Source organism: Aegilops tauschii, chromosome 3 (genome assembly GCF_002575655.3).
Source record: "Aegilops tauschii subsp. strangulata cultivar AL8/78 chromosome 3, Aet v6.0, whole genome shotgun sequence".
Classification (NCBI taxonomy): domain Eukaryota; kingdom Viridiplantae; phylum Streptophyta; class Magnoliopsida; order Poales; family Poaceae; genus Aegilops; species Aegilops tauschii.
The window spans coordinates 569,273,868-569,345,956 of NC_053037.3; the positions used below are offsets into that span (position 1 = coordinate 569,273,868).

At 45.2% G+C, this 72,089-nt stretch overlaps 1 protein-coding gene, 1 long non-coding RNA gene and 1 pseudogene across 2 annotated transcripts; 1 reads left to right on the top strand and 2 right to left on the bottom strand.

Annotated features, from left to right (window-relative positions):
* Positions 1-7,932: 7,932 nt before the first annotated feature.
* Positions 7,933-8,798, top strand: LOC141021056 (uncharacterized). The gene is made up of 3 exons (XR_012181068.1): positions 7,933-7,992; positions 8,107-8,208; positions 8,378-8,798. It is a non-coding gene; the product is annotated as an uncharacterized lncRNA (long non-coding RNA).
* Positions 8,799-25,721: 16,923 nt separating this feature from the next.
* LOC109748998 (uncharacterized) lies at positions 25,722-26,839 on the bottom strand (annotated as a pseudogene).
* Positions 26,840-27,028: 189 nt separating this feature from the next.
* LOC141021057 (zinc finger BED domain-containing protein RICESLEEPER 1-like) lies at positions 27,029-28,591 on the bottom strand. The gene is made up of 5 exons (XM_073495985.1): positions 28,408-28,591; positions 27,825-28,252; positions 27,644-27,738; positions 27,479-27,552; positions 27,029-27,398 (listed from the first exon to the last, which is right to left on the bottom strand). Coding segments are annotated over exons 1-5 (714 nt in total). The 5' UTR covers positions 28,524-28,591; the 3' UTR covers positions 27,029-27,397.
* Positions 28,592-72,089: the final 43,498 nt, after the last annotated feature.

Here is a 72,089-nt window from a genome sequence, read left to right on the forward strand (position 1 = left end):
GGTCTCGACTGGCTTCTCGTCGAATATAAAGGGAATAATAAATATGCCAGAGAAAAAGTTCCAGAACCTAAAGTCTCATGACTGCCACGTGATTATGACGCAACTGCTTCCGGTTGCATTGAGGGGGCTTCTACCGGAAAATGTCCGATTAGCCATTGTGAAGCTATGTGCATTCCTCAATGCAATCTCTCAGAAGGTGATCGATCCAGAAATCATACCAAGGCTAAGGAGTGATGTGGCGCAATGTCTTGTCAGTTTCGAGCTGGTGTTCCCACCATCCTTCTTCAATATCATGACGCACGTCCTAGTTCATCTAGTCGACGAGATTGTCATTCTGGGGCCCGTATTTCTACACAATATGTTCCCCTTTGAGAGGTTCATGGGAGTCCTAAAGAAATATGTCCGTAACCGCGCTAGGCCAGAAGGAAGCATCTCCATGGGCCATCAAACAGAGGATGTCATTGGGTTTTGTGTTGACTTCATTCCTGGCCTTGAGAAGATAGGTCTCCCTAAATCACGGTATGAGGGGAGACTGACTGGAAAAGGCACGCTTGGAGGAGGGAACTCAATAATATGCAGGGACGGATATTCTTGGTCTGAAGCACACTACACAGTTCTACAGAACTCTACCTTGTTGACCCCGTATGTCGATGAACACAAGAACAGTCTGCGCTCCAAACACCCGGAGCAGTGTGACGACTAGATTACATGTGAACACATCAGGACTTTCAGCAGTTGGTTGGAAACACGTCTCAGAGGTGACACCACTGTTTGTGATGAGTTGTACTCATTGTCCAGGGGACCATCTTCGACTGTATTGACTTACAAAGGATACGAGATAAATGGGAATACATTTTACACGATCGCCCAAGATCAAAAGAGCACCAACCAAAACAGCGGTGTCTGCTTTGATGCAGCAACCGAGAGGGGAAAGGACACATATTATGGTTACATAATGGACATATGGGAACTTGACTACGGACATGATTTTAAGGTCCCTTTGTTTAAGTGCAAATGGGTCAATCTGTCAGGAGGCGGGGTACAGGTAGACCCACAGTACGGAATGACAACAGCGGATCTGAACAATCTTGGGTACACTAACGAACCGTTCGTCCTAGCCAATGATGTGGCACAGGTTATCTATGTGAAGGACATGTCTACCAGACCGAGGAAAAGAAAAGATAAGGAAGCGAATACATCATACGATGAGCCAAAGCGGCACATAGTTCTTTCAGGAAAAAGGGACATTGTGGGAGTGGAGGGAAAGACAGACATGTGTGAAGATTATGAAAAGTTTCATGAAATTCCTCCCTTCAAAGTCAAGGCTGACCCAAGCATCCTGATAAACGATGAAGATTATCCATGGTTACGGCGCAATAGGCAAATGACACAAGCGAAGAAAAAGTGAAGACTTTCTCCCGCAACTATTATGATGATAGCATGCCAACTTTGTAATAGCCGAGTATGATACCATTGTCCGTTTTGTACAAGAAGTGCATCTAGTTTTTGCCGTAACCCTCTCAACTTTCTTGCACATGCTATGTGGATGAAATGATGATACCATGCCAACTTTCAACCTTTTCAGAGTTCATTTGAAATGCTTTATAAGCCCTGAGTGCAGAGAGGTTAGGCCCGTAAGCCTGCTTTAGAGAGGAGCTCGACAGCTCAGGCGCACCGCACCTTATAAACAGGTGCGGCTCTCTCTTAGCTAGCGAGGTGGGACTAAACTCACCACCACGCCGCTGTGCAAGGCCATTGGTCCCGGTTGGTGGCACGAACCGGGACCAATTCCACCCTTTGGTCCCTGTTGGTGCCACGAACCGGTACTAATGAGGCTGTGGCCCCACGAGCACCTTTAGTACCTGTTCGTGGCACGAACCGGTACTAGAGTTTCTTACTAGCTAAGCAGTTTTTTAGTCCCACCTCGCTAGCTGAGAGGCACTAGGAGCGGTTTATAAGCCCTGAGTGCAGAGACGATGAAGAAGAGGCATAATGCTCACGTTGCTTAGCTTCAAGCCTTGAGGAATAAGGTAGACTGCATCGAGCTATGTGCAGTGCAGTCTACACTATTCCGAAAGGCTTGAAGCAAATCAACACGCATTGCGCCTCTTTTTTATTTTTAATCATTAAAAGCAAAAAGAATTTTCATAAAGAACTTTTTTTGATAGAAACTTTAATAGCAGAAAGAATTATCATAAAGTAAAATAAATAAGTAATTAGAAACAAAAAAAATAAGATAAATAAGTTTTTTGTTGTAAGTAGAAATAAAAAAAATAAATATAGCAAAAAAGAAAATAAAAAAACTAAATACAGCAAAAAGAATTTTCATAAAGAACTAATGGCACTAATAGAAAGTTTATATGTTTTCTAAAACTAATGGCACTAACAGACAGTTTATAATTTTGCTGACCTAAAAGCAAAAAGAATTAAAAAATAAAGCAAAAAACAAAAGAAAATAAATAATGCAAAAATTTTAAAAAAACTGCCACCTATTGGGCCACCACGGCCTGAATACGACTAGAAACCCAACCTAGGCCAGGATTCAGGCCCGCAGAAGGCGCAATAGGCCAACAGACAGCACGGTGTGACATTAGGCCCGTAAGCCTGCATTTGAGAGGAGCTCGAGAGGGCAGCCGCAGTGGAGCTTATAAACCACTCCGAGCCCCTCTCAACTAGCGAGGTGGGACTAAACTTTTGGCCGCGGGCAGCGCAAGGCCTTTGGTCCCGGTTGGTGGCACCAACCGGGACCAATGCCCCCCCCCTTTAGTCCCGGTTGGTGCCACCAACCGGGACCAAAGGCCGCCGCTTCCCGCCCTTTGGGCTGCTGAAAAGAGGCCTTTGGTGCCGGTTGGTGGCACCAACCGGGACTAATGCCCATCTTTAGTCCCGGTTGGTGCCACGAACCGGGACTAAACGTTTTCCTATATAAGTCCACACTTAGGAAATTTTCGACATACCTCGTCAGTTGCCCCCGACGCCGCCAGGCTGTCCGTGCTCGCCGTCGCCGCCCGCTCCTCATCGCCGTCGCCCCGCGCCCTTGCCTCGACGGGTCGCCGCCCGGTGCTCGTCGCCGTCGCCCTGCCCCCACACGCCGCCCCGCCTCGTGCTCCCCTGCTCGCGCGCGCCGCCTCGGCGCCCCGAGCCCCCCTGCCCGGCCCGCGCGTGCTCGCCGGCGCCCTCGCCGCCCCCGCCCCGTCCCGGCCCCGTGCGTCGGCGCCCTCGCCGCCCCCGCCCCCGCCGTCGCCATCGTCCTAGCCGCCCCCGCTGTGAGAGCCGCCGCCCCGGCTCTGTTTTTTTATTTTTATTACTTTAATTTTTTTGTTCATATGTGATGTATATGTGTATGTGGCTATAATGTATATGTGAACAAAAAAAAATTGTATGTATGTAGATGTTCAAAATGTATGAATATATATGTCAAAAATGTTTTTTTGTTCATAGAAAGTTTTTTGTTCATATATAGAAAGTTTTTATATATGACAATGGATATATATTCGATATATATGAGAAATGATGATCCACATGGAAAAGTTTTATATATGCAAAAGTTACAATTTTAGAAAAGTTTTATATATCTAGCTAGGAAGGGAAGAAGAAGAAAAAGAAGGATAGGAAAGAAGAAAATAAGAAGAGGAAAGAAAGAAGAAGAGGGGAGGAAGAAGACGAGATATAAATAAGAAGAGGAAAAAAGAAGAAAAAGAAGAGGAGAAGAAGAAAGGAATAGAGGAGAAGAAGAAAAAATAGAAAATATTCTATTTTTTCTTCTTCTCCTCTATTCCTTTCTTCTTCTCCTCTTTTTTTTCTTCTTTTTTTTTCTTCAATCCTCTCCTCTATTCCTTTCTTCTTCTCTCCTCTTTTTATTTCTTCTTCATTTTCTTATGTTTTATCGGGTCTGTCGTCGTCGATATATACCCCTCCCGATAACTTCAACACGAGGGGGGATAACTTCAACACGAGGGGGGGTCGATATACCCCCTCCCCGATAACATTATTTTCCCGTGTATATATGTCGTCGTTGTCGATATAACCCCCTCCTGATAACTTCAACACGTGGGGGTGGTCGATATACCCCCTCCCCGATAACATTATTTTCCCGTGTATGTATGTTGTCGTTGTCGATATTACCCCCTCCCGATAACTTCAACACGAGGGGGGACAACTTCAACACGAGGGGGGGTCGATATACCCCCTCCACGATAACATTATTTTCCCGTGTATGTATGTCGTTGTTGTCGATATAAAACCCCCTCCCGATAACTTCAACACGTGGGGGGGGGGTCGATATATACCCCCTCCCCGATAACATTATTTTCCCGTGTATGTATGTCGTCGTTGTCGATATATATAACTCCCTCCCAGATAACTTCGACATGATGGACGGTCGATATGTATACCCCCTCTCGACCGTGATAACTTATACCACGGGATCACCCCCCGGCTCTCTCGCTCGACCAAAACTCTCGAGGACACCCAAACCCTAGAAAAAAACGATGTCGGTCTCCTACCCCCTCCCGCCGCGCCCCTACCCTTGAAGCGTTGCCTAGGCCACCCCAAACCCGGAATAAGCTAGGTCTACGTTTGCACTAATATATCCACCTGCTGTCATGTTTGTGTAATAATTGCCATGTTGTAATATTTGCAGAAACAATGGAGCACGGACGAGATGAGCAAGCAGAAGAGGTGTTGGGGGACATAATCTTAGCCGGAGGTGATATCTTGTCGTATCTTAACGACAATGATGGTCTGGAAGAACAGGGTGAAGAAGCAGGCTGCGGTGATTGAAGAGTGGAGGAGGAAAGACATGATTATGATGGCTCCGGTGACCCAATGCTGGTGCAAGAAGGAGCCCGTGGTGACGGCTCTGGTGACCGAACAGAGTCCGGCCAGGTAAATATATTAGTTAAGCCTGTGCTGACTAGCTAATTGATGCATTCATTGTTTTGGTATGTACACATATTAATTAACACTCGTCTTTCTTCTTTTTTCTAGCCCTCCGAATCGAGCACAACTGCGGTAAAGAGACGAGGCCCGAAGAGAAAGTTGTGCTCGGATGAAAGGTTTGAGATCACAGCAATCGCGCGCGACGGCCAACCGATTGAACCCCTCCGGACAAAGGATGCTTTTGCTGCTCAGTGCTGGGTTCTAGTTAGGGACAAGATCCCGATCAGCATCCACCAATGGTATAAGCCTAAGAAGGAAGACCCTGAGGTGTCTTATGTCAATGATATGCAGAAAGATGATCTTTGGACTGAGCTGAAGGCAAATTTCACCCTACCGCCAGCGGAGGATCCGGAGAAGCCAGTTATAGAGCAATTAATCAAGTCTCATGCCCTTAAGAAGATGGCAGACCTATTTAGGAGGTGGAAGAATGAGCTGAAAACGTTTGTCGACAAAGAAGAGACACCTGAATTCATCGGCCGGTATGAGAAGATCAGAGATCACTGGCCCGCATTTGTGGCCCACAAGACATCGGAAAAGAGTAAGAAGATGTCAGCGACAAACAAGATGAATGCTGCGAAGAAGAAGCTTCACCATCGCACGGGGTCAGGTGGCTACCTCAAAGCCCGGCCTAAGTGGGCCAAGTCTGAGAGGGATCTGCTTGATAAAGGGATCGAACCACAGACAATGAACTGGCTAGACCGTTGCCGGACTTGGTTCTTCGGGGTTGGCAGAACCTTGGACCCTGTATCAGGGAGGTGTCGTTGGACGGACGAGCAACTTGCAATACCCGTCAAGAAGATTCAGCACTATATCGATGCAGCGCAGCAAGGGACGTTCGTTCCAGACAGAGAGAACGACGAGCTCACAATGGCCCTCGGGAATCCTGAGCACCCTGGACGGACACGAGGCACGCCAGGCTCCGTTCCGTGGAAGGCTGGTTTTCCGGACGCGGGCGGTTACAAAACCCAGGAGAGGAGGAAAAACGTGGAGCAGATCCAAATTCAGCGTCTGCACGAAAGGGTTCAAGTGCTAGAGGAACGAGACAGCAATACAGATGCCGAAACTGCCCCTGAAGCTACACCGCCATCTCAGCATAGAAGCAGCGTGGCTTCCACCGAGCTGCCTCAGCTGGAGCATGCGGCTACTCCTAGCTACCCCGTGGATGCTATCACGGAGTCTCAACATTGCCACCTTATGGCGGAATGGCAGAACTTGAAAGTCAAGGCGGCTGTTGGCTCTGTTTTACCTACTGAACCCGGCGCAACCTACCACTGCCGGCCAATTCCTGAAGGATATGCTAGGGTGATGGTGGATGAAATAACGGAGGGATTTGAGGACCTCCAGCTTGACCACCCTACCGGTGAAGGGGAGACTCGGCTGGGTTTAGCTCTGAAGACTCCATGCCTATGGCGGAAGGAGCTCATCAAGCTTCCGAACTGGACGGCTCCGGCGAGTAAGGGCACTCCGCCTCCTCCTCCGTCGAGTGATCAGGGCACTCAGCCTCCTTCTCCGGCGCGTGGCGGCACTCCGCCTCCTTCTCAGCCAGCCTCCTCCTTCTCCGCCTCGTCAGCAAGGGCGGAAGAGACCCGCCGCCGCTGCGGCTGCTCCGGCGCGTCGTAGTCCTTCTCCTCCGCTTCGTAAGCAAGGAAAGAAGACAGCCGTAGCCGCTCCGTCTGCTCTGCCGGCGACTAGCAGTACAGCTGCCAGAGGCGGGAGGCAATACAGATTCGGTCCTTCCATGAAGACTCCAGAGAAGTTACCATATGAGAGGACCGAGGAGGAGAACGTGAAGATCGTGCGAGCCGAAGTGAAGAACTTCTTTGAAGGGGACAAAGCAAAGAAACATCCACCTCCGGAGGAGAAGGTAGATCCGGTGAAAGCAAAGCGCACTCTGGCTGCCCTGACAAAACCACCAAAGTCTCCGCCAAAAGGCAACTATGAGCGCGTTCTTGCAAAGGCATATGCCGAAGCGGAGCGGTCGGGAAGTACTGTCAGTGATAAAAGGATGAAAGAACGACGAGCTGGGAAAAAAATTGCCCAGCTCGGCGAACAAGAGAACCAATCGTGCCCCCCGCTCAAGGTGTCAAAAGACATCGTCGCTAATGATCCGGGTATGGTGCCCGGTTATACCGATCTTGGAGATTACCTGCCCGACGATGTACATTATGAAATCATGGAGGTGGACGAACACAAATACCATTACGGAAAGCCTCTCGTCAAAGATGTCAAATCTCTAAGCACGATGATGCGAAGACTACATGATTGGTACATGAAAACCTGCAGAGAGTCTGATGGGATGAGTACTTTAACGCTGAGAGTTAAACCGGAGCATGACCTCGTTGGAATTGAACTGCTGAATGTTCCATTTGAGGATTTCTTCCAGTTTTACAATCTAAAGTCCCTCGATAAAACAACGATCACTTGCTACTGTCTGTAAGTAGTACTACTTCTGTCATTAAGTCTCTCTATATAGGTCAGCTCTTTCATTGCATGTATTTATACTTATCCTCACTATATTATGCAGATTGAAGATCGCCGAATTGAAGAAAAGACAAATCGGTGATATTGGGTTCATTAACACAAATCTCATAGATGCAACTCAGCTTAAATTTCATGCCAAAGAAGCCAAGGCCAACTTGCTACAATCGTTGGTAATAAATCAAAACAAAGATATAATACTCTTTCCTTACAACTTCAAGTGAGTGTTACTGTCTTCTGCATATTCGATTTCCCTTTATTAGTCCAGGTTATGGTAATGTAATTGATGACTTATGCATGCATGCGCAGCTTCCACTATATTCTCCTAGAGATTAAGCTTGAGCCGGGAGTAGTAACCGTCTTAGACTCGAGACGAAAAGATCCCCAGGACTATGCGAACATGACTCAAATGCTCCAGAAGTAAGTTAAATCGATCATTATCCACCATATCAGCAACTTTGTTCATTTCCTGATATCAAGTAATAATTGTTTTCTTTGTCTGGCAGGGTTTAGAGAAAATTCACCTCAAAAGCCCCGGGACTGCCGAACCAGCTGCAATTTAGACACCCGAAAGTAAGTACTATAGTAGCATGTTCCGCGCATCTCCTACTAATTCAAGCGCTAGTTTGATCAATACCATTTAGCATGCTTGCTTATCAGTTTGATTGACCTCTATTTCTTGTAAAGTGGTTGTGGCAGCAACCCGGGAATAATTACTGTGGATACTACATTTGCGAGTCCATCCGCTACCATACCTGTGAGCGGGGCTACACTGAAGAACAATATGAAGTGTGTAAGCAATAATATTCACAATTTTATTTTATTACCATCATTGGTGTTGAGTTTCATTTATTCATATATATATATATATATATATATATATATATATATATATATATATATATATATATATATATATATATATGTGTGTGTGTATTGACCCCCTTCTTCAAATTAGATTTTTCGGAAGCGGGATCAACTCCTAGCACCAGATCGTATGCGAGGAATTCAAGAGGAATTGGCGGCATTCTTCCTTGACCACGTGATCGCTGAAAACGGAGAATACTATGTGGAACCTGTGTTCCTACAATATAATTAGGAGATTGTATTGTAAGAGATAATTATTGTATATATGTAGCCGGTAGTGTCGGATAGATATACGAGAACTTGTTGTTCGACCAATATCTCGGAGAAGGAGAGGTGGTCGATATCACTTCTCTCTGTATGCATATATATATGTTCATGACGATCTTCTGTTTCCTTCATTTGATTACTAGCTAGCGTGTCTACTCCTCTCCATACGTATATAGTACGTAGCGTCGACAAAGCACGGAGATAAGAGAGGACACTTCTCTCTATTAATTAGCTAGCTAACACAATATATGAAACACCTAAATTAACCCCCTAAAACCCCTAAACCACCCCCTTTCAAAAAAAACAAAAACCTCAGCTCCTGCCAGGTGCTGACGCGTGGATGCCTATTGGTCCCGGTTGGTGGCACCAACCGGGACCAAAGGCCCTCCTGCCTGGGCTCCCCGCACCGGCCACGTGGACGGCCTTTAGTCCCGGTTCGTGTAAGAACCGGGACTAAAGGGCTAGGGCATTAGTAACGGGACTAAAGGCCCTTATGAACCGGGGTAAAAGCCCCTTTTCCTACTAGTGGAGAACTCTACGGCAGCCGTAGACGTCCGTCTCCATGACCTCCACGGTGTGCCGCCACGGTGGGAACTGTTGGTGCCGAGCCCTAACTTGCTTTTTACGCCGGTGCCCAGCTCCCTCTTGCTCTCTGTCTCTCGCACGAACAAAGATAAAAGAAAGAGAAGACACAGGACACGGTGGTGTTTTTCCGGCGCACATGCGCCTGCCGCAATGACGGTGTTTTCCTCGAGCAACAACTCGAGACACACACCTGAGCAGTACAGTAGAGGGCTTTTTATACCAGGCTAGCACACACACCAGCACACTCACGCACACACGCAAGATCAACTGGCCGCCAACTAACTAGCATGCAACACCCACGTCTCCATGAATACACCGCACTAGCTAACCTTACGAAACGGCCACACGGACTGGGCCGTCTCCTTCCATGCATGCAGCTAACAACCCCTAACCGACGCAAGATCAAGACTATGGCTAACAGGAACACCATGGCCCCGGCGCCTGCTCTCTCTCTCTCTCTCTCTCTCTCTCTCTCTCTCTCTCTCTCTCTCTCTCTCATGAAACGAAATGAGCTCTGCACCATGGTGGATTGTCGGACGCGATTTCTTATAGCCAAAGGAAGGAGGGCGCATGATCGGCTGTAAACTGACGGGATGCTACTGCGGGTCGCCTAGTGGAAAGGGGAAGTGGACCCACTGTCTGTGACCGGCTGTAAACGACGAGCTTCAAGATTTCCTTTTTGCTCCCTATAATTAATGTCGGTGAAGAATGGATACAGTTTAGAGACAACCAGGCGCTTTAATTTGCTGCCCTAGGGCATCATAAACTGATGTGCAGGGCAAAATGTAAAATATAACCAAAAAGTAAAACAAATTCAAATGGTAAACTCTTCGTGAAAGTATTTCACAGAACAAAACCTTTAGTTAGCGCCCAACGCGTAGGCGCTATGCGTTGTGTCGTGGCGCCGTTCTCACATGCGCTACATATATAGCTAACCATATGTAATTATGTAGTCAATATATTTTTTGTAATATGGTCATGTGATTATTAAAAAGTGTTCAATGATTTTTTAAATATTCATGTAATTACAAAAAATTCATGCATTACAAAATCATGTAATTAAAAAAGTGTGAGACATTCTTAAAAATTCATATAATTACAGATTTATTTGTTATGAAAAAAAATTAAAAGATGAAGGAATACTAGAATTGCAAACAAAAAACGTTGCAACAAATAGAACAACCTGTTAGAGATAAAAATGTTTACATTAGAAGTTTATTCTTTAACCAATAGTGGTTTAGGCATCCCAAATATTTATGACCTCAATATATGTAGAAATCCTTGGTTCACGGGTAAAGAAATCCTTGGTTCATGGGTAAAGAAATATATGCCTAGAGAAGGCAAGATTTGAAACACTAGAGTTGATGCAAAATATCATGCTTCATCTCCAAACGTTTTCGTAGCAACGTAGTAGGCTCATCAACCTTCTCTCAGGGGTACGATGAGGAGCAAAAGATGCGAAGTTACTCTAAGCGTCACCTAGCTCCAAGTCCAGCATACATATGATGCACACCATGCTCGGTATCGCAAGAGCTCCGGGAGCGGCAGCCTTTTTGCATGTGCGGATTAGGGCATATGGCTCGCAGTAGACCAAACATTCCCGGACTGACGATAGGAGGATGTCAATGTCGAGGCACTGGACGAGCACCCATGACTGTCGATTTGGTGGCCGACCACGATGGTATTGTACATTGGCAGGTGAGCCAGATCCCCTAGTTGGCCAATTGCTTGGGCGAGGTCGTACTCTGTGCTCACCGGCCCATCGACGAGTATCCCGTGGATGAACCCATGACAAATATTGTAGTTTTGGAAGATCGCAGTGTCCATGACCTCGACATTGTGGTCGAAGGGTGCCTGGTCATCGTCGAACGAGGCGAGGATGATCCACATCGCTGTTGAGTGGGCCTGGATCCCTATCATGCGCCTCGCATGCGACACAACCACGTAGTCGTGGATTCACATGGAGGTCGGGAGAGCTCCCCTTGAGGAGGGGGACGATGCGGAGGAAAACTCTCCCATAGACGACGACATGCGTCGCTGTGACGACTGCCATGGCTAAGGTGGCAACACCATGGTCCCAGCGACCGCTCTGTCTCCCCAAGGAAACGAAATGAGCTCTACTGTCATCTCATACGCACCATGGTGGACTGTAGAGCCGAAAACAACGGGCGTAAACTGAAGGGATGTTGTTGAGGGCCTCCTACTAGGAACGGGAAGTTTTGCATGATGAGTTTGAATTTTTTTTCCATTTGCTCCCTAATTAATGTCGGTAAAGACCGCAAAAAGCTCGAACAGAACTGTGTACTTTTATTTACTGCATGAGGGGTTCATATACTGACGTGCCCATATTATCATTGTGAGATGATGGAGTACTCACTAGTAGAAAATGGGGCTTTTGTCCCGGTTGGTAAGGGCCTTTAGTCCCGGTTTTTGAACCGGGACTAAAGGGTCGTTACTAATGCCTCCCCCCTAAAGGAAATTTTATGATATTTTTTTAAAAAAAAATTTGCGAATTTTTTTTATTTTTTTTTATTTTCAAATTTCTGAATTATTTTAACCTCTAATCTCTAATCACCATCCCTCATCACTGCTCAATTTATCCTCTAATCTCTAATCACCCCTCATCATTCCAAATCATCTAAGTTCCTGGACGGTCACCCATCCTCTCACTATTCCAGCCTGAGCACGCTTAACTTCCGGGTTCTATTCTTACTCGTTTCCAAGTCTACACATGTTGTTTTCCTGACAATAGTAAGATGTCAATCCTATTAACCCTCAGGAATTTAGCTTGAGCATGAAGTGACACATTTCACTGTTTGAGTTTGAAACTATTGTTTTAAAAAACAATAATTATTTAGTAACACTAATATTTCTGGAATAATTAGTTTGACCATTGTTTGACCACAGTTTGACCACAGTTTGACCAGATTTGACCAAAATTCAAAACAACTGAAATAATTATTTAGTAAAGCTAATATTCTAGAATAATTAGTTTGACCATTGTTTGACCACATTTTGACCACAATTTGAAATTTTTTGAATTTTTTGCCTCTCCAGATCTTAAAAGCCCCGTATCTTTTTTCTGTTAGGTTTTTGAGGATTTTGAAAATGTTTAACGGGGTTCCCCCGGTTAAATTCGGATGTAACTTTTTGAGTAGATGATTTTTCATATAAAAAACTTTTTCATCCGAGTTCGTATGCAAAAGTTATGCCCATTTTAAGAAATTCCAGAGAGATTTTGCAAATAAAGTCGAAATTCATATTTGTTAATTTTCCCAACAACTAGACCACATATCACATGGGAAACTTATTTTATTTTATTTTTTGACACTTTCATCATTTTCTTTTGTTTTTTCTAAAACTGAAAAGGCGGTCCGGGGGGGTAGAGTTTGAAAATGGGACCTTTAGTACCGGTTCGTGCCATGAACCGGTACTAATGCCTCAAAGCCCATTAGTACCGGTTGGTGCCACCAACCGGGACTAATGGGCATCGCACCCTTTAGTCCCGGTTCGTGGCACCAACCGGGACTAAAGGGCCCAGGTGAACCGGGACTAATGCCTTAGCCGCATGAACCGGGATAAATGCTCACATTAGTCCCGGTTCGTGACTGAACCGGGACTAATGTGAAAACTGCCCTGTGACCAAAGCCCTGTTTTCTACTAGTGACTACAGCTTATAAGATCAGAGCAAGATTCAGTAAGATGAATATTACATAGATTACTAAGGTCATAAGTTCATAGACCTCTTTGCGGAAGAGGAGCAATTCATAGATTAGAAAATGTTCATGTAATTACAGAAGTGTTTCTCACATTTTTACAAAGAAATTCATGTAATTTAAAAAGTGCTCGGTCAATTTTCATAAACGTTTGTGTCATTAGAAAAAAAATCATTATTAGAAATCCATGTACTAAAAGAACTGTTTGATACATTTATAGAAGTATGGATGTAATTAAAAAAGTGTTGAATGCATTTTAAAATATGTTTGAGTTTTTAAAAAATGTAAGCATGTAATAAGTAGTTAATATACTTCAGTAAGATGGTCATGTGATTAAAAAGTGTTCAATGGTTTTTAAAATATTCTTCAAATTAAAAAAATTCATGCATTACAAAATAATGTAATTAAAAGAATAAACTTTAGATGAACAACGCGCATGAGAACTCTCCCGCAGCTGTAGACGCGGTGTGCGGGCACGGTGGCAGCACCATGCTCCCGGCGCCCGCTCTCTCGAGGGGATAGACGTCGTGGTCCACCGTGTTGCGGACGGGGACGGGAATCGCCTCCTTGCCGTTGGGCATGTCCAGCGTGATGTAGCCGGGCGGACGGATCTCGGCGTTGAGCTGGTTGATGAGGTCTCTAGCGGAGCGCCAGATGTTGCTGCCGACCGCTTCCTGGCCGGGCAGACGCACGCGCTTGAACTGACAGACGTCGGGGCCGGACATGCCGGGGCCGTAGGTGGCGGAGACGACATTGTAGTGGCCGTCCTAGACGTACAGCTTCATGAACCTTTGCAACGACTACAGAAAACTAAACCGAATGAAATTCTCAACTAAACACTCACATCCATGGTTATGATGTCGATCCCAGACTCAACAAATGCAAATATGGTTTCAGGCTATAACTTGCCGACTGCAAAGTGCAAACATGGCAAACCAGGCACAAGAAATACAAGCAAACAGTTCAGTTTAAGGTGTCTTAGCGCTGCGTCCACCCGATGATACAATCCATAACAATGACAGAAAGGTTCATGACAACCGAAAATGAAGGCGAAAGGTTCATGACAATTGGAAAAGAGGGTAAACATACAGGAAACGTTGACGATCGATCACTGATCGACGCCGTAATTGATGCTCAGCTCGCTCATCGGCGGGATGGTCTCCATAGCGAAGACCATCTGGTGGGGGCATGACTCGTCTTCATCACCACGGACCACGAGCTCGATGAAGCGCGCCTGCTCCTCCGTCGGTGCGCCGGTATTGGCATTGGCGTTCGCGCAATGCGGGGGTGTCCGCGGGGAGCACGTCCCCGGTGAACTCGCAAAGGAATGCGCCCGGCTGGATCAGGCCCATCCTCCTCACGCCCCACTTCGTCTCGTTGGACCGGAACACCTCCAGGCGGTGCCTCATTCCGCGCTGGGTCACCTGGTTTGGGAGGAATGCGCTTGGCTGGATCAGGTCCATCGTCCTCACGCCCCACTTCGTCTCGTTGGAGCGGAACACCTCCAGCTGGTGCCTCGTTCCGTGCTGGGTCATCTGGTTTGGGCAGTTTGCCGTGCACCCGCACGACGCGCCGCACTCGTACACTGTTGGGGATGCCGAGGAGGGAGAAGGAAGACACACATAAACACAAGAGGTAGAAGAAACACACTCAGCTTTGGCACGCACACACCTTATGCCATTTTCGGTAGTTCCCAACACCACACAAATGAACTCAATTAGAAAGGCTTAAATAGGCACCCAACACAGCTAGCTAACACACACCCACGCACCCAGTTCCTAGCATGCACACACACATAAACATAGCTAGTCGTGGTCAAGCCACTAACGGCCTGATCCACACCCGTAGCTAGCTACCCACACAACTCGGCAAATGCATGCATGCATGATGCGTCCATCCTTATCTTAACTAACTACTCCGGCTACACGCAAGGTTCACGCAACAGCCACACGGCTTGGCCATTTAAATTAGGGTACCATGCATGATGCATGTAGCCTCACACGACACATCTGACCAGACTAATACATGTGCACATAGGCCACATCTCTCCACGTGCAGTGATCACTTGGTCACCGAAGACACACCTACATGACGACGGCTACTCATCTCCTGGCTTGCCAAACGCTCGCGTGCACTCGCTCTATCTCTATGCTACTAATCCGGCCGCTAAGCTATGTTGCCGAGCATGGGTTTTTCTTTGTACTTGGCTGACTAATGCAACTCTACGTGGTTATTACACCATGCAACAAACTAAATATCACCTAATCCTAAATACTTGACACTAATAACAATATTGTTATGCTTTATTCCTCTTTAGAAGCCCATGGTCGTCGATGTCGTTGGTGCAACACGTAGACGGCCGCCAATGTTATCTTGTCACGCCGATTGCCGCCATTGCCATTGGCTTCGATGAGAGACGCACCTCCTATGCCTTCACCACACCTTTGTCGCCGGCAACACACCTTGTCGATGACTCCGATGTGGACGATGAACTCCTTGTCACCGGTGGTCCAACTTACCGAGCATCATGCCCTTCTTCTATCGTGACGCAGCTTGACGTCGACGGAGAACTGGACCTCCACACACGAGGGCCTCGCAGCAGCCGTGCCGCATCGAACACCGCCCATGCTGTATTGGCGAGGTTCAGCCCCTCCGACGAGCCTGTGAGCGAGACGGAGTGCGCGATCCTTCTCCGGCCATGGCTCTGAATACCAATTGTTGGGACAAACCCATTGGCAATGAACGCAGAGCAGCCTCCGGCGACACGAACGCCGGACGGAAGAAGACAAACTCGACACGATCTTAAGCACACGAGTGTTTGCGGCAACATATGCACACACACGCGGAATCTATACAATAAGGAGATGAACTCAGCAGAGGTGAGAAGCTAGCAGAATCACACACGCGAACTCACGCGCCCACACTCTCTCCACACCACGACACATACATGGACTACATCTTCAATTGTCTTGTCACCAACGAGGCAAACCGCACCTACTTCAGTTCCCTGGTTGGAGAGCCCTTGCAAATGCTTATGCGATGGAAGCTGGGGAGAGAACCACGTTCTACCTCGAGTATGATCGGGACGAGATCGCGGTCTACTACAGGCCCGTTGGCAGCTTAGCTTCACTTAATCCACACTATGACCCTGAGTTCGCATACCGAAGAGTCTAATTAGTAGGCATCCATGGCAGATCATGTTATTACCACCTCTAGTTGAACTTGTGTGGTACTTGCCTCTTTTCAGTACTTAGTTGAACTATGTGAATTAGTACATTGTTGATCTTAAATGCTATTATTTGCCACTGTTTTGTAATGTCAGAACTTGATTTAATTACTATTGTTAATCTGGATTATGTTGTTATTTTGGTGGGGATAGCGCATATGTACTACTTTTATTTCAAATCTGAAAATCAAATTGATGAATATTAGTAGCGGCGAGTTTCACGTGGTGCGCCATAGGTATCTAAAATACTATTAACGTGATCCCCCATGCTAGCATGGCTATTTTTTCACGCCATAGCTAGACTTTTCTGCACTAGTGGATCCATGTCCAACATACATATGGCACACACCACTCTGGGCGTCACAAGAGCTTAAGGAGCGGCAACTTCTTTGAACGCTTGAATTAGGGCATGTGGCTCGCAGTAGACCAAACGTACCGGATGTCGAGGCATTGGACGACACCCCCATAGTTGACGCTTTGGCAGCCGATAACAATGGTGAAGTCCATTAGCAGGTGAGCCAGGTACCCTAGATGGCCAGTTTCAATGGCGGGGTGGTAATCGGTGCTCATCGGCCCATCAGCGAGCATCATGTGGATGAACGCATAGCAATCTTTGTAGTTTCAGAGGACCACAGTGTCCACAACATCGACACTATGGTCGAAGGGTGTGTGGTCATCATCGAATTAGGCGAGGATGCTCCACACTACTGGTAATATGGGGCTGGATCCCGATCCCATGCCTCTCGTGCGACACCACCACGTAGTTGTGGATGCACAGGGAGGTGGGAGATCGCTCGGCTTGAACAGGGGGATGATGCGGAGGGAAACTCTCCCATGGCCGACGACGAGAGTCTCTATGACCTCAGCCACGGCCATGGTGGCAACAACATGGTCCCGGCGCCTGCTCTCTCTCCCTCTCTCTCTCTCTCTCTCTCCCTCTCTCTCTCTCTCTCTCTCTCTCTCTCTCTCTCTCTCTCTCTCTCTCCAACGAAACGAAATGATCTCTGCAACTATCTCATATGCAGCATTGTGGACAGTCGGACACGATTTCTTCTTATAGCCATAGGAAGGAAGGCGTGCACGTAGGCTGTAAAATGAAGTGATGTTGTTCAGTGCCTCGTACTAGAAACGGGAAGTGGGCCAACTACCTCTGACCGTTAGAAGAGTGTTGCATGATGAGTTTGAAAACTTCTCCATTTGCTCCCCAATAAACATCGGTAAAGACCGCAAACACTTCAGAGACAACTGTACTTTGATTTACTTCATGAGGGCTTCATATACTGACATGCCCATTTTATCGTCGTGAGATGATGGAGTACTTCAGCTTATAAGACCAGAGCAAGGTTCAGTAAGATAAATATTAGCTAGATTACAAAGGAGACAAGTTCATAAACCCCGTTGCTGAAGATGAGCAATTCATAGATAGAAAATGTTCATGTAATTAAAAAGTTTTTTTCACATTTTTACAAAGAAATTCACGTAGTTTAAAAAGTGTTTGGTGAATTTTCATAAATTTTTGTGTCACTGGAAAAAAAATCAATATTAGAAATCCATGTAATCAAAAAATTCTTTGATACATTTATAGAAATTTGATGTCATTAAAAAAGTATTGAATGGTTTTCAAAACATGTTCAAGGTATTAGAAAAATGTAACCATATGTAATAAAGTAGTCCATATATTTTTAGTAAGATGGTCATGTGATTAAAAAGTGTTCAATGATTTTTTAGATATTCTTGAAATTAAAAAAATCCATGCATTACAAAATCATGTTATGAAAAAAAGTGTGCGAGACATTCTTAAAAAGATCATATAATTTCAGATTTACTTGTTAAGAAAAGAATTAAAAGTTGAATTAATACTAGAAATGCAGAAAACAATGTTTTGACAAACAGTGCAGCATGTTAGGGATAAAAAAGGTTTACATTAGAAGTTTATTCTTTCAACTGTAGTGGTTTAGGCATCCCATATATTTATTTTCTCAATATCCTTGGCTCATGGGTAAAGATATATATGCCTGGAGAAGGCAAGATTTGAATGACAAGAATTGATGCAAAATATCATGCTTCATCTTCAAACATTTTCCATAGCAACGTAGTAGGCACATCAACCTTCTCCCTCGGGTTCTGTGAGGAGAAAAATATGCAAAATTTGTCTCAGTGCCACTAGGCTCCAAGTCCAGCATAAATATGGCGCACACCTTGCCCGGCGTTGCAAGAGCTCCAGGAGCGGCAACCTCTTTGCATGCGCGAATTAGGGATGTGGTTCGCAGTAGACCAAACATTCCCGGAGTGACGACAGGAGGATGTCAATGTCGAGGCACTGGACGACGCCCCCATGGTTGTCGAACTGGCGGTCGATCACGATGGTGAAGTCCATTGGCGGGTGAGCCAGGTCCCTAGCTGGCCAGTTGCTTGGGCAAGGTCGTACTCAATACTCACCGGCCCGTCGGCGACTATCCCGCATATGAACTCATGACAATCCTCGTTGTTTCAGAAGACCGCAGTGTCCATGACTTCGAAGCTATGTTCGATGGGTGCCTGGTCATCGTCGAACGAGGCATGCCACATCGCTCGTGAGTGGGCTTGGATCCCTATCGTGCGCCTCCCGTGTGACACAACCATGTAGTCGTGGACGCATAGGGAGGTCGGGAGATCGCTCGGTTTGAGGAGGGGGAAGATGCGGAGGAAAAGTCTCCCATAGCTAATGACATGCGTCTCTTTGACCTCCTCCACGGCCACGGTAGCAACACCATGGTCCCGCGCCTACTCTCTCCCTCTCTCCAATGAAACAAAATTAGCTCTGCAGCTATCTCACACACAAAATGGTGTAAACCAAACATACCAGCAGTGACGGCACGTGGATGTCGATGTCGAAGCGCGGGGTGACGCCCTCAAGGCTATCAATCTTGTGGCCGATCTCATCGGCGAAGTCCATTTGCGGGTGATCATGGTCCCCCCAGTTCCCGGGGGTGAGGTCGTAATCGCCGCTAACCGGCCCGTCTGCGAGCATGCCGTGGATGAGGTCACTGCAGGCCTCGTAGTTCAGGAAGACGGCAGGGGCCGCAACCTCGACACGGTGGTCGAATGGTGCCCAGCCGTCGAACGAGACGTCGATGCTCCACCCTGCCAGCGAGTTGGCGTGGGTCCGGACGGCACGGTAGTCCATGTATCATCAAAATATCAGTCTACACCTTAAGGGGGCATTGTAGAATAATTTTTTTTTTCCAAATTTCATTCATAGACATGGTTGGCACATCTATTTGAGCAGGTAGAACAAATTTGGGGTGCTTTGGAGGTGGTTGAAAAATCACCTTTTTACAAAAACTGGCTTAAGTGAGACTAAATGGTCCCTCGTGTTTAAGCGTGATTTTTTCGACCTCCTATAAATCACCTATAATTTTACACACTTGATATGTTGCACAAATATAGCTATGTTATCAAGTTTTTACAATTTTTAATTTTTTTATTGAATCTATACTGCCCTGTAGACTGACTGATCAAAATATCGGTCTACACCTAAAGGGGCATTCTAGGATACTTTTTTTTTCAAATTTCTTTCATAGAAATGTTTGGCACATCTATTTGAGCATGTAGAATAAATTTGGGGTGATTTGAGGTGGTGGAGAAAATCGCATTTTCTTAAAAAACTGGCTTAAGTGAGACCAAATGGTCCCTCGTGTTTAAGTGTGATTTTTTCGACCTCCTCTAAATCACCTATAATTTTGCACACTAGATATGTTGCACAAACATAGCTAGGTTTTCAAGATTTTACAATTTTTTAATTATTTTAATTTATTCTGCCCTGTAGACTGACTGATCAAAACATCGGTCTACACCTTAAGGGGGCATTGTAGGATAGATGTTTTCAAATTCCTTTCATAGTCATGTTTAGCACATCTATTTGAGCATGTGGAATAAATTTGGGGTGATTTGGAGGTGGTAGAAAAAAAATCATATTTTCTACAAAAACTGGCTTAAGTGAGACCAAATGGTCCCTCGTGTTTAACCGTAATTTTTTTGACCTCCTCTAAATCAGCTCTTATTTTGCACACTTGATATGTTGCACAAACGTAGATAGGCTTTCAAGGTTTTATAATTTATTTATTTTTTTAATTTATATTGCCATGTAGACTCACTGATCAAAATATCGGTCTACACTTTAAGGGGAATTGTAGGAAACAATTTTTCCAAATTTCTTTCATAGACATGTTTGGCATATCTATTTAAGCATGCATAATAGATTTTGGGTGATTCGGAGGTGGTGAAAAAAATCACATTTTTTACGAAAACTGGCTTAAGTGTATTTTTTTTCAATTGGAGAGCATGGATGACTGATGTATTTTTTTGGATTTATCGGTAATATTTTTTCGGGAGCGAAATATAATTCCTCCAGTACATCTTTTTCCAAATTTTCTCGTCCATAATAAACAAGCTACACGCTGGCCACGAAGAAACCATGATTCTTGAGGTTGCACTTCAAAAACTCACATATAAAATGCAAAAAAAATATGCCAAACTCATACTGTTACAAGAGAGTGGACCACCAAATAGCTGAGTCATACATTATGAGGAAGTCGCCAACTAACTGACAGAATGAAATATATTTTAGAGACAAGGTCACACGGTACTAGACATAGGCAACAATGCAAACGCCAACATCACGTTGATCGTCGACGTACTTGCTGTCCGACCGTGCGCACAATATTGTAGCTATCATAGTTCTGCTTTGAGATCCTACATAGAAGGATATAATTAATGACATGGAATATATTTGGACATATAAAAACATTAAATTACGACATATTAGGTACCTCTATCAATTTGGCGCACGTACGTCGATTATGACAATTTGCCTCATGACAATAGCTACATCTACCATGTGATCTTGTCTTCTTTATCTTTGCCTATAGCCTTTTCTTCGGAGCACCTCGGCCTGGCACATGCACGGGATCCAGAACCTTATCGACTTTCACCATCAAGGTTAGCCGATTGTGGCATCAACGGGCCAAACCTAATGCTGTTACCATGAGCATTAGTTGATCCCTTACTATCAGCTTGTTTACTTGTTGATCCCTTGCAAACATCTTGTCCTTCCAAAACCTTTTTTAGATGCTGAAAAGCCTCATCAGAGTGGCATGCCTTGAAACATGCTGCGTGACTAAAATTCCTTAACTTACGATTCCTTTGTAGGGTTGCAGAATATTCATACATCTCGCTCTTCCTGGTCGGTGCGAATGCACATTTTGCACTCATTGTCCATCTAGTGTGAACACAACATCTGGACAATGTTTCTTCTTGTAAAATTTCTAATATGTAAAATATGTGAGAACATGGTCTGCCTGCGCATTCCAATTTGTGGCAAGAACAACTAATACTGCGAAGCAGACATTCCTTCGACTCCGTGCGCACTTCGATCTTTTTATCCATTATTTCTTTCTTAGACACAACATATGTGGTAACTTCTGCTGCACCAAGTACCTCTCTGATCTCACATTTTCTTACAACATTTATGCTCCATAGGACCAACTTAATCATATATGAAAGAATTTTAACCATTTTCTCTCATGCTCTTCAATGGAAGATGTATCATATATGAAAGATCTGAATTCCTCCTTTACCGCGTCATCATGCAGAGGACGTACAATGTTCTGCTGAATGTGCCATATATAGAGCCTATGGTATGAGTCAGGCCACACCACCCTGATTGCTCTCTGCATTGCAAGGTCCCCATCCGTGATCACAGATATAGGATGCTTCTGTCCCATAGCATCAGGAAAGGTCCGTAACATCCACTCCTATGCATGGCTTGTTTCATGTAAAATGATACCACATGCAAAAATAACAATGCTGCTGTGGTGATTCAACCCGAAAAATAGCACAAATGGCAGATTGTACTTATTGGTTCTATATGTGCTATAAAAAACAATAACGTCTCCGAAAGCCTCGTAGTCAAGTCAGATGACCAGCTTCATCAACCAAGTACCTAAAGAAAAAAAATCTGAATCTCGATCTTGCCTCGCCGCCATGTGATTGATCACTGTTTGAGCATCCCTGGAAGCAATTGATTCCTGCTTGTTAGCATGGCAAAAATTGTAAACGTCCCTCATAATGCATCCAACCTCATCATATCCACCGTATTGCATGCACATAATATCCATAATATGGTGTTTTCTGATCCCAGATTTTTCCATGTCTGCAATGTCCGCTTTCTGCTCATCGCTAATTCTTCTGTGTGAACGCCAAAGACACGAAAGATCGCATGGGGCTAGAGGATGGTTGTGTTCACCGATGAAATCCTTCACAAACCACTGACATGTTTCCTCCTGTCTTGCAATCACCAATTTAGCTTTACACCCTACACGAGTTATACTCCATGGCCTCCTCTTTCTATCTTCCATCTTCCTCTTCATGTGCTTCTCTTCACGAACCCCTTCACGACTACACACAAATTTCCTAAAAATTATATGGCAGTTGGATCCATCCCACTCGACATAGCTTCTCCTGACACTAAAACCTTTCTCAAGACCATATTTGTTATAGAATCTATAACCTTCACCCTCACTATTAAACATCTTGTTGGCAATATGATAGTACTCCATCATTGAATCATGACTTACATCCGCCATGTCTTCCTGCATCAGCATTCAGATGAATAAAAATCTGAAAGGACAAAAAAAATGCAAAACCCAGTACAAAATCTTGCGTGGAATTTTAAACTTTGCTCCTTGTACATGTTATGGCAAGCAATCATAAACGTCCATAAAACTGGGTCCCCCATAAACTAGTGAAGTGACCATGGATGATGAAAAATTCTAAATTGAATTGCATGCACTAGGGAAACCTAAATCGATGATGAATAAACAAATCTAAGTAGGAAGTGCAGGCTGTGAATCAAAGTAAGTTGAGATTCCGGCGATTCATACCTTAGGATGCAAGTCCGGAAGCGACGGGATCGGCCGGGGGCCAGTTCTATAGCGCCGCCGCCGTCGCTGACGACACTGCCGCCGCGGATGTCATGGCTTATTCTTCTTCCTGCCACCGGGCACATCTTTTATAGTGAAAGGGACCAGGAGGAGGACGAGGACGATGCCGACGACGGTGAATTGGTTCCTCTCGCCGGGCTCGTCGGACAGAAGGAAGGGGACGAGAAGGAGGACTTGACCTACTGGATCTAGACGTGGTTCTGGTCGTGGACGTGATCGGTTGAAAGCACAATATTTTACCCTGGACCATTATGCCCTTCTCTGATTAAACTAATTAGGTTTATTCATTTTTAATCCCCCACCAGATCGGACGGCTAATAAAAATCGGAGGGGTAAGTACTCGAAAGTACTCCCAGTACTGCCCCACTCACCGTAAAGGAGCTCTTTTCTAGCATGAGCGGTAGGCTGAATACCACCGGTTTAAGTTCCTACCGCTTATGTGACTGAACATAACTTACTATTCAGTATACATCATTTCTCGTTTATGTCTTTATGATATATCACTTGTAGTAGAACATCTTCAGTGCAGCTAAATCCTCACCCAACTTAATATTGTTGGCATGCTCTTTTATGTTTTAGCGGCATTATGCTATAAATACTTGGTTGATGGTCAATCGGTCATTCCAGTATTGTGCTATGCACACATATAATTGTACTTGCTATTCTGTGTATTTATTTTATGACTTCTTGGTAAGATTCTATATACATGCCTTCGGGGTACTATATCTCTCCTACAAGCAAAAAAATAATATCAGTGGTCGAGTTCCCAAAGTATATGAACTTTATTGTGGTGAATTTCCTGGAAATATCACCAGTTTCTTAGGCATATCAATGCCCATACATAGTTTTACATTCATCTAGCATGTTGATACTTGCATCATAATGGTATACACTAAGCTACAACTATTGTCAAAATTATTACATTGTTATATTTGGATCACACAATTATATTTATAAACTTGAAAGATGATCGCGTACTTTTAGATAGATATTTTACATTCCACATATAAGACATAATGTGAAACTTATTTATTACTGTTACTTCTGTAGTCTATTTGCCACCTCCGCTTGAAACAGGAGTTATTAAATCATGTTTGTAAGCGGAGGATGGAGGGAGAGCTAGTCGCCAAAGACCATAGGTGGTGCGGGCCTGGACAGGTCCGTGGGTTTTCTTTTCATCAGACGGGCAGGGTAGCCCGTCAGTGTAGATTGCTTAATAGCAGGTCAGTGATACGCTGTTCTGTTGTAGTGTTTGGAATGTCATGCATGCGGATACTCCATTCCAAACGAACTATGTAAATACTTGCACCCATATTTGTTTAGTATCTTCTTCTCCTTTTGTTTTTTAGAATAGTTCTTCAGAAGAAGAAATGAGAGTTCCAAATGTAACCCGTCTGAAAGAAAAACACTAGCCTGAACAACCACTTGGAGTTAAGCTTTGACTTAGTGTTGAAAATTGTATACTTGGAGACTGAACCACTAACCTTCTACCAAGCTGATAATTAGAAAAAAAAACAATTGATATGCTATCTGAATGCATTGATGATCTCAATGGCAAAATGTAGACTTCAAGTGTCCAGCAGTTGCCTGAGGATAGAATCTATAGCACAAGCAAACTGAATGATTGGCCCGCCCATCAACTGCAGCTACAATTAAGAAACGCCTAAACACATTGTTCTCCGACAACAAACCGACGGTGCTACAGTTCTAGATGAAGAAGAAATCATACAAGGTATGGTTAGAACTGATGTTTCAGTAGTTCATCCACTAGCCTATGTTACTTCCAACATCTGTTCTCTGCTTACTGTTGCAGCAGTACAAGGACATTTTGAGCTCCTGATAGTCTACTTCTCTGGTTCGGTGATCAGGTGGACACACGCATTGTCTAAACAGGATAAAATCTTTGTAAATGTAGTACAAGAAAGATACAGAATCTACAATACCCTTGTAGAAACAGCAACGGCCAACTGCGTGACAAATATTTATAAGCAGGGAACATCTTTAGTTTAGTTCTTTAACAACATTCATGCTGCAGATTGTGTTTCTTTCGTAATGCCCATAAATGCAACGAACAAACTACGTACAAATGCAACTAGTTCAAGGGACTCAAGCATAGACGTATCAGAGCATTACAAAAATAGATGAAACATTCCTTACATACCCTGTTGTATGCCCAGGACACATTGTACAGCAGCTCGACAAACCGTCAGTAAGCAAATCTAACACCATTTCATGTACAGGACATGACATTGCAAAGATGGTTCCATTGCAGGAGCAAAATCCAGAAGTTGACAAGGCCAACATTTACTACTGCTAGAAATTAAGCACCACATTGCATTTGCTAGGAAGTAGTAATACAAGAGAAGAACAAGTGGACATATCCAAATAATATAGCATCCATCAAGCACGATATATAATAGATGCCGCATTAGGTTGATACCAAATAGTACCAATTAAGACATCAAACTGCAGTTCCACTAAAGGTGATCTAACATAGAATCTACCTGTTTCTTACTCTTAACCAGGCAAGGCATAATAACCATAATAACTAAACGAAAGACTAGAAGGGAAACAAGAAGAATTACTTAGCAAATGCATAGCCTTCTTGTCAGATCGAAACCACTGTCCTTAGGAATTAAACAAAGATCTGCCGACGCCTTATGGAATCTGTTGCAAGGCCAGTTGAGAATCCGGGTTGTTGATGGTGTAGCTGGCGAGAAGGTGGATCATGGTGTAAGGACGGTCAGCGACCAGGACAAACTTCTTGTCCTGCTTCACGAAATCTGCAGCTTCAGAGATCCTCTCTATTTTGTTATCCTTGATGTTGCACTTGCAGATATGAGCGGATGAACCCAAATGTTGAGTGTAGTACACACAGTCTGGCTTAGTTCCTGGGAACTCATCAACATCGACGGAGAAGCACCTGTGGTCACCGATGAAGATTGCATATCTGTCTGTGGTCTTCAGACGCCAGAGGTTACCTGTCTCGGTGTCAAATTGGAAATCAAAGAGAGCCAAGACTCCCTGTGGATTCAAGATCTTCATGACCATACATATATGCCCATGCAAATCCACTAGGAAACACCGCATGCCATACCCATGTCCAGGAAGATCAAGGGAGAAAACCTCGGTCACAGGAGAAAGATTAACCGGAAGAAATTTGCCTAAGCAAATAATCATCTCACGAACTACGGATGCTTCAGAAAAGCTTGCGTAAACACCACCCACGACCGCCTTCCGGAAGAAATCGTAAGCTGCTGGCTGCTTATGGTTGTATCTGACGAAACTTTCACTGTGAGGAGCCGCCGAGTAAGCCTTGCGAGATGAGTCGGAGAACACGGCGAGCCGGAGCGAAGAGCCGTGGGGGAAAAGGACATCAGCGATTCCCACAGCGGGGCGCACGGGCGCCGCGAAACTGATCACGACGCCAGTAAGAGGGTTGAGGACGCGAGCGGCGTGAGGAGCGGTCTTTTCCGCCAGAACGAAGTAGCCGTCGAGAGTGGTAGCCACGACGTGGTAATCGCCGAGCTGCGGAAGATTCTTGCGGAGGAGGCGACAGTGTCGGTGTTCAACAGGAGCAGATTCCCTTGGCTCTGGAGGACCTCGTCGAGGACGATCCACCGGCTCGGGCGAAAGCGGGGGTCGGAGGCGTCGCTCCTTGGATCGTCGGTGGCGGCGCGCCAGCCGGTGCAGACAGCGCGGTACTCCATGTACCAGTCGAGGTCGTTGTCGTCGAGGAAGGAGTCGGCGATGCGACAGACGAGGTCGCCCGGAAGCGTGGATCAGGGTGGACTCGGTCCGGTCCGGTCCAGGCTTTGACCGAGCCAGCCTTTGGACCGGCTGCGGCCGGACCGAGGTGGCCACCGAGCCTATTTTCCACGACCGGACCGCGTTAGACTGTAGCTTCTCCTGGGAATGCCCTGTTGCGCTTTTTGGCCACAATTTAGGTTGTCCAAATTTAGTGAGTGCTTTGTTTCTGTATAATGACTAGTATGGCACAACTAAATTTGGATAGCGTTTTATTTGTATTTTGGACATCAAAACAATTGATTCTGAGAAGAACAATAGCACAAAAACCACATCCACAAATATAAGGTCTTGTCATCATTGAACGACACGATTACAAACTTGCAATGACAATTTCGAGTTTATGTCAATTGACAAGTTCAACATAACACAAATGAGAGGTTCATCTCAGAACTTGCAATAACAATGCATAGTTCATGACTTGACAAATTCCAACATAACACAAATTCAAAAGTAGCCTTCACATGAGAAATACCACTTTGACATCCATCTCCAGAATAGCAAGATCAACATCCACATGATGAACGTCTACAAGTAAGATAAGCAACATTCACCTAAATAATAGTTGGTATCGTATGACGAGTGAAACATATAGGAAGAATAGTTACCAATCGTTGATCTCCTCCACCACAATGGGTAACTTGATGTTCTCAACATCATCCTCTTCATTCTCATCCCTCGGCTACAAGTGTGGAACTTAGACAAATGCTCACATCACATACAACAAGACCAAAAAAAAGAAAGAAAAGGTAAGGAAAAGATGGCAAACATACCACCAGATTCAAGTCAACGTGAGCACCCTTGATATAAATTGCACCACAAACTAATGCCTCCACCATAACCGGTTTTAACGAACTCCTATAGTCATCTAATACAACACAAGTTGACAAACTAGTTTGAGGATGAGAAGTTGACAAGTTTATATCCAAAGTTCAATAGTCCGAGTTGACATACCTAAAATCCTTCCGGTCGTGCTGAAGGTAGATTCCGAAGACACGGAGGTAGCCGGGATAGTAAGGAACCTCCTGGCTATCTTGGCCATAATTGGGTACCTAGGAGCATTGTCTTTCCACCAACCAAGAAGGTCAAGAGCCTTGTTGCGAGGGGCAACCTCATCCTCTAAGTAGTTCCTCAACTCACTCTTTGATATTCTTGTTGAACGGGACGATAAGAAGGACTCGTACCCAGCTTGAACCGGGATACTAGGAATGTTTGCAGAGGAAGATGAACTTTCTCCATTTCCAGCTCGCTTATCTTGAGCAACACATTTTTCATACAAGGCCGCCAACTCTTTCTCCATGATTTTGATCTCAGTCCTAAACCTCGTACTTCCTTCTCCATATAGTTCTCCAAAGGCCCACTCTATGTAACTCATCTTGTACCTAGGATCAAAGATGATAGCATTGGAGTGAATTAGAAAGCATACGAGTAAAAACAACAAGCATATTAGTAAAAAAACAACAACCATTGGAGTAAAAACAGCAACCATATGAGTAAAAAACAGCAATCATTGGAGTAAAAACAGCAACATATGTACCGTGGATCAAAGATGGTTGCGATCACCATGGCATTGTTCTTTTCTTCCCAATATTTGTCAAACTTCTCCAACATTGATTCACCCATTTCCATGTAGTGGTCACTATCACTAGTCATTGCATGTTTGATTGCAAGCTTGACGCCAACAATGTATGGGTAGAAGATGTTCGAAGTGGGATATAAACTTCCTAAAAATGCTTTTGTCACCTCAGCCAAACTATCAAGTAATGGAGAGATAAGCTCATAATGGAGAGGTCAAGGCTTCCTTATATCCATGGGCAATGCTAATCATCTTATAGGTTGAACTCCACGTTGTTTTACAATCCAGGTGTAAATGATTACCAACTTTGACACCCAAACTTTTGCAAGTGGCAACAAAAGCATGGAGACGAGAAGGTGACCTCTTGAAGTACTTCACCAACTCTCTCAAGCTGTTTATCAAATTATCTAAGATCTCTGTCCCATCTTGCACGACCAAGTTGAGGATGTGTGCACAACAACGGATATGAAAATATTGGCCTTCGAAGTCCTTACCTACAAAAGACAAATTTTATATGAGAAAAAACAGCAAGCATGTGAGCAAAAATAGCAAGCATATGAGCACAAACATCAAACATATGAGCACAAAGAGCTTCTATATGAGCATAGCAACAAGCATATGAGCAAAAACAGCAAGCATGTGAGCAAAAACAGCAAGCATATGAGCACAAACATCAAACATATGAGCACAAAGAGCTTCTATATGAGCATAGCAACAAGCATATGAGCAAAAACATCAAGCATATGTGTAAAAACAGAAGGCATACAAGCATACCTCTCTGAAACAAGAACTTGGCCTTCAAAGCATCGATCGCACCATCATTGTTTGAAGCGTGGTCAAGTGTGATGGACATAATTTTGGTCTCAATATTCCATTTTGTCACACACGCATAGAGAGCATCCGCAATGACATTTCCAGAGTGAGGAGGATCCAACTCTATGAAAGCAAGCACACAGGTTTGTAAGTTCCAATTCCCATCTATATAGTGTGCAACCACACACATGTAAGATAAGGTTTGGTTGCTTGTGCACAAATCTGTAGTTAGACATATGGAGCTCACACCCTTTAGGAGAGATTTAAGCACCTCTTTTTCGTTCTTGTAAACCCTCATGCACTCGGCTCGTATTGCCTTCCTTCCAATGGGTTTATAATTTGGATTCATGCACTTCATTAGAATTCAACCATTCTAAATGAATACTCATGCACACATATCATCTTAAGAATAAGCTCCTTGATGATTCCTTGGTTGTACTCAATAGAGGGGTGAATTGTTGGACCACTTGTTGGAGAGTTCAAGAGTTGTTTGGATGGCATTCCTAGCCATCTTGTCCCTTAAACCTTCACATTTTAAAATATGCCTTCCAATAGTGGATGTGCTGCCACCTTGCGTATACGCATACCTCTTTTTGGGACAATAATTACAAGCGGCCTTCAACACCATCTCTCCGGGATGCTCCTGGCTCTTTGACCTTGTGAAAATGGGCCCAAACATCCGATGACATCCTAACAGGAGCATTGGCTCTTGGCCTCTTGTTCTTTTTCTTTTTCCTTTCTCTTGCCTCCTCCTCACTAGAGACAACATGCACAAGTGATTCCTCGGACATAGTGTCACCTTTTAGTTCATCAGCTGATTCCTTATACCCTTCTGATGTATCATCATCCGACATATCAGCACTCGCTTGTGGCGGGACTATAAACATATTTTGCTCCTCATATTCCTCATCGTCCTTGTCCTTGTCCTCATCCATGTCCATCTCCTCGTCGTCCTCCTCCTCGTCATCTACCATCTAACACACATGAGCACACAAATAAGCAAACAACACCTATATGGTTATATGGAAATATGGCTACATCAAGCATCAAGTAAAGCAATCATACAATAGTAGATGCATGAGGCAGCTCGGAGCAGGTTGCGGAGCCGGAGGCAGCGGCTTCCGCGGCACGCACGCCGGCACCGGTGCGGTCGGGGAGGCGCAGAGGAGGTGGAGGGTGTTTTTTTAACCTACAAATCAACTCTCCCGTTGGGGCATTGGGAAAGTCTTTCGCCTTCCTAATCTGCACCTTAGGCTTCCTCTTCTTCCTCGGAACTGGCAGAGGGAGCGCCGAATCTTGCCTAATTAGGTAATTCACGCTCTTCTCCTTTGCCTTCGCCTTCGCATTCTCTTTACCAGCACCCTTTCCCTTCTCATTCCCCTTCTCCTTCACCATTATCTACAAAAAACAGCACATAATATCTGCAGTCAGTACATCAATCAAGTGCAAATAATTCATCTTCTTCTTTTTGTAGCATAGAAAATCATCTAGTACTAGTGCAAATAAACATAACTATCTACTGAAACATCTCAGTTCGGCGAGGGTTATAGGTTAGAGACAGATTACCTCTTCCTCTTCATGGCGCTCGGTGAGGAACCAGGGAAGGACGGACCGATGGCATGCTGGCCTTGCTGCCTCCCCGACGTACACGTGCTCCTCCAGCTCGGACTCGGACGAGATGGCGCCGTCGGTGAAGGGAGAGGCCACGGGCAACGGCGCCGTCACCTTAGGGTTAGGGATAGAACAAAGGAGGAGGCGCTGCCTCTGTTTGTGAGGAGAGCCAGAAGGAATCGAGCGAGGAGGGGGAATGGAACGAGGGAAGGGGGGTTGCTCGGCTCGGTTGCTCGGGGGCTCGGGGCCTCGATCTGTTGGACAGTTGATGGGCCTTGCGCCATCGGTCTGCTCGGTCAGCCAGTTAAAGACCGGACCGGACCGAACTTTGTTCGGTCTCTTTTTCTTGGCTCGGACCGGCATATTTTCCTATCGGGCCTCGACCGTACGGGCCGGTCCTAAACGGGCCACGAGCGGGCCGCAAAGCCTGCTCGTGCCGTCCAGGCTGACCCGTGCGACACAACCACGTCGCCGTGAACGCGCAGGGAGCTCGGGAGATGGGTCGACTTGCGGTGGTGGAAGACGCGCAGGAGAACTCTCCCACAGCCGTAGACGTGTGTCTCCGTGACCTCCGCTGCGTGCGGCCACGGTGGCAAAACTATGGTCCTGGCACCCTCTCTCTCTCTCTCTCTCTCTCTCTCTCTCTCTCTCTAAGGAAACGAAATGAGCTCTGCACCATGGCGGATCGTCGGACGCAGTTTCTTATAGGCGAAGGAAGGAAGGAAGGCACGAACATGACCGGCTGTAAACGAAGAAACCTGCTGAGGGTTTCCTAATGGAAACGAAAAGTGGGCCCACTGCCTATGACCGTTGGAAGAGTAATGTATGACTAGCTTGAAGACTTTCCCTTTTGCTCCCTGTTATTAATGTCGGTGAAGACTGGATACAGTTTAGAGACAAACCAAAAATGGTGTGATTTCATTTGCTGCCCTAGGGCATCATAAACTGTTGTGCTGGTTAAAATGGAAAATATAACCAAAAAGGAACACAAATTCAAATAGTAAACTCTCTGCGAAAGTATTTCACATAACTAAATCTTCAGGTAGCGCCCAACGCTAGGCGCTATGCATTGTGTCGTAGTGCCATTCTGACAGGCGCTACTTACCTAACCATATGTAATAATGTAGTCAATACATTTTTTGTAAGATGGTCATGTGGTTAAAAAGTGTTCAATGATTTTTTAAATGTGCGCTTGCTGGCATTTCCTTCCGGTCGGCCCGCTCTAGGATGCGCTATTTATGTAGCATAAGTTAATGTGAATTGTTTGGCACGCTACATCTATCGTTGTTTTATTCTTGAATCTTGAAAATAGATGACAAAAATTAGTTTGAAAAACGGTGAAGAAAGAGATGCCTTTGTGTGTCTCTAAAATGGAAGTAGGTATACGCGGACATTTGGATATGTGTTTTACATATACCCTACAGAAAATTGGACACATAATGATCTGCATCCATATAAGGTAATTTGTTAGAAAAACGTATTTTCCCGATATACATAGTCGCCGCCCCGCTCTATTACCCTATTTCCCGATATACACAACCTTTGGGCAAAATTTTCGAAGAAGTGGTAAAGCCCATCCAAATCCATGCACACACAGCCGCGGCTCTATTGCCCTTTCTGGCATGTGAAGTCCAAACCCTACAATTCCAGATTCTTCCACACCCGCCACTCAGACGGCGGTCTCAGTTTCAGCAATCTGTCCATGGGAGCCGCCCCTATGGTCGACGCTTCGCTCCCTTCCCTTCGCGGGAGCTACGCTAGGGTCAAGCTCAAACAATGCAGCAGCAGCCTTCTCCTTTGCAAGTGCTGGGAATCGCAAGAAGACGAGGAATGCGAGTACATCGTGTACAATCCTATGATGGGGCAGTGGACCGTGTTGCATCCTATAGTATGGCAGGATGAAGAGGATGATGAACCTGCGCACGTCAAACTGGCATAGCCCTTCCTGGCTTTTTTTGACGCGGCCATTCCGTTCCGCTTTGTGGTGTTTACACCCCTGGTAGAGTAGCACGATGATGTGGCGATATACTGGTCGGAAACCGGGCGATGGACTGTGTGTGGGGGGATACCAGAGAGTATCCTCCTTTTACTGCAGAATGTGCCTTCGTGAATGGCATGATGCATTTTATGCATTTGGTGATCGAGGAACCTATTATAGCTGCAGTGGACTCAAAGGGGGATGTTTGTGGGGAAATTGCTCTCGCGGAAGGAATGGAAGAAGCCAGGTCTGGTTATAGATCAATTGGATACTCTCAGGGGAAATTGCATGCTTGGTATATGCTTCCTTAATTATTACCAACTCTCTGTGTGGGTACTTGAGGATTATGCTAGTGAAGTGTGGACGCTAAAGCATACTATTGATGTTCCCCAAATGTTTGGAGGGGAATATGCGAGAGAGGATTGTGACGAAGAGGACAAGACCTTTATGTATGAGATGTTTGCAATTCATCCGGATCGTAATTTTATTTTCCTTACTGACTGGAAGGAGGTGAATCTGTCATATGATATGGATAGCAGGGAAGTGCAGCTTATGTGCAATTCTGGAGATTTCATGGGTGGTTTACCTTATATTCCCTGTTTCGCGGATTTGGTTGACGGATGATTGCTGAAAGTCCTTGCTGCTTCATGCATTTAACATGGTGGCACAAATGCCTATGTAAAAACTAGTCGTTGGGTGTGCGTGCGTGTGCCTAATGGTCTAGTTCTGTGGCAGCATTTGCGTGTGCCTAATGGTCTAGTTCCGTGGCAGCATTCCAAAACGTGCTCTTCAGGTGCATGTCCTTTTGTGGCTTTGAACAATGTTGGTTAGCTTTACATATTTTGTAAGCGACAAGCGATCCAATGGATAATGCCTAGTTGTATGAATGACCTAGTCCCTTATATATTTGCTTTTAGGTACTACTAATTGATGTTGTCACTTGATATCTGTTATTGGTGGCTGAATGTAAACAGATGTTAGTTTCATTTATGAATCCTTCATGGCCTTCCATCGACGACGTCAAATAATATGGAGCTCTTTATATCGAACTTCTTAGTCTCCTTTTATATAGATTGCACAATATGCAGCCAAACATATCTAAAATGAACATCATTATTTTTCATTATTTTATTCAGTAGAGAAAACAAAATAATTCTGTTTGTTGCCAAGACTAATTAAGCGCTCTTAAGTCTGCCGTTCGTTGCCTACTACTTAAGCACCCCTTGCGTGCTCCTAATCTTGTGTTTTGATTGTGTTTTCCATCAGATCATGACCAATAATTTCCTACTAGAATTCTTACTATATTGTTGAATTTCTAGGCTGTTGTCAAACTAAACCTATTTTGGAGGAATCTTCAGATTTTTGTTGACCATGATGTAGCTTACTACATAATTTTATCGTCAACTACCCAACATTCTGAACTTTGTATTGAGTGCACATTGAATTCTGAACTTCTCACGCTGAGTGGCTCTTTGTCAGGGACCAGCAAAACTGAACCTATTCGAATTTGTTGTTGTCCCCAAAGGTTGTGAACTTCTCACTCTGAGTGGGTCTTTGCGAGAGACCGGCAAAATTAAATGGGTAAAAGAAAAACAAAGCTATGCCTAATCAGGCATGACTTGTAGATCTAGCAAAGGTTACTGCACGTTTGGATTCTGGGCAAGCGCTTGCCTTGCCTCGCAAAGCAAAGAGGCGAGGGGTTTGGTTCCCCGGCAACTCATCTCGTTATCCGCAGTTTCAAGTTTTTTCCTCGTTTGTGTGAGAAAGCCAATTTGGCTACCATCCATTGGCAAGGTTTTCCTTGTCCAGCAAGGTGAGCGGGCGAGAGATCCAAAGTTGCTAATTTGTTACTAGAAGCCGAGCTTTTATCATCATTCCTTAAAATAAATATCCACATCAGATCAAGGTTTTCGAGTCGACGAGTTGTTCTGTTAGCGACGCTTGACGAGTCGTGCCGTGCCGATCGACTAGTCGAGGTATTTGAGTCGACTTCTAGTTACGACTCATTGACTAGTCGTTCGACTCGAAAACAGGGCATCAGATAAGTTATGCTGCTCCTGTCAGTTATTTCAAAATAGTAATATGGATCTGCCATTTGTAGATAGTATGTACTACCTTCTCTTATTGCACCCAAAGTCAATAGTGTTGGCTTAAAATGCTGTATCACTATACTACATAGCATTACTGGTCACTACTTACTTCGGTTCCTATATATAACTATCTTTGGCCACATTCCTATAGATTCAAAAACTACAATCACCTTTACCAGGTTGAAAGCATTTAAGTGTAGAAATACAGTAGTAAACAATTTGTTTTATTTTCTCAACTGGCAAATGCTTTGAAACAGATTCTCGGACAAAGACGCTAATAGTGAGACGAGCCGAGGGATTTGCAATCTGGACTTTGATGATCCATCTAGAATTAAGCTAGGCATTAAGAAAAAATAAACAGTTACTCACTCCTTATCCAAATATGAATTCTTCTATCTGATATAACATGATATCTAAATTCCTGACAACCTTCTTAGTAATCCATGTTACCCATCTAATTAACAAATCTGATGTAGATAAGAGCAAGTGGTTTGCTGTCTAGGCTGACACGCTACTAATTACTAGTATTATTTAGATGAATTCGGGATAAGTGATATTTGCTCATATCTTCTGCAATTTTTCCCACAATCAATAATGCAGCAGTGGTTAAATTATTTGATGTATGGCTACTACCGACTGCTCACTTTGCTCTCTGTAACCTTACACAGATACCAAGAAACGGAAAGGTGCGGTAGCACACGGGTCCCGACCCCCTTTTATCTGGCCGTTCACCCTTGATGAGACGGAAAGATGCGGTAATAGGCGAGGTGGAATCTTCCTATGAATGAACAGTGTGAGTATAGGCACGAATTCATTTTAAATATTGCCAGGCTCCCACGGGTAGCTCTCCTAGGCCTGCTAATCAAACTTCTGGTACAGGACCTGGCGAAAATCTGTATGGGCTAGTTGCTGCACGGACGATGCTGCCCAGGTGCTGAAAAACCAGTCTCATCTCCCAAATATTTATTACCTCGGAATTTATTCTTTGTTTCTTTTTTGCGGGGAAGCAATTTATTCATCTGCTATGTAATCTATCAACATCTTTGCATCCGAGATGTATGAGTCAAGCACCTTCAGCTATCTAACCTCAGAATCTAAAGCCGAAGTAATCCATCACCTCGCGCTGACAAATTTAGCACTTTGACTCTTGATAGAACCACACTTTGATGCACGGGATGTGGAAGGCGTTGGTATGGAGGCACGACAGCCTGACGATCTCCTTGCCACTAGGCTCCAACTCCAAATGGCGAATCGCGCACACCAGGCCATGTACCGCCAGAGCTCCTACAACATCGTCCGCCTGTGGATGGCTGAAAACCAGAGATACCAGTAACTACGACAGTTGGATGTCGATGTTGAAGCGTGGGACGACGCCCTCAAGGCTATCGATCTTGGAAGTCCATTTGCGGGTGATGAGGTCCCCCCCCCCCCCCCCCCCCCCCCCCAAGTTCTCGGCGACAGGCCCGTCGGCTAGCATCCCGTGGATGAGGTCGCGGCAGGCCTCGTAGTTTCGTAAGACCACAGTGTCATCTTCAAACGAGGCGTGGGCACATAGCCGATGCCGGCCTGCGTTTGGTTGTTTGGAGGTCGAGGAGCTCGGCGCGGTAACTGAAGGCGTTGCCGACGAAGACGCCCGGCAGAGCCCTCCTTTGGTCATGGCGCCGAGGGCCCATAAGTCGGCAGGGTTGCGCTTGCACCTCCCGGGGTTGTGCTCGGCGTTGCGGTCAATGTGGTGTGGTGGTAGCGGCCCCAGAGCGCCTCGAAGGTGAGTCGCGCGTGGCGCACCAGCGGGCGATAGTGGAGCGTGTCCTCTCTGGACGGATATGACCCGCAGTGAAACCATCTCCATAGCCGGGTTGGCATGCGCTCTGGGCGGAGGAAGGGGCGGTGACACGTGAGAGGGTGCCCGGGACGGCGGCGGGGGCAGGGGAGACTGTGGGTGTGGCGGGGGCGTGGCGGAGGGGTGGCTGGCGGAGATGGAGTCCAGCTGCTGCTGGGAAAGGCGGAGATGGAGGGCCAAGTAGGAGTGGTCGTCGGGGGAGGGCTCGAGCTCGCCGCGCAGGATGGCGAGGAGCTCGGATGTGAGAGGGATCTTCGGCGCGCCGGCATCGGGGTCGGACCTGGCGGCCAACCGGCTGAGCGTCGCGGAGAGCTCGGGGGTGAGCGGGACCGCCGCCGGGGACGGCCGCGCATCGACGGGGTCTGGCATAGCCTCTGGATCTGAGTTGGGGACATGCAAGGGAGCGGGCGGCATCGCCGATCGATCTGAGGTCGCAGAGAAACGGAAGGGGAGAGGGGTTTTGGACGGACGTCGTAGGCTAGGGTTGGGGTTGGGTGAGGAAGGCGCTGCTAGCTGCTTTTGTACTCAACACTAGTCTGGTGTGGTCTGGTCTGGACGACAGGTTTCCACTCTCTGTTGCCAGTTGGGGGCCATGGATGGATGGCAAGGGTGATTTGGTTGGATTCGATTCGTTGGTGCACGAATTGCTGTGCCCGGCTTGCCGCCCGTGCTACCCTACCTGTGTAGCATGGCGGCGGCGGAGGCTGGGGAGAGTTTGGGCGTGACAGCGGAGGAGACGGTGGACGTAACAGAGGTGGGGCAGGTGGCATGGCGGATGGGACTATTGGAGGCGGGCGACCTAGGACGAGGCCCGCCATGGGTTGGCATGCGCGCTGGGCAGAGCAGGGCTATCGTCATGGCTGTCATGCAGCAGTCCGTTCCCAAGATCGATCAGCGGGCATCGTATCTCTAGTTGGCGTTGCTTGTTGGCTACTTGCTGCTGGTCCTTTCTCTAGTTGTGGTTGATTGTATGCTGGTTCGTTTTTTATTTTACAGACAGAGCGAACGTGTTGGTTTGACATCTTACACACAGCCGGATACTTTGCTGTGCGCGTACGCCGGCTGTAAATGGAAGGGATGCTGCTGAGGGCCTCTGACCATTGGAAGAGATGTGCATGATGAGTTTGAAAATATTCCCACTTGCTCCCCGATTAATATCAGTGAACACCGCAAACAGTATAGAGACAACTGTAATCTAATTTACTGCCTGCGGGCGTCATATACCGACGTGCCCAAGTTATCGGAATGATATGATGGGGTAGTTCAGCTTATAAGATAAATATCAGCAAGATTACTATGGTGGGTAGTTCATCGAACTCCATGCTGAAGATGAGGAATTAATAGATTAGAAAAATATTCATGTAATTAAAAAAGTGTTTGACACATTTATACAAAGAAATTCATGTAATTCAAAAAGTGTTCGGTGTATTTTTTATAATTTTCTGTCATTCAAAAACATTTCTTTATTAAAAATCCATGTAATAAAAAAATGTACAACACATTTATAGAAATGTTTATGCGACTAAAAAAAGTGTTGAATACATTTTAATTTTTTTCATCTTATTGAAAATGTATTTATGTAATAAAGTTGTTAATATAATTTAGTAAGATTGTCATGAAATTAAAAGATGTTGAATGCATTTTTAGTTCTTCTTGTAATTATAAATGTTCATGCATTACAAAATCATGTAATTAAAAGAAGTGTTCGACAGATTCTTAGAAAAAACATGTAATTGCATATTTACTTGTTATGAATAAAAATCAAAAGTTGAAGGGACACTTGAAATGCTAAAAAATAATATGTCATGAGTCATGCATTAAAATATTTATTACTCCCTTGTAAAGAAATATAAGAGGGTCTACATCAGTATGTCTTCCTTATAGGCGACGGAAGGAAGGCACGCCGCACGTGCGCGGCCGCCGTAGACTCAAGGGATGCTGCTGTGCTGACCGGCGCTGAGACTGGAAACGGAAAGTACCGTGCTGTGGTCTGTTTCCAAGATCGATCAACAGGCCATCGTATCTCTAGTTGTGGTTGATTGTTAACTACTGGTGCGACACTTATGCAGTTGTGCTCGCTTGCTTCACAATCACACACACGTGCGACATACGTGCTGGTTCGTTTTTTTTTTAGAGAGAGAGAGAGAGAGCAAACTGTTGGTCTGACCACTTTGCTGTGCGCGCAAGTGTTAGCTTAAACCCTGCTGGTGTTCTTTTCTTCAATTAGCAGAATATAAACGGCACAACATATGATTGTACATGACTTGATCGAGCTGGTTTTTCTTTTCTCTGTTGTTACTAAGTTAGCTGATCAGGCGCGGCCTTGATCTGGTGATTGCGGCAAGGGGGCGGGTCAGAGCCCTGTCACGTTCACCTGACCGATAAGGCTTGCGCCCGATCGGTCCCAGACGCCCGCCCAGCCTGGTCTTCACGATGATGGCCTACACCCGTAGGTCTGCGCGGGGCTAGGAAGTGTAGTCTGTGTGGGCATTAAATGCCTAGTCGGTGGAGTGCGTCGCAAGGGCCCTTTGCTCTTGCGAAACCTGTCGCGCAGGCTCAGGGCTCCGGGACTCAAGGTCGTCATGGCTGACGGCTTCGTCTTACCTCAGAATCTTTTGCGACTTATGGCATTTTGTGGTCATGTGTCTGCGTACATCTTCGTGCGACACCGGTTGTTAGTTGATAGCGGTTTTTCTCAAATGGGCGCATTTGGCAGAAACTCCGGGATGCCCCCGTTTCAAATATGCTGACAACTCCCTTTGAGAAAGGCAAGTCACGATCTCCATTTCCTTAATGGCATTGCAAGGCCATGGGTGAAACTTGCATATTAGCTTTAATTTGCTATTATTTGCAATTGAATTTAGTCGTGCATATTGGTTAAGACCATAGCCACGACATTATCTTATATTTGCAAGTCAACTTGATAGTGGAGTGACTTCCATTAATGAGCATGCTAAGTTGTAAAACTTGATGTTCACCTTATTACTTGATAATAATATGAAGGTAATCATATTACTTGGTAGGTTCCTTTGGAAGAATAATTTGCCATGATTTGATCAAGACTTACTACAACAGATGAAGGGTTAATTATAACAAAAGTGAAACATGTTAAATAAATTCCTTCATGGTTGATCAAGTAATAGCGCTACTAAACCAGACTTTACTGTGAAACCACATTTTCCTTTATGGGAAGGACCTAGCTCGCACTATAGTTATGAATTTTATGCGTATCGCCAAACAATGCTAGTTGAACGGGTGCTATTTGCTTGGCCCGGAAATCCGCTTTCAACTACGCGAGCGTGGCTGGGTATAGTTGAGTTCGGAGATTACTGCATCCTAGAGTGGATGAGTTATGCCACGGATGGCAGGGGCCCAGTTTCCCTCCGCCCCGGACAGTCCTTGAGGTACATCAGTAGTATGGTAAGAGTATCCTGCTCTAGATGAGATTTGTTGGATTTATGTCTATAGTGTGGCTAAAATGTGCAACCTCTGTAGGGTGTAAGAATCTATTGTAATAGTCACGTCCTCAGTATTGGACGCAATGCAGGATAAGCCACACCACTTTTTCGATACCATGAATGAAGGAACATACATATAATTGTTTAACTAACCCCGAGTAGGCAAAGTTGAGATGATTTTCCATGTTTCCGAATGCTTTATTGCTTTTCGTTTTGTTGAGCTTGCAAGTAATGTTGTGCATGAGTATCCCCAACATACCGAGTTCACGAACTAGGATGTTTCCCAATAGCGTCCCTTTGAATTGAAGTCCCATCATTGTCACGCTATTCCTCTATGTCATACCATTCCACTGCTAAAAGATCGAGGCACGATATGTTTAATAAATAATGTACATATCATTGCCGCATGAGTACTGCCGCGTCGCCTCCTAATGTATTGTACTATCTGAACCTTATACCCTTTGTATTGTAATGAATCATGGTCCCGTTTGATATATAGTCATACTGCATTTTCAGAAGACGTGGATCTCTTGGCTGGAACATAGTGCGGCCGATTGGCTGAGCCGGGGTGCCACATGGACCTCCTTCCCTTTTGCTCTTGCCACTCTTAGTTCACTGTGAGAGATGTGGATGATGAATTGAAATGGGTAATTATGCTAGGCTAATTTGCATGCACAACAAAATACACCATGCACGTGTGACAAACACAGTGGAACACGATGGAAGTTTGAGCCTAAATCACCAAACCAAAAGCATCATGAAGCACACATTTCTTTAGTGAAAGCTTAGTCTTACTCCGGATGATGCTCTAGCCACCAAAGCTGGCGAGTGATGGGTATCTCAAGGTATTATCCAGTGGCGTAGCGTGACAAGCATACAACGAGGGGGAGGGGGGCAGTTTCAAACTAAAAGCAAAATATGGATGAAAACAAAAGCGACTCACAATATAAATTGTAACAAAATTTGCATTTATATCCTGTCACACAAAATACATGGTAAAATTAACATACACTGAGCTTTCAATTGTGGACAAGTACTAGTATCTAGTGCTCAGTTGAAACAAAATGCACCATAACTGACTACCCAACACTTTATATCTGCAGTAATAGATGATTTAAATTGAGCTGACCGTAAATGATCATCATGAGATCACTATAAGCTGTCACTATGAATATTTATCAGTAGTCATCTTCTTTGGGTATGTTAATTTCATCTTGATTGGTTTGAAGCAAACATATCATACAAAAGCTGCAGCTAAATGATCGAGTCAACTAGCAAGCTGGTGAAATGCCGAGAGCACCCTGCACATCGCTGCATTGGGATGGGGAGGCGAGTTCTCACTTGTCTTTTCGTGGGTTAGGCAAGAATGCTTTGTAGTAGTAAAGAAAAACTAGCATCGCAAAGCGCGGCGACACGCCACGCCTGTAAGAGAGCCCGTTCGATCTTTGGTGTTGATCTAGTTATTATCTAAACCACTTAACTAAAAAAAATCAAAAGTTTCAAAGCTGAATCCATACTCCCTCCTGGAGCCAGACTTGCCCTCCGGCGACAAACGCTGGACGAACCCTCTCTCTCACACTCGCTTGGACGAAGGTGAAAAATGGAGAGGAGGACACTAAAAGATTTTCAACGCATAAATGCCTCGCCGCACGAACGGCGATTTCTTTTCTAGGCGCATACCCCCGGCACGGCAACTCACCGGCACAGCGATCAGTACATGGGGAAGGGGGTTTTATACCCATGCACACACACGCATGACCAGGCCACGGCCACACAAGCGGCCACTAACACACGCACGCACGGATAACCCGGCCATTAACCCACCTAACTAGTAGGCACACACGCACTAGCTAACAGCCCTACTATCCAGCCGATCTGATCCATGCACTAACTAACCTCATGCATGCAGGTCTACTCACCTGGCCGGCACATACTCGGCGACTACCTATGACCCAGCCAACTACACGCACGGACATATCCATCTGATGCATGCAGCTAGCTAACTCACACGATTCACGCGCACACGGGCACGGCCACCCACCGGCGCCTCCCTAGACCTAGGTCACTGTGGCAACTTGTGGTTTACTCTAACACCTCGGTCCCAAAATAAGTGGTGCGGGACTAGCATATAAGCACTATTAAAAAAAATGTTATGCTATTTCCTTTGAGTTTCAAGGTTAGACACTGAGAAAATGTGCAGAGAACTTGATATATCCTGAAAGATGATGGGTGACCTAACCGAAAACCGGTTTTTCATGTAGTATCGGATTATGGGTTAGTGCCTCTCGCACATAGGTACACTGTTGACTGAATTACCTTAGAGCATCTCCAACAGCCGCGCAACAAGCGGCGCGCTAACAAGCCGTTTACAGCGCCCGAATCGTGAGTTTTTGCCCGCCGCTGGAGCCAGCTGCAAAACATAGCGCGCGCGAGCCGCTCTAGCAGACGAGCTAAACCGCAGCGCACGCGAGCAGCCAGCGCTTGCAATATGTTCATTTTGGAGACAATATGGTGATATTTCAAACATCAAAACAGGACATAGCATAGTTCAAAATCACCCAAACAAGTTCATGACATAAAAGCTCAAAATCATGCCCACATCACCATCCAACCAAGTTCAAAATCATCGAACCAAGTTCATGACATAGAAATTCACACAAACAAATGGCACGTCAATAATCATGCCTCATCCTCGTCTTCATCCTCCTCTTCCTCCGATTCTTCATCTTCATCTTCGTCCTCCTCTTCCTCCGATTCTTCCTCCTCCTATTCATTGTGTCGCGCCGCATCATCATGGAGAGCTTGGAAGGCGTTGGCAAGATCTCCACCGGCATCATGCGAAGGTGTGTGAGGCACACCAGAAGACATGCGTCCATCCATGTCACCCGGAGGTGCTCCAATGCCTCCCATGAGAGACGCAAATTCATGCCTCCAATGGTAGCTCCGAAGCCACCCATGCCTGCCATGCCGCCCATGGTAGCTCCGAAGCCACCGATGCCTCCCATGCCGCCCATGCCACCCATGCCGCCCATGCCAACCATGGCTCTTTTTTGGACCAAGACTTCTTCACGGGCAAGATTGACGTGCTCCTTTTGCTTCTAATCGAGGGTAGATGTGTCCATGAAGAACAAGTACTTCTCCCATGCCAACAATCTAGTTCGCTCCTCAATGGTCAACTTCTTCTCCTCCAATGCCACCTTCCTCTCCTCAGCGGCCACCCTCCTCTCCTTGGCCGCCAACCTCCTCTCCTCGGCCGCGACATCTTGGTTCCTTGCCACCTTCCTCACCTCGTTCGCTTCCTTTCTTGCGTTCACAATAGCTTCCATATCATTTTTAGCTCGTCATCTCCTTTCCACTTCTTCTTTTCTTTTCCGTCTTTCTTGCATCCATTTGTTCTTTTGGCTTGGAGTACGCAACCGAGTTTGGTGTAGGGCTTCTCTTGCCGTCATCACTTGATGCCTCCTCCTCATCATCATCCAAATCAATAGTTCGCTTGCGTTTGTTGCTCTCCTCATCATCGTAACCATCACAGGGCTTCCATTTCTCATCATTCTTCAACACATCATAGCAATGAGGCTAGGTAAATGGTCTCCCTTTCTGGATCTTCCCTTTCTTGGTCTTGTTCTCCTCTCCTTGAAATAAGTTTTGTGCAATAGTGAGCTACAAACAAAAGAGGAAGTTAGCATTTGAAACACCGAGAATAAGCATGATGAACATAGAAGAATCATGAAAGACATGGCACTTACCCTATCTCTATCATTAGTGCCACTTGGGCTCAATGTGTCAACCGCCTTAAGTGTGGCCGCCCACCTTTGACAATGTCGGTTTATTGTCGACCACCGGGAGGCAAGAGATCTTTCCGAGTGGTTAATTCCACTTTTGTTGTGTAGATCAAAGTGCCCCTTCATCCGGTTCCAATATGCATCTCTACTTTGATCCCCTCCAACGGCGGGATCCCTCGACACTTGCAACCATGTATTGCATAGCAAGATGTCTTTGTCCACCTCAAACCCATTATCATGGAAATGCATCTCATTGGTTTGAGACCAATGAGAATTTTTGGAGCCAACACCCATAGTTGACATATATGTCTCGTCATTGAAACTACAAAGTATATACAACAAAGCAAATAAGCTATCAATATGTATGCATTCAAAAAACAACAACAACAAAAAGTGGGTGAAATTTTACCTTGTGGGCCTTTCATCGAACACTTTGTGGGCATCGGCCGCCCGCGCAACAAGTGAGCTCGCCGGCGCTTCGGTCGCCGCCACATCTGTCGCACGACCTGCAAGCTTTTTCTTCGGCTGCATAGAGGAGCCGTCCGCCGCCTTGTTCTTGTCCCGGACACCTTGCCCGCCTTCGCCCGCGCCGCATTTGGGAGCTTCGAAAGGGGGGCACGTGGCTTCACGGCGGGCGCTGGCACGACGCCACCCCCCGCCGAGGTCGTCCGTGGCGGTATGAAAAGGCTGCGCGTGAGACCAAAGCTCCCCGCGATAGAGTTTGCGGCGGCGGCGGCGGAGGGGTCGTGGGTGTAGGAAGGGGTGAGGGGGATGTCGGCGCATCCGTCCATCGGGCGAATTCGCTGGCGGCGGCGTGGGCAGAGCGAAAGCGGCACGGTCGCTGGAGCGTGCAGCGCGCGGAAGTGGGCGCACAAAATAAGCGGCGCGCGATGCCGTTTCGCCCCGCGTGCTGAACTACTTATGTCGCGCGCGCGTTTTTTGCGCTGCCGCTTGAGCCCCCAGAGTAGCTGCACGCGCGCAAAAAGCACAATTTTTCCAGTGCGGCGCTTATATCGCGCGGTTGTTGGAGATGCTCTTATGGCCTTTCTCGCCATCAAATTCTTGACTGCTGGCCTCAGTTCCAACCCCTTAGTTAATTGATTGACTGAAAAAAATCACATGTGAAGTTGCGTGTTGCTCTACTAATGAAACGCCGATCTGCTGGATCCATCCTAATAAGCTATACATTTTCCTCTTCGGAATTTCTGGAAGTAGAATCATTCGCAAGTGCCGCTGTGTTTGCTGTGGCAGATGCTTCCTCTTTGCAAAGCTGCAAAGAGAGCCTTGGCTCAGCTGTGGTCGGGTATGCGGTTGTGCAGCCTAATGACATGAGTTCAATTCCTATAGTTGACATGTGATGCACAGCGGGTTTTCTCTCATTTATTAAGAATCAAACTTGGTGTGTAGTGGAACCAATCATAAAGAAATATCTTGATATTTATTTTGAAAATTCTAAGGACCATCGGTTGTTGTTAATATAACGTCTTTGTTTTAACACGGTCACTATATCCTGGATTTCCAAATGCATTGAAGTATTCAAGCAGGTTGGTTAGCATACTTAACTATAACGAGGAAAGAAAAGAGACCAAACATTGGAAACAGTGGCGTCGTACTACGAAAAGCGACGTACGCCCACAAACTCCATTCTAAAAAGAGACTTCTGCTTGATTTATCTTCAGCTATGGGATAGGAGGAATAAGAAAGCCAAACGTAGGTGCCGTGAAGATACTTCTACCCCCGTCCCGTCAATTATCAAATATCAGGATTTGTTTCTCTTATCCATCACATAGAGAACTTGTTCTTCCTGTGGTAGGAGACGTTCCCATAGTTTTTGCAAGGCAAATGTGGTGATTTTGTTAATCAAGGGGTCCACAAAGGTCCATCCTTTATGTGTTGTCTGTGCAGGGTGTTGTAGTTGTGTGTATCATCTATGTTCTACATGATGCTTTTAAAAAAGAATTTGCAACGGACCTGAAGATACATGACAACATGCCCTTGTTGATTGCACTATGGCCAGATGTGGGTGGGCACTGCTAGATGGTCGGCTTACAACGATTTGTGCACAAGTTTGTGTTGGGCGTAAATGGATGGTTGTTCCACCTGATGGAGACTACAACATACCCATATTTCACAACTATATGACTGATAATGTATGCAATTTGTGTAGCACATATGAAGGTAATTCATGACACTACAGGAAAAACACACGTCACCGGGTACCAACATGTGCGCCGAGTGACCACCAAAATGTACAGGGCAAACAGGAGAAACATGGCTTACATCAGAGTAAGCCGTGAGGACAAACAAAAAGTATTCGGCTTACATAGCCGTAATGAACTTGTAGGTTTGCAAAGAAGATGTCATCGACGGTCGACTTACATGCTTGTGAACGAGCTCATGGTTGTGAACTAGTTGGATATGCTTATGTTTCACTAATGAACAATATGCTTATAGTTGGTGTGAATTTGTTGGATATGTGCAACTTTCTTGGATACGTATGAATGTTGAAATTTGTGGAGCCACTATATTTTTTTCGAAAAGAAGGATGACCCCTGACCTATACATCTGGGCAATGCATGCAACCATTTTATTAATTATTCACAAAGACCTTACAAAGTAATACATCAGTAAGTCTGAAGCCATTATCATGGCAACATCTGTCGCAACACCTATCCACTTGATGATGGGGTGCCAAAAGTCGGAGCCGAATACGAAACAGACCTTGCACCAAAACCTAAAATCTAAAACCGGAGGGCCCAGCCAAGTCGCAATGCCAGGTCTGGAGCACACACCGGTCCGGCGCACTCTCAGCGGGCGCCGCACACGCACGCTGCAGAGGTAGTCACCAACGTATTCCATCAATCCATCTTCCGAGTAGGTATTGACGCATCGACCTTACCAGGCCTGCCGTTGACGTCACAGTGACGACAGACAGTGCCCCCTTCCTGCGTGAGTCCATCATCTCACGTCCGTCGCCGAGAGCCCGCTGCGGCACACCGCCGAGACTCACTGTCGTCAACACGGTAGATGTACACCAGTCCACTCCCTGCGTCCTGCATCCAGCAGCTGCTCAAAACCAATGCCCTCATGAGGGAGAGCGCTGCCATCGTCCGATCCAGGATACTCAGATCTGGGGTTTGCCCCGGAGCAACGCGAGTGGGTAGAAGGTGGCTGCAATGGCAATGCCTTCAACAAGGTAACGGCGCATAGGCGCCGCCACCACCTGCCATCACCATAGTCAGAGCTCAGTTTTCACTGGAAGCCACCCCTTCCCAACTCGCCGCCGGGACTAGATGTGGGACCAAGAGGTCCGCCACAACCAGTCGGCCGACCAACTCCGGCGAAGGAGTAAATGGACGTTGAACTTTGTTTGTGGGTATACTATATATGTTGTTGAATATGTAAGCATGTTGAGGTTGGTGGAGCAATTTAAATTGTTGTGTACTGTTGGTTCAAATTGCAGGGCTGGCACAACAAACAATTAAAAAAAGCACATTGACATATATGCCGACTGCAAAACACGGCTTACTGTCAATAAGCCATACCGCCCTGGGAAAAGCACTCGGCTTACACGACGTAAGCCGATCACCCAATCAAAGCACTTGGCTTACATCGTAAGCCGTGCCGCCTAGTTGAAAGCACTCGGCTTAAAGGAAAAGCAGATAACCAGATGGTCTCTGCCGTCGTATGTATTAGCCGAGTGTGGCCGCAAAACACTCGGCTTACAGAGGATATGTGATAGTATGTGGGAGCTCACACCTTGCCGGAGAAAGCTGTAGAAGACATTCTTCTTACATGTACGCTGTAAAGAGTGAACGCCACGCGACGTTCCTGGTGTACATGGCTTAGGTCTAAGCCGTGAAGCGGTGTTGGCACACAGCGTACAGGAGCATTACAGTTTACATGTAAACCGTGAATTCTGCCATGCAAACGGCTTAGTGTAACACATTGCTTAAAGCCTCGCTATGTGGTGTCTCCTTTAGTGCTGCTGGACGTGATCTCACTCTCTTTGCCGAGTGCCTTCATTTTATTCTCAGCTTACCTATAAGCGGTGCTCCCAATATAAAACACTCGGCTTATACTGCCTAAGCCGAAATATTCTAAGGCTTATACTGCCTAAGTTGAAATATTCTAAGCCGTGTGCGCTATCTACGCCAAGTGTAATACTCGGCTTACAGTTCGCCGTGGTTTAAATGGCCTTGCCTTGTATGAGATATACACGGCTTCGTTTGTTTTTCTTGTAGCGTGAGGAAAATTTTCAAACACTGTCAGTGTTTAGTACCGTATGCATCTAATCTATGGGGTTAGCAAAAATAATACTACTCGACATATTTCTTGCCACTGCGAAACTAATATTACAACAGTCATGTAAATCAATCCTACGCAAAAAGAAAAAAAAACTGTAAAGTCAATCACAGGCATAACTTGTAAACATGTGCAAAAATAAAAAAATATAGTAAGAAGCTGATGGATAGGGATGAAATCGGAGCGGAAATGGACGGAACTGAGTGCTACCACATTTGTTTTCATATATTTGTGCAGAAGCGGAAACGAATACAGAAACACTGGAAAGGAATACGGAAACAGATACTAGTGGAAACGGACACGGAGCGAATACAGAGCGGACACAGAAACAGCAGTGGGCGTTGACCGGAACTTAAAACCCCCTTGAATCATATATAAATACACACAAAAGCAAACAAATTTAATGAATTGTTAATATGGCTACAAAATAATATGTTTTATTTAGCAACTTAGTGTAGTATTGTACTAGTACTTGACAATTGGTATAGGGCCAAGTTGAGTACATATGTACTAGTAGAAGTTGGGCCTCAAATGATCCATTCTACTCATTCTGTCAATGTGTGTTGTTTCGTGGTTGGGCTACAAAGCAGCCATATGCCTATAGTAAAACGGAAATTCCATATTCAAGGAAACGGAAAGTTTCGTTTCCACGTTTGTTCCATCCAGAAATACCGTTTCATTTTTGTTTCTGTTTCCGCATACAAAATTCTATTTCCATTTTCATATTTCCTTCTCCGTTTTCATTTTTACTCCGGAAAAATGGAAAGTTTCCACTCCATTTTCATCCCTACTGCTGGATGTCCATCTTTATCTCTCTCTCTCTCTCTCTCTCTCTCTCTCTATCTATCTCTCTCTCTCTCTCTCAGAAAAAACAAGTGTAAACATGCAGAACATGTCCATCCTGGATGGTAGAAGGCACACATCTTGCAAGGAGATTCGAAAGTTTAATTACCACCTAATTATACAGAAAATTAATTGACTGAATCCCTAATAAAGAAGGGATAACTGGCCGAAATATGACGACGACCTTACAATCTTTCAACGAAAATTTAGAAGATAACTGGACGAATCCCTAACAAAGAAGGGATAGTTGACAGAAATGTGACCACGACGGCAATCTTTGATAATTGGAAGGAAAAAAAGGAGACTCGATACTCCTGCTCCGCTCGGCCTTGAACTGTATGTCTCCCCAGTGCACTACAGAGCAAGAAACTCGGGCAGGACATAGATCAGTGGTGGAGCTTGACGATGATTGTTGAGGGGGCAAGTCGAGAGGGTGAAGAAGATAAGTTATACATGAACTCTAAGAAATCTAGGACATTAATACCTAATAATATTAAGGATACACTTAAGAGTTTTCCTAGAGTAGGGGGCAATGGCCCCCTTTGGCCCCATGAAGCTCCGCCACTAGCACACGTCCTCATGTCGCAGCGGCAAATCGAGCACGTCGTCGCCTAGTAGATAACCGACTGAATCCCTAACAAAGGAGGGATAACTGACAAAAACGTGACCACGACGATGCAATCTTTGATATTTGGAATGAAAAAAGGAGACACGATAGTCCTGCTCTGCTCGGCCTTGAACCGTACGTCTCTCCAGTGCACTACAAAGCAAGAAACTCCGACAGGACACAGATCAGTGGCGGATCTTGATGATGATTATTGAGGGGGCTAATCAGAGTGGAGGGGGTGAAGTAGATAAGTTATAAATTAACTCTAAAAAATCTAGGACATTCAAGCCTTATAATATTAGGAATACACTTGAGAGTTTTCCTAGAGCAGGGGGCAATGGCCCCCTTTGGCCCCATCAAGCTCCGCCACTGCCACGGATCCTCACATCACGGCAGCAAATCGAGCATGTTGTCGCCTAGTAGAACCACAAGAAAATGCACTGGCGACGGAACCTTGCGCATGACTAATAGGCCAGCGGCGGCGTGATTCGACATCGCCGTCACTAGTTCACTACACCAGATGGCAACCTGGGATCTGGAGCGCAGTGACTATTTATCGCCTTAAGAGATACAAGCAGCTTCTATTGCTGAAGTTTTTCCTCCCTCGCCTCATATTGAGCTGGCCCATTCACACGAACGCAGTGTAAAAAAGAGCAAAGAAATGCGCAATAAACAGAGATCAAACTGAGGTCTCCAGGGGGAACTCGAGGTATAGTAACCACTACACCCAAGTTCCCTTCATGGTAAGAACTAGGGGCGCGCTCTACTTGATTCTACTACAGCTGTTTTCTTCGGGGTTTTTTCTTTTTGTATTTTATAGGGTTTTCTTCATTTTTTTGTTTGGTTTTTTTTTGTGAGAGACTTCCATCATGGTAGTAGAAAGAACAACGGAGGTAATAAAAATTACAACCTTGCCCGTGGACCACCTAGCGACAACTACAAGCATTGGATCAAGCCGAAGGCACGCCGCCGTCATCGCCCCTCCATCACCGGAACCGGACAAACCTTGTTGTAATAGAAAGTCGGGAAGTCATCGTGCTAAGACCCCATAGGACCAGTGCACCAGAGTAGCAAACATCATCGATGAAGAAAGTCATAGATCAGAGGGTCAAACGTGTAAACACCCAAACGAAGACGAACGAAGACCTGGTCAAAATAGATCCACCGAAGACCAGCACCGACCGAATCCCGCGAGATACGACGGAGACAAACCTCCACGCGCCCTCCGACGATGCTAGACGCACCATCGGGACGGGGATAGAACGTGGGAGACATTATTCCTACTAAGGAACATCGCCGCCGCCACACAGCCCCAACCAAGATACTGCATCTGATAAACACGAGAACGGGGTCCTTCCGGGGGGGGGGGGGGGGGGGGGCGAGATCCTCTGCACCGGCGGCGGCACCGACGGGAGGAGAAGAGTTCTTCTCCATTTTTTGTTTGGTTTTCTTTTTTCTTCTTTATTTTTCTATTTTTCTCTTATGTTTGTTTTCGTTTTCACTCTACATTTTCATATATGTCAAAAAAAAACTATTCTTAGTAAGTGACCAACATTTTTTGTGTACACGTTCAACATTGTCCGGACGCTTATTCATCATTTTTAAATACTTTCTCAACATTTTAAAATACTTTTTCAACATTTTATACTTGTTCAACATTTAACGGATACCCCTTCAACATTTTTTAATACTTATTCAACATATTTTAAATAATTGATCAATTTTTTTCCAAATCCATCATCCAAAAATTTATACACATGATCAAAAAGATTCATCATGTCTTTAATATGTGGTCAACATTCTTTCTATACATATTTAACATTTCTGAAATGCTTGATTGACATTTGAAAATACTTGTCCAACATTTTTTCAAATTGTTGATTAACATTTTTATATACATGATCAACAAAATTCTCCATTTTTTACTACAAGGTCAACATTTTTATACACATTTAACATTTTTCATATGCTTGATTAACATTTTTCAAATACTGGTTCACCATTTTTTTCAAATGCTTGATGAACATTTTTATATACATGATCAATATTTTTCAAATACTTGTTCAACACTTTTCAAATAAATTTTCAACATTTTTATTTCAAATGCTTGATTAGCAATTTTCAAATACTTGTTAAACATGTCTCAAATATATTTTAGAGTATTTTTTAATATATTTATTTAAAATATTTTAAAGTATATAGAAAAGTAAAAACATTAAGCAAAAAAGAAATAAAAAAAATATAAAAAAGAGGAAAACGGTATTGTGGCCTCTCTCGCGCCTGGGCCGGCCCAATTTGCCATCCCCTTCTGGAGTGGCAAAGGTGCAGATGGTTGCGGATGATGGAGCCGCTATTTGTTGTCGATGACTTGGTGGCGTGTGCGTGTACCATGGCTACCAATCGGAGAGGCTTCCGGCGGGAAATTTGAATTCCAGTCAAATGTTTTTCTTTTTTAAGAAAAGAATACGATGCAATTTTTTTTCTTTTTAGGAAACGAACGCGATGCAAATGTGTGCTTCTCCGTTTCAGGCCTTTAGCCTTGCCGTAAGCTCAAGTTAAATGATTCTTGAAAAGAAATATAAGTTAAATGTCAGCTGGCCATTTGAGTGGTCCATTAGCATGTACTTTTGTTCACTTCTCAAAATTATATATCCTTAAAACAAAAATAATTATAGAATTTGCTTTAATAAATGAAATATTATATAAAATTAGTAGATCAACAGAAAATGTTTCGTCTAACTCATCTAGCTTCTTAGGTTACTTCACGTATACTTCAAAAAATGACTTACACTGATAGTGAAAAGTATTTCATGAAATCATAGAAAAAAAGGTAAAAGAATAGTGAAATATAGTTTGCCACGTTCCCGATGCCGGAGTTTGCCGACCAATTGGTAGACGGATGATTTGGTCACAAGAGAGGGTGGTGGGAGGGGGGGGGGGGGGGTAAGAGGAGTGGGAGGAGGAAAGGTAGGGTACATTAAATTTTTCCATTGGCATGCATGTTTAGCTTCACATGTAAGGATGTACTATCAAATATGCGTGTGCGTTGCAACGGGAAAGAAAATGTCCACACACCGTAGCGGACGTTCATGTTGCCACTTTTTCCATTCGTCATCATCGTAACTAGCAGGGTGACCCGCGCAATTGCCGGCTAGATTTCTTATGTAGTATTGTCTTTTTTTTCACATTTAGTTGTTCACATGCTATTTGATAGACATTTCAAATTATTGAAAATAGTGTAGCAAATAATATCACACAGTACTTATATGATATTGATCTATTTCTTCTTTTACCCCTGTGATAGGATTGCATTATGGATAAATGCTCTATTAAGTAAATTAGGTTATTGGTAAGCTGCAATGCGTAATTATCAACTGATCTATAGCTTGTCTCCTACATTCCTGCTTGTCCCTTGATGTCTATATTTTTCACACATTTTCCAAATTTCTTTTTGTAGTATCTTAAATTTGTCCATTGGCATGTTTAGTGAATTTGTCCATTGGCGTGTTTAGTGAATTAAAAATGTTGACCACACTTGAAGTTTATGTTCTCTTTGTCCATCACATCAATCGTTATTGGTCACATAAATTAGCACATTAATGTGAATTCAAATATACTTCTATAATATATATATGAAATAAAGGAAGAATGCAATTATTTGGTACTACTTCTTTTTTCAATTGACCATTTTGTGTATGTCAGTAGCCTTAGAAGAAAATCTTCGCAACGTTGTTCTTGTCAATACATTATTTTGATTCATTTGCAATGTTAATTGGACACCAAAGGAGGAAAAACCATTGTGATACTTTTCTTAAATATTTATAGTATTCCGAATCAGGAATTAAATCTAAATATTGGTATCACATACCTATCCAAACGCGATGTATATTCGTCTCAATGCATATCATTATTGATACATGGCCATTCATCCTTTCTTTGCGGGCCAACCATCCATTAGTACCATTTATTCATCTAAAATCTTTGAGTGTGGATCTTGCTTACTCTAACTTCATCTATAATATCTGACATTGTGATGCCTCCTTGGTATGATATGCTCATTTGCATAAATAGCTTATTAGCTCTTATCTGACAACAATATTATCAGGCCCCACATTTTCATTCATTCCATTTTAATGTTTCATGTTTGTCCTCTTCTGGTTAGTATTTCATGCACACCACGTTATTACCTTCAAAACTATTTTTAAAAGTATTTGTTTATTAACAATGTACATATGAAATTAAATCATAAATTAGTGATTTAATTAAAATAATAAACTGCATGAAAGCACATTGTTGATAAATGTTGAGAAACATATAATTACACATGGAGTACGTGTGAATATTACCTATATTTTGATTTCATGTTTTCAGCCTTCTTAGACTTGTCTGGTGCCACGACATTGCACGCGTACTGGATGTGCTGTGCCTTCGATCCACCAGGCTTCATGGACACATACCGGATATATTGTGTCGATTCGCTGCAATCTTGCTTTCGACTTGCCAGGAGTTTTCATACCTGCCATGTGGCATATATTTGTATTGACGGTTATATTTCATGCTATGTTATGAATTTTGATCTTTTATTTCGGAAAAAAAGATCAGTTCTTTTTTACTTCTTTTTGCGAATTGTTTGTGCCAGTGTTCTCACCTTGGGTTGATATTAGTCAAGTGTTTCCTGAGTCTGCGACCATGAAAAAATCAAATCAGAAAGGCCAGTACTCTCGCCGGCGCACCAGCGCGAGTTTCGGCCGGTCCAACCCGAGCCGCCCGATCTGGACGCGCGAGACCGTCTGATCTATCCCGCATCCCCTTTCGTCATCCTCCGCACAGGGAAAAGGGGGGAGAAAAAAGCGAGCGCCGCCGCCGCTCGCAGGATCCCGCACGCTAGCCCCTGTTGCCCTCCTTTGGACCCTCGCTGCTTCTGCTTGCCGCCGGCGCTCGCAGCCTAGCTGCCGCTGGCGAAGCAAAACACCACCCGCCTTCACCGCCACCGGCGAAGCAAAAAATGCCGGTTCCAGCGAAATCGAAAGACGGTTGAAGCAATTTTTAGGATGGTTCCAGCAAAATCAAAACAAAAACAAAGGGGTGGTAGAAAAACTCCTGATGCTTCGAGCAAGACTCTGGTAGTAGCAAATGGCAACTCCTGTAGTAGAAAAAATCCGAGACGGTTGCAGCAAAAAAGAAAGCCATCGCCGCCGTCGACCAACACCGCTGTTGGTGGATGTAGCAAAAATTATCTTCGGTTCCAGCAAAATCAAAATATGATTGGAGCAAAAAATTTCTTCGTTTCCAGCAAAATCAAAGCATGGTTGTAGCAAAAAATCGACTAGAAAAAAACAGGCGATGTGACGGAGATGGATGTAGCAAAAATTGACAAAACACCAGTAGTAACAAAACCCAAAACGGTTGTAGCAAAATGGTTCACTGGTTCCATTAAAAAAACACCATGGTAGCAGATTTGAGGTGAGTGGGGTGGTAGCAAAAACATGGGTTGGTTCCAGCAAATAAAAAACATGGTTGTAGCAAAAATCTTGTTGCGGCGGTCATGGAGAGGAGCGCAACCAGCTGCGGGCGGCCATGGCGGCGAGCGCTGGTTGCAGCACGCTCCCAGTAAGACGGGGCGCCGGGTTGCAGCTCCGCCGTAAGTGCGTTGTATCTAGTCACCGTGGTAACACCCGTTGATGGCTGGTGGTAGCTCCATCGATGAGAGGGGTTTTGGGGGTAGGAAGGGGAGGGAGAATAAAGTAGTTTAGGGGAGTCTGACGGTGGCGAGGCTCGCCGAGCTAAAGATGTGGTGGCGCGGGTGAGAGACGAGGGCAGGCAGACGAGCTCTGAAGGGGAAAAGAGAAGGGAGATGAAGAAAAAGCTATGGAGATGGAGATTGTGTGGACGAGCAGTGCTGTTGCCTGCGGATAAGGACGAGCGGTGGACGTGGGACCGGGACGCGTGGGCGAGCATGAAGGAAACAGAGCGAGCACGGACCGGCCGAAAGTTCCGCCAGCACACCGATCGTAAACGTTTCCCAATCAGAAAACTGATGTCGTTGTGGTGTACTTCTTTGTTATTGCACATGCGAGAAATCATATTGTATTTTGTACTACACATGCACGTGACAAAGTTGCATCCACATCTATTAATGGTCCGTTTTGCTCAAAAAGTATCTAGTAATGGTTCGTGTGGTATGCCGCAGAGTTGCATACACATCTATTAATGGTTCACGTGGTATGCCGCTTCCATATGCGTGTGGTATTTTTCCTTGTTTAGGGAAGTTCTATTATTTTCCCTTTGGTAGACGTGCACGTGACCAACTTGTACATATCCATCTATTAAGCCATGTTTGATTCTGGCACGCCTCCATCTATTTAGGCAAGCTTGATTCTGGTACACTTGCACGTAAATCACGGTATATTCTTTCAGTACAAATCAAGTTGTACTGGACTTGTATACATCCATCTATCTAGTCAGGTTCAGTTACGTGGGTTTCTAAAAAATATCAACGCTAATGCATAGGAGCATATAAGACTCTTGACGAAACATGGCATATCAGGGAATGGTACCCGTTTTTTAGGTAGGAGAGATTACGTAACGCTATGTAGATTTATTTTTAAATCTCAACCGTCAATCTTTATTGTTAACATAAAATCAACGGATATAAAGGGATGGCGTATGTAGAACTAAGAAAGCTTTCTCCTTTTATTATTAGGTATAGATATAGATAAACTGAGAAACTGTTGGATAAAAAAATCATCACTGAAATTTGTGACAAATCCTCCATATCATGGTATCGCTCGAAGGCCAACTGAATTGCTCATTTTCGGATATGTCATACATGAAATGTTCATATTCGATCTACAGACCTCAGCTACAGAAGCCTCATGCTCACTGAATCCATGTTCAGCTACAGAATATAAAATATATGAATTTTTCATAGGCTTTGTAATCTATCAACAGCTCCTCTTTGATAGAACCTTCGTCTAAAGCCTTCAGCTCATCTTTGATAGGACTGCAAGATCTATATATGGACTACTGCTCATTGAATCCATCTTCATCTAAAGAATATATATGAATTTGTTCGGCGGCTACGTAATCAGTCAACAGCTCATCTTTAGATCCGAGATCTATCTAATCTCCAAATCTAAAGCCGAAGTAATTCATCACCTCACGCCGGCAAATTGGGCACTTTGGCTCGCGATAGAACCACGGTTTGATGCATGGGGTATGGAAGCACGGCAGCCTGACGATCTCCTCGTCACCAGTCTCCAACTCCAAATGGCAAATCGCGCACTCCTGGCCTGGTGCCGCCAGAGTTCCGGCAGTAGCGTCCGCCTCTTTGCAGGCGCGTATTAGGGCCTGTGGATGACTGTAAACCAGACATACCAGCAGTGAGGGCAGGTGGATGTCGATGTCGAAGCGGAGGACGCCCTCAAGGCCGTCGATCTGGCGCACGATCTCATCGGCGAAGTCCATTGGCGGGAAATCCTGGCCCCCCCAGTTCCCGGGGGCAAGGTCGTACTCGCCAGTCACCGGCCCGTAGATGAGGTTGCGGCAGGCTTCGTAGCTGCGGAAGACCGTTGGGTCCGCGACCTCGACGCGGTGGTCGAAGGGCGCCGGGACATCGTTGAAGGAGGCGTGGATGCTCCACCCTCCTGGCGGGTTGGCCTGGCTCCCGATCTTACGCCTCCCGTGCGACACAAGCACGTCTCCGTGGATGCGCATGGTGCTTGGGAGATCTGCCCGCTTGCGGTGGACGATAGTGCTCACGGACACTCCCCCACAGCCGAAGACGTGGGTCTCCGTGACCTCTGCCGCGTGCGGCCACGGTGGCACCGCCATGGCCTAATGCGCCTTCTCTCTCTCTCTCTCTCTCTCTCTCTCTCTCTCCCCCCCCCCCCCCCCCCCCCCCCCCCCCCCTCTCTCTCTCTTTCTCTGTCTCAAGCTAAACGAAATGGATTCTGCTATCTCCCCCCGCACCATGGATTTCTTATAGGCGAAGGAGCTCAGGGATGCCTGAAGAGATATGGCTGAGGTTGAAAACTTCCCTTTTTTGCTCCCTATAACTAATGTCGGTGAAGACTGGATACAGTTTAGAGACAACTAATGATTTAATATGTTTCCAAGATAGGCAGGCCATCGTAGCTTGAAGCCTTGAAGCGAGGAGAGACCATAAACGACACCTTCAGTCTCCCCCTCTTCAGTATCTTCAGAAGCGTTCAGCCTATCACCGCGCAACTGCGCCAGCACTGCAGAGACATCCACATTGAGTCGGGGTTTGGTCCAGCTCGACTGCGCCATAGCCCGAGCTTCATTTCCCTGCACTGAAACATCGGTTGATTTCCTTGCCACAGGTAATGCTCGTGTGCCCTATGCGGCATTGGTCTTGTCAGCAGGTCTTCTCAGGTGTATATAGCACTTACTACCAACCTGAGCTCAGTGCATAGCACTTACAAGGCAGTGGCCGTTCCTTCCATTCCAGGTTGCATAGCAATTACTGGGAACCTGAAGCAAAGCATCAGGAGGAGGAAGTGCGCACTAGATAGATACCTCATGATGAGAAGGGACAATACCATTTCAACTGTAAAACATGGAATATAAGGTGTCATCTGCTGGAGCTAGGAATGTCAAGTCGGTAAGGAAATCAACCGGTAAGAAATTACTGGGAACCTGAAGCAAAGCATCAGGAGGAGGAAGTGCGCACTAGATAGATACCTCATGATGAGAAGGGACATACCATTTCAACCGTAAAACATGGAATATAAGGTGTCTTCTGCTGGAGCTAGGGATGTCAAGTCGGTAAGCCAAATAACAAATCATCTCCGTGATATTGTAACGACCATAGTACCTGGAGTTGGAGGACAGTTTATGCTTTTGCTCGTCTAATGACAAATGACTGAACGTGTGCACTACCGGAACAGGGCTCGATGCCGACAGCCGAATGTATGCCGACGGCCCCGTCGGCCTACCCCAAGCTATGCCGACAGCTGGGTCCTGGCCGTCGGCGTACAACGGCCGTCGGGCTATCCCGGTCTACGCCGACGGCCCCCGTCGGCAAAGAATAGCTGTCGGCTTAGACAATACTACGCCTACAGCTGCAGTCAGCATATAGGGGCCGTCGGCATAGATGTGGGCTCGCCGACCACGCTCGTGACGGGCGGCTAACGGCGTCGGATCTATGCCGACGGCAGAGACGGGCGGCCGTCGGCATAGCTACGGGGGACACGTCATCGATCCAAAGCGCACCGACCAAGACCTATGCTGACGAATGCCGTCGGCATAGAGGACACGTCATCGATCCGCGGCGCGCCGTCCACCTGCCCTGGCCGCAGCTATGCCGACGGCTTTGCCGTCGGCGTATATATATATATATGTTTCGCTTTTTTACATTGCTATATTTTTATGTCTTCTTACATATTATTATTTGACTAACTTACATGTAGCATGTGTTAATATAAACATACATATACTATTTTTCGGTCCTATACGGTGGGTGTGACCCCCCTCATGGACGCCGCCGCTGGCGGCCGGCATCTGGAGTTGGGAACAGCCGCATCGGGTCTATACGAAGGGGACATTGCTCCCAAGTATTTATATATATGGGATGACCTACCACAACCGGTTGGTGTGGTGGCATGTCTGAAGAGGCGGCACGTGATGTCTACCACACAACCTTCTTCTTGTAGACGTTGTTGGGCCTCCAAGTGCAGAGGTTTGTAGGACAGTAGCAAATTTCCCTCTAGTGGATGACCTAAGGTTTATCAATCCGTGCGAGGCGTAGGATGAATATGGTCTCTCTCAAACAACCCTGCAACCAAATAACAAAGAGTCTCTTGTGTCCCCAACACACCCAATACAATGGTAAATTGTATAGGTGCACTAGTTCGGTGAAGAGATGGTGATACAAGTGCAATATGGATGCTAGATATGAGTATTTGTAATCTGAAAATATAAAAAAAGCAAGGTAACTAATGATAAAAGTGAGCGTAAACGGTATTGCAATGCTAGGAAACAAGGCCTAGGGTTCATACTTTCACTAGTGCAAGTTCTCTCAACAATAATAACATAATTGGATCATATAACTATCCCTCAACATGCAACAAAGAGTCACTCCAAAGTCACTGATAGCGGAGAACAAACGAAGAGATTATGGTAGGGTACGAAACCACCTCAAAGTTATCCTTTCTGATCGATCTATTCAAGAGTCCGTAGTAAAATAACATGAAGCTATTCTTTCCGTTCGATCTATCATAGAGTTCGTACTAGAATAATGCCTTAAGACACAAATCAACCAAAAGCCTAATGTCACCTAGATACTCCAATGCCACCTCAAGTATCCGTGGGTATGACGATATGCATCACACAATCTCAGCTTCGTCTATTCAACCAACACAAAGAACTTCAAAGAGTGCCCCAAAGTTTCTACCGGAGAGTCAAGATGAAAACATGTGCCAACCCCTATGCATAAGTTCACGAGGTCACGAAACTCGCAAGTTGATCACCAAAACATACATCAAGTGGATCACGTGATATCCCATTGTCACCACAGATAAGCACATGCAAGACATGCATCAAGTGTTCTCAAATCCTTAAAGACTCAATCCGATAAGATAACTTCAAAGGGAGAACTCAGTCCATTACAAGAGAGTAGAGGGGGAGAAACATCATAAGATCCAACTATAATAGCAAAGCTCGCGATACATCAAGATCGTGCCAAATCAAGAACACAAGACAGAGAGATCAAACACATAGCTACTGGTACATACCGTCAGTCCCGGGGGTGAACTACTCCCTCCTCGTCATGGAGAGCGCCAGGATGATGAAGATGGCCACCGGTGAGGGATTCCCCCTCCGGCAGGGTGCCGGAACAGGGTCCCGATTGGTTTTTGGTGGCTACAGAGGATTGCGGCGGCGGAACTTCCGATCTATTCTGTTCCCAGATGTTTTTAGGATATATGGATATATATAGGCGAAAGAAGTCGGCCAGGGGAGCCACGAGGGGCCCACGAGGGTGGGGGGCGCGCCCAGGGGGGCAGGCGCGCCACCCTGCCTCGTGGCCACCTCGAAGCTTCCTTGACTTCAACTCCAAGTCTCCTGGATCACGTTCGTTCCAAAAATCACGCTCCCGAAGGTTTCATTCCGTTTGGACTCCGTTTGATATTCCTTTTCTGCGAAACACTGAAACAAGGGAAAAAACAGAAACTGGCACTGGGCTCTGGGTTAATAGGTTAGTCCAAAAAATAATATAGAAGTGTTTAATAAAGCCCATAAACATCCAAAACAGATAATATAATAGCATGAATACTTCATAAATTATAGATACGTTGGAGACGTATCAGCATCCCCAAGCTTAATTCCTGTTCGTCCTCGAGTAGGTAAATGATAAAAGAAATAATTTATGAAGTGTGAATGCTAGCAGGTGCATAAGTTTGACCAATGATAATTTCAATCACCTTTTCTAGCATCGTTATATATCATAACAGTAGCTCATCTCATAAAGCTTCTCATGATCAAGTAACAAGCTATTCACATATTAAAGTATAGATCATAAACTTTGTTGAAAACTAACAAACCGTGTTATCAGTCATCAAACAATTACAATTCATCTTATTTTCAGGAAGAGTCTATGTGAAAGCTTTGATTTAGCAAACCCCACATACTCAACTATCATATAGTCTTTCACAATTGCTAACACTCACGCGATATTTATGGGTTCAAAGTTTTAATCAGACACAGAGAAAGATAGGGGCTTATACATTCGCCTCCCATCCTTTTACCTCAAGGGTAATGTCAACAATAATAGCTCATGATGCCTTACATCCAATTATATATATATATATATATATATATATATATATATATATATATATATATATATATATATCAGAATCTTTCCAACACAATGTGCTTGCCAAAGGATAAAATGTAAAAAGGAAAGGTAATGATCACCATGACTCTTGCATAAGGTAAAAGACAAGAATAAAAGATAGGCCCTTCGCAGAGGGAAGGAGAGGTTGCCATGCGCTTTTATAGTTGGATGCACAAAATCTTAATGCGAGGGAACGTCACTTTATATTGCCACTTGTGATAGGGACCTTTATTATGCAGTCCGTCGCTTTTATTGCTTCCATATCACAAGATCGTATAAAGCTTATTTTCTCCACACTAAAAGATCATACATATTTAGAGAGCAATTTTTATTGCATGCACCGATGACAACTTATTTGAAGGATCTTACTCAATCCATAGGTAGGTATGGTGGACTCTCATGGAAATATTGGTTTAAGGGATGTTTGGAAGCACAAGTAGTATCTCTACTTGGTGCGAAGAATTTGGCTAGCATGAGGGGGAAAGGCAAGCTCAATGTGTTGGGCGATCCATGACAATATACTTTATTTCGAATATAAGAAAACATAACCCATTACCTTGTCTTCCTTGTCCAACATCAACCTTTTAGCATGTCATATTTTAATGAGTGCTCACAATTACAAAAGATGTCCAAGATAGTATATTTATCTGTGAAATCTCTCTTCCTTCAATATTCTTTCATCAATTGTTCAAGTGACCAATACAATGTTTGCTAACCTTCAAGAAATTTACCACCTCTACTTCTTATATGTAAAGTCATTACTCCCCATGGGATAAGCATATGAAACATGTATAATTTCAGATTTATGATATTCAATTCATTCAACCATTTGCTCATAGGATATAAGTGAAGCACATGAGTAAATGACAAACTACCCCAAAAAGATATAAGTTAAGGTCAATGAGTAGTTAAATAATTATTTAGCTATGTGAAGACTCTCCCAATTAATAATTTATGATCTTAGTATTTTATTCAAACAGCAAGGAAAGCTAAAGAAAATAAAACGATGCTCCAAGCAAAACACATATCATGTGGTGAATAAAAATATAGCTCCAAGTAAAGTTACCGATGAACGAAGACGAAAGAGGGGATGCCATCTAGGGCATCCCCAAGCTTAGGCTCTTGGTTGTCCTTGAATATTACCTTGGGGTGCCTTGGGCATCCCCAAGCTTAGGCTCTTGCCACTCCTTATTCCTTAGTCCATCGAATCTTTACCCAAATCTTGAAAACTTCACAACACAAAACTTAACAGAAAATCTCGTGAGCTCCGTTAGCGAAAGAAAACAAAACACCACTTCAAGGTACTGTAATGAACTCATTCTTTATTTGTATTGATGTTAAATCTACTGTATTCCAACTTCTCTATGGTTTATAAACTATTTTACTAGCCATAGATTCATCAAAATAAGCAAACAACACACGGAAAACAGAATCTGTCAAAAACAGAACAGTCTGTAGGAATCTGTAACTAACGCAAACTTCTGGAACTCAAAGAATTCTACCAAAATAGGACGACCTATATAATTTGTTTACAGATCTACTGCAATAGGAATCATTATTTTATCACTTTCTGGTGATTTTAAACAATTGTTTTCGTGAACAGAGTTTCTGGAATTTTCAGCAAGATCAAATAACTATCATCCAAGAAGATCCTATAGGTCTTACTTGGCACAGACACTAATTAAAACGTAAAACCACATCTAACCAGAGGCTATATGATTTATTTATTACTAAACAGAACCAAAAAGCAAGAAACAAAAATAAAATTGGGTTGTCTCCCAACAAGCGCTAACGTTTAATGCCCCTAGCTAGGCATGATGATTTCAATGATGCTCACATAAAAGATAAGAATTGAAACATAAAGAGAGCATCATGAAGAATATGACTAGCACATTTAAGTCTAACCCACTTCCTATGCATAGAGATTTTGTGAGCAAACAACTTATGGGAACAATAATCAACTAGCATAGGAAGGCAAAACAAGCATAACTTCAAAACTTTAAGCACATAGATAGGAAACTTGATATTATTGCAATTCCTACAAGCATATATTCCTCCCTCATAATAATTTTCAGTAGCATCATGAATGAATTCAACAATATAACCAGCACCTAAAGCATTCTTTTCATGATCTACAAGCATAAAATTTTTATTACTCTCCACATAAGCAAAATTCTTCTCATTCAGAATAGTGGGAGTATCATAAGAAACTCGAATACTGTAAATTGTTTCCACATTAAAAGAGTAATGTTCAGAGAAAGGGTACTCATAATCATGACAAGTTTTATAAATATAATCATCACTCCTTTTTATAGCATAAGTGTCATCACAATAATCATCATAAGTAGCAACTTTGTTCTCATCATAATCAATTGAAACCTCTTTCGAAATAGTGGATTCATCACTAAATAAAGTCGTGACCTCTCCAAATCCACTTTCATAAATATTATAAGATTCAACATCCTCCCTAATAGTGGGATCATTACTTCCTAAAGTTGACACTCTTACAAACCCACTTTCATCAATATAATCATCATAAGTAGGAGGCATGCTATCATCATAACAAATTCGCTCATCAAAAATTGGGAGGCTAAAAATATCATCTTCATTAAACATAGCATCCCCAAGCTTGGGACAAACATTAATTGCAGCAAATATATTCTCAAAAACATCATCTTCATCAAACATAGCATCCCCAAGCTTGTTCCTTTTCATATCATAAGCATCATCACTCTCATCATTAATAGTATGGATAGCACCAATAGTATAGCAATTATCATCATCACGATGAGTAATAGGAGCAACATCATTTGGGAGAGATACATTTTTACCTTTGTTTCTCCGTATTTTCTTTTTCTTCTTCTCATTATGTTTGGAGTCAATCCTCTTTTTGGAGCTCCTTATTAATGAGATTGGTTGAATAGAAGGCTCCTCCTCGTTACCTGATTCATCATAAGAAATAATAGGAGGATATTGGGAAGTCTCTTCCCTTTCGTTAGTATTCTCTTCGTCTTCTATTTGTTTTCTTTTCTTTATCTAATTGGCAATATAAGGATTTTCAATGCAATTCACCGCACAATACATATAAATTTCCTCTAGATCAAAATCAAGAAATTTATCAAGATTAAATTTTGGAATACCCTAAGTTATACGTTTCATTTCTTCATACCCCAAAAGAAGACTAAACTCTTTATGATGCTCAAGGGTAATCAAGTTATCACAATTTTTGGACACGACTTGATCTTGGAACAAATAGCATTGGAGCTTTAAATGACCATGTTCGTTGCAAAGTTCACAAGGATGGCGATAAATATTAAATCTTTCAGCACAAACATCTAGCCTTTCTTGCAACCATTTAGTTTCTAAATACTTATGCCTCTTGCAAAATCTATCTTCCCTATTAGGTATCTTCCTCTAGCAATTGAGCACAATTATCGGAATCCTTATTCTCATGAAAGATATTAAAAAGATGAAGCATATGAGATACCCTCAATTCCATTTTTTTGTAGTTTTCTTTTACAAAACTAAACTAGTGAAAAAACAAGAAACTAAAAGATTCGATTGCAATATCTAAAGATATACCATCAATCACTCACCTCCCCGGCAACGGCGCCAGAAACTGCTTGATGTCTACTACACAACCTTCTTCTAGTAGACGTTGTTGGGCCTCCAAGTGCAGAGGTTTGTAGGACAGTTGCAAATTTCCCTCAAGTGGATGACCTAAGGTTTATCAATCCGTGGGAGGCGTAGGATGAAGATGGTCTCTCTCAAACAACCCTGCAACCAAGTAACAAAGAGTCTCTTGTGTCCCCAACACACCCAATACAATGGTAAATTGTATAGGTGCACTAGTTCGGCGAAGAGATGGTGATACAAGTGCAATATGGATGGTAGATATGGGTATTTGTAATATGAAAATATAAAAACAGCAAGGTAACTAATGATGAAAGTGAGCGTAAACGGTTTTGCAATGCTAGGAAACAAGGCCTAGGGTTCATACTTTCACTAGTGCAAGTTCTCTCAACAATAATAACATAATTGGCTCACATAACTATCCCTCAACATGCAACAAAGAATCACTCCAAAGTCACTAATAGCGAAGAACAAACGAAGAGATTATGGTAGGGTACGAAACCACCTCAAAGTTATCCTTTCTGATCGATCTATTCAAGAGTCCGTAGTAAAATAACATGAAGCTATTCTTCCCGTTCGATCTATCATAGAGTTCGTACTAGAATAACACCTTAAGACACAAATCAACCAAAACCCTAATGTCACCTAGATACTCCAATGTCACCTCAAGTATCCGTGGGTATGATTATACGATATGCATCACACAATCTCAAATTCATCTATTCAACCAACACAAAGAACTTGAAAGAGTGCCCCAAAGTTTCTACCGGAGAGTCAAAATGAAAACGTGTGCCAACCCCTATGCACAAGTTCACGAGGTCACGGAACTCGCAATTTGATCACCAAAACATACATCAAGTGGATCACGTGATATCCCATTGTCACCATAGATAAGCACATGCAAGACATACATCAAGTGTTCTCAAATCCTTAAGACTCAATCCGATAAGATAACTTCAAAGGGAGAACTCAATCCATTACAAGAGAGTAGAGGGGGAGAAACATCATAAGATCCAACTATAATAGCAAAGCTCGCGATACATCAAGATCGTGCCAAATCAAGAACACAAGACAGAGAGATCAAACACATAGCTACTGGTACATACCCTCAGTCCCGAGGGTGAACTACTCCCTCCTCGTCATGGAGTGCCAGGATGATGAAGATGGCCACCGGTGAGGGATTCCCCCTCCGGCAGGGTGCCGGAACAGGGTCCCGATTGGTTTTTGGTGGCTACAGAGGCTTGCGGCGGCGGAAATCCTGATCTATTCTGTTCCTCGATGTTTTTAGGGTATATATATATATATATAGGCCAAAGAAGTCGGTCAGGGGAGCCACGAGGGGCCCGCGAGGGTGGGAGCGCGCCCAGGGGGGCAGGCGCGCCTCCCTGCCTCGTGGCCACCTCGAAGCTTCCTTGACTTCAACTCCAAGTCTCCTGGATCACGTTCGTTCCAAAAATCATGCTCTCGAAGGTTTCATTCCGTTTGGACTCCGTTTGATATTCCTTTTCTGCGAGAAACTGAAACAAGGGAAAAAACAGAAACTGGCACTGGGCTCTGGGTTAATAGGTTAATCCCAAAAATTATATAAAAGTGTTTAATAAAGCCCATAAACATCCAAAACAGATAATATAATAGCATGAATACTTCATAAATTATAGTTACATTGGAGACGTATCACCACGCGTCTCCGGGTTGTGGCACCCCTCACGGAAGGCGCCGCCGTCGGCACCTGGAGGGGGGAAATGATACGTCTCCAACGTATCTATAATGTTTGATTGCTTCATGCTATATTATATTCTGTTTTGGATGATTAATGGGCTTTGTTATACACTTTTATATTATTTTTGGGACTAACCTATTAACCGGAGGCCCAGCCCAAATTGCTGTTTTTTGCCTATTTCAGAGTTTCACAGAAAAAGAATATCAAACGGAGTAACGGAATGAAACCTTCGGGAACGTGATTTTCAGAACGAACGTGATCCAAAGGACTTGGACCCTACGTCAAGAAAGCTACCAGTAGGGCATGAGGTAGGGGGGCGCGCCTACCCCCTGGGCGCGCCCTCCACCCTCGTGGGGGCCACGTTGCTCCACCGACGTACTTCTTCCTCCTATATATACCTAGATATTCTAATAACTATGCTCAATTCTATCAATTGCTCAACAGTAATTTGTGCACCCACCGTAATACTTATGCTCTTGAGAGAAGCCACTAGTGAAACCTATGGCCCCCGGGTCTATTTTCCATCATATTAGTCTCCCTACAACAAGCTATTTCTGGCGCCGTTTATTTTGCAATCTTTACTTTTAATATTTATCATAAAAATACCAAAAATATTATCTTATTATATCTATCAGATCTCACTTTCGTAAGTGACCATGAAGGGATTGACGACCCCTTTATTGCGTTGGTTGCGAGGTTTTTATTTGTTTGTGTAGGTGCGAGGGACTTGAGCGTGGCCTCCTACTGGATCGATACCTTCGTTCTCAAAAACTGAGGAAAATACTTACGCTACTTTACTGCATCACCCTTTCCTCTTCAAGGGAAAACCAACGTAGTGCTCAGGAGGTAGCAGGAAACGGCCGCGTCGGGTCTACACGGGGGGGGATCTTGCTGTGGGTTTGGCCCGGATGTTGCTCCCAGGTTTTCCTATGGGCTGACCTAACACAACCGGGTGGAGAGGTCCACTGGTCAAAGCCCGTCCGTAGAAAGTCAAAGGGCTAGATCTCGTGGTCAACCGCTCAAGGGTTAGGCGGGACGGGGGCCCTGGGGGGAACCAATGCCACCGAGCGTTGCACAGGGCCCTCATAGATGCGGGGTGGTGTGGTGGCATGTTTGAAGAGGCAGCACACGTCTCCGGGGTGTGGCCCCCCTCAAGGACGGCGCCGCCGCCGGCACCTGGAGGGGGAAACGGACGCGTCGGGTCTACACGGAGGGGATGTAGCTGTGGGTTTGGCCTGGATGTTGCTCCTAGGTGTCCTTCTGCGATGACATAACACAACCAGGTGGAGAGGTCCACTGGTCAAAGCCCGTCCGTGGGAAGTCAAAGGGCTAGATCTCGTGGTCAACCGCTCCAGGGTTAGGCGGGACGGGGGCCCTGGGGCGTAACAATGCCACCGGAGCGTCGCACCGGCCTCTCATACATGTCGCATGGTGTGGTGGCATGTCTAAAGAGGCAGCACGCAGCTCCGGGGTGTGCCCCCCCTCACGGACGGCGATGACACAGTAGTAGACATTCTACGGTAACGGTCCGGCGTGAATATTAATAAATACTTGGATCGTGATGAAATCATGAGTTTTTTACACGACGTGGGCACATGTGCTATAGGAATGATGGTAATTTTTCATATTTTTTTTGTGATGGAGAAGTATCCGAACACATCCCTCTACGCGGATTGCCCTTCGCATGTCTACGACTATGGCCGGCGGCCTCCGGGGGCTAGCATGCGGCCAATCTTGCGTAGGCGGCCTCTCACAAGTCTGAAAGTGTTTTGGCAGTTGCAAACGCCCGACGCGCGTTTCCAAGGTGTGCCCCCCCTCACGGACGGCTCCGCCACCGGCACCTTGAGGGGGGAAACGGACACATCGGGTCTATACGGAGGGGGTGTAGCTGTGAGTTTGGCCCGGATGTTGCTCCCAGGTGTCCCTCTGGGCTGACCTAACACAACAGGGTGGAGAGGTCCACTGGTCAAAGCCCGTCCGTGGGAAGTCAAAGGGCTAGATCTCGTGGTCAACCGCTCTAGGGTTAGGCGGGACGGGAGCCCTGGGGGTAGCAATGCCGATGGAGCGTCGCACCAGCCCCTCATGCATGTCGTACGGTGTGGTGGCATGTCTAAAGAGGCGGCACGCGGCTCCGGGGTGTGCCCCCCCTCACGGACGTTGGTGACACAGTAGTAGATGTTCTACGGTAACGGTGCGGCGTGAATATCATGAGTTTTTTACACGACGTGGGCACATGTGCTATAGGAATGATGATAATTTTTCATAGTTTTTGGTGATGGAGAAGTATCCGAACACTTCCCTCTACGCGGATTGCCCTTCGCATGTCTACGACTATGGCCGGCGGCCTCCGGGGGGTAGCATGCCGCCAATCTTGCGTACGCGGCCTCTCACAAGTCTGAAAGTGTTGTGGCGGTTGCGAACGCCCGACACGCGTCTCCGGGGTGTGCCCCCCTCATGGACGGCTCCGCCGCCGGCACCTGGAGGAGGGAAACGGACGCGTCGGGTCTATATGGAGGGGATGTTGCTGTGGGTTTGGCCCGGATGTTGCTCCCAGGTGTCCCTCTGGGCTGACCTAACACAACCGGGTGGAGAGGTCCACTGGTCAAAGCCCGTCCTTGGAAAGTCAAAGGGCTAGATCTCATGGTCAACCGCTCCAGGGTTAGGCGGGACGGGGGCCCTGGGGGTAGCAATGCCACCGGAGCGTTGCACTAGCCCCTCATACATGTCGTACGGTGTGGTGGCATGTCTAAAGTGGCGGCACGCAGCTCCGGGGTGTGCCCCCCTCACGGACGGCGATGACACAGTAGTAGACGTTCTACGGTAATGGTGCGGCGTGAATATTATTAATTACTTGGATCGCGATAAAATCATGAGTATTTTACACGACGTGGGCACATGTGCTATATGAATGATGGTAATTTTTCATAATTTTTGGTGACGGAGAAGTATGCGAACACTTCCCTCTACGCGGATTGCCCTTCGCATGTCTATGACTGTGGCTGGCGGCCTCCCGGGGCTAGCATGCCGCCAATCTTGCGTACGCGGCCTCTCACAAGTCTGAAAAGTGTGGTGGCGGTTGCAAACGCCTGGCACGCGTCTCCGGGGTGTGGCCCCCCTCAAGGACGGCGCGTCCGTGGGAAGTGGCCCCCCTCAAGGACAACCAGGTGGAGAGGTCCACTGGTCAAAGCCCGTACGTGGGAAGTCAAAGGGCTAGATCTCGTGGTCAACTGCTCCAGGGTTAGGCGGGCCGGGGGCCCTGGGGGTAGCAATGCCACCGGAGCGTCGCACCGGGCCCTCATACATGTCGTACGGTGTGGTGGCATGTCTATAGAGGCGGCACGCGGCTCCGGGGTGTGCCCCCCCGCCCTCACAGACGGCGCCGCCGCCGGCACCTGGAGGGGGCAAATGGACACGTCGGGTCTACATGGAGGGGTTCTTCCAGTGGGTTTGCCCCGGACGTTGCTCACGTACGTCTGCGGTAACGGTGCGGCGTGAAATGGAGCGCGATAAAATCATGAGTCGTGAAGGGATAGCTAGCCCCCGATGGCCCTGGACCACACCGGAGGGGGGAAACGGCCGTGTCGGCAGCCTTGGGTAGGGTCTTGTGCTGGGTTAGGCTACTAGATTTTTAATAAATTAGTAGTAGATTTATTTTAAAATTTTAAATTTGTTGCTAATAAAAAATGAAAAATATATATGCCTACGGCTAAGCCGTCGGCATAGGCGCCACGTGGCATCGACACCTATGCTGACGGCTTAGCCGTCATCATATTCCGCCTTATCCATCCACGGGCCGCCCCCTCCACTCATTCCCCATCCTCCCCGACCGAGATCCAGCGCCCCACCCCGACCCACGCCCCCGTCGAGCTGCCCCGTCGCCCCCCTAGCCCCTCCGCCGCCGTCGTCCCCCTCGAGCCCCACGTGACCTGTCGCCATCGTCGTCCCCCCTCGAGCCCCTCGCACCCCACCGTCGCCCTCCTCGAGCCCCACGCGGCCCGCCGCCACCCTCGTCCGAACCCTCCTCCCGCCGCCGCCTGCACCGCCGCCACCTCGACGTCGCGCCACCGCCACCACCACCCTCTCCTCTTCTGCCCTTGCCGGTGGCCTTCGCAGTGCCGGCCCGCGTCGTCTCTGGCCAGCCCTGCTGCTTCTTCGCGCCCTACCCCCTGGTGGGCACCCCTTGTTGCCGCTGCTCGCTGCTTGCCGCTGCCGCTGCTGCTGCGTGTTTGCTGCTGCTTGCCGCTGCATGTGTGCTGCTGCTTGCCGCTGCCGCTGCGTGTGTGGTGCTGCTGCCGCATATTGCTGCCTTTTTTTAATTTGACAATGTGTGTTGTTGCTAGTAGTTGCAAGTGATGAAATGACAAACGGATATATAGCAATAGATGAATTGATAGATGGATAAAATGTAGTTTTTTGTTTGTTTTGTGTAGTTTTATTAGGTTTTTTTATACATACTCAATAGTTTTTACTAAGTTTGTGAATGGTTGTTAGTGAAGTTGGTCAAGTTTGTGATAGATGGATGTATATTGGTCAAGTTAGTGTTTGGTCAAGCTAGTGTTAGGTCATGTTGATCTTGCTAAAAAAAGTTGAAGAACAAAATTTGACACTTAATGAAAATTAGGATTTGAAGTATCATGGTGATCTAAAACCTTGACTAGATGTCATTAGCAATATGATTGTTTTCATAGTTTGAACTGTCAATGCTTTATGTGATGTGATGCCCTCAAATTTTTTGACTCGGTAAAATTTACAGGCTTTGTGGTATTTCATCTCCCTGGAGCCTTCATCGTCTGGGTTTTTGGTCTGTGATCCTGCGCCTGTTCGACTACTACCTCTACAGCAGAGGGTGAGCTATGAATCCACCCTCACCTCCTACCCGCTGTTTTTCCATGTCACTAGATTTCATTTTCACATGAAGTCGCGTAACCTAGGCGTCTCCTGTCCGAAAGGGTTCCATCGATAAATATGCATTCAATTGCATATTTATCATCGCAGCTCTTTCGGATTGTCCAGCGCTTTCCACGGACAGCCCGAGGATGTGTAGATTGGGTACGTTGTTCATGCTCTACCCCGTTCCGAGACAGGATTTCGGCGGCGCCTCCC

What these genes read in the sequence shown, in the direction of transcription:
- LOC141021057 (XM_073495985.1), bottom strand. Translation starts at nt 28,523, where the DNA reads ATGACTAGTGATAGTGACCACTACATGGAAATGGGTGAATCAATGTTG. An exon ending in CACGACCGGAAGGATTTTAG is followed by an intron (nt 27,739 to 27,824) that starts GTATGTCAACTC and finishes GTGTTGTATTAG; the next exon opens with ATGACTATAGGAGTTCGTTA. An exon ending in ACGTTGACTTGAATCTGGTG is followed by an intron (nt 27,553 to 27,643) that starts GTATGTTTGCCA and finishes CCACACTTGTAG; the next exon opens with CCGAGGGATGAGAATGAAGA.